This window comes from Nicotiana tomentosiformis, chromosome 4, assembly GCF_000390325.3.
Source record: "Nicotiana tomentosiformis chromosome 4, ASM39032v3, whole genome shotgun sequence".
Taxonomy (NCBI): domain Eukaryota; kingdom Viridiplantae; phylum Streptophyta; class Magnoliopsida; order Solanales; family Solanaceae; genus Nicotiana; species Nicotiana tomentosiformis.
In genome coordinates, this window is record NC_090815.1 from 47,055,737 (window position 1) to 47,127,825 (window position 72,089).

Sequence of the window (72,089 nt, forward strand, 5' to 3'; positions counted from 1 at the left end):
GGACCGGCCCGCCTAGGACCGGCCCACTTAGGACCGGGCCCGCGAAACCCACCTAGGACCGGGCCCGGCCCACATGCCACCCTAGTCTAAAACCCGTTGGCCGCACCTGCAGAAGAATCTTCGCAGGTGCATTCCACAGATGGAACTCTGCTCGCAGATGCGAAGTCGTGTGGGAAATTGATATTCCGCAGAAGCAGACTCTGAAACATCGAAGCGCTCACGTAAGTGCACACAACTAAGAGTAGAAGCGCCTCCATAGATGCGGAAAAATACTCGCAGATGCAGTCTCAGTGTACCAGATCCTATTCTACAAATGTTGACTGACACTCGTAGATGGGAGTCCGCAGAAGCGGTAAATGCCCCGCAGGTGCAAAACCACTGGAACCAATTTTTGCACTTCTTTAACTATTTTTGCTCAATTCCATTTCATTTGATCGCAACTCTCTTCATGACTACTTTCACCTGAAAATCTAGCAAAACACACCATAAATAACCTTATTTTATAATTAAAGGATACAAAAACTAAAGCAAAAAGGACTAGAATAAGTGGTAAAATCACCACTTATCAACTACTTATATGGCGTGTCATGCGAGGTTTACACCGATCACCTGAGCCTTCTGCATTTGTTTAAGCAAAAGGATTTGAATTTGAGGCAGTGGAGATGGCTTGCGTTGCTCAAGGACTATTATATCACTATTTTGTATTATCCAGGAAAGGCTAGTATGGTAGAGGATGCCTTGAATAGAAAGGCAGAGAGCATGGAGAGTTTGGCATTTATTCTAGCAGAGGAGAGGCCTTTGGTTATGGATGTGTAGGCCTTGGCCAGTAGATTTGTGAGATTGGATTTTTCTGAGCCTAGTATAGTTCTTGCTTGTGTTGTTGCGCAGTCGTCCTTGTTTGAGCCTTTGAAGGTTCGCCTGTATGATAATCCACACTTGTTGGTACTTAAGGACATGATGCAACTTGGTGGGGATAAGAAAGTGGTGATTGGGGATGATGGTGTTATGTCACTTAAGGGTCGGATTTGTGTTTCTAATGGCGATGGTTTGAGAGATTTGATTCTTGAGGAGGCTCACAGTTCGCAATATTTTATTCACCCAGGTGCTATGAAGATGTATGGTAATTTGAAGTAGCATTATTGGCAACGAAAAATGAAGAAGGTTATTGTTGGGCATGTTTCATGGTGTTTTAATTGCCAACAGGTCAAGTATGAGCGTTAAAAACTAGGTAGTTTGCTTTAGAGGATTGATATACTGGAGTAGAAGTGGGAGCGCATTACTATGAACTTTGTGGTAGGGTTGTTATGGACCTTAAGGAAGTTTAATGCCATTTGGGTTATTGTTGATTGGTTGACCAAGTCGGCGCATTTCATCCGGTTATGTCTTCTTACACTTTAGAGAAGCTAGCTCAGATCTAAATCAGAGAGGTTGTTCGCTTACATGGCAAGCTCATCTCCATCAGTATAGACTGTGACACTCAGTTTACTTTGCACTTTTGAGGGCTGTTTAGAGTAAGTTGGGCACACGGGTGCAGCTCAACATTACATTTCACTCGTAGATGGATGGACAATCCCAGCGAACCATTCATATCCTTGAGGATATGTTGAGGGCATGCATTATTGATTTTGAGGCCAGTGGGATTAATTTCTACCATTAGCAGAGCTTTCTTACAACAACACCCACAAATCTAGTATCTAGATGGCTTAGTATGAGGCCTTATATGGGAGGCGATGTCATTTTCTGGTTGGTTGGTTTGAGCCAGGTGAGGCTAGGTTGTTGGGCACAAACTTGGTCTGTGATGCTTTGGAAAAAGTAAAGTTGATTCAGGAGAGGCTTCGCACAACTCAGTCCAGGAAGAAGAGTTATGCAAACAAGAAGGTTTGTGATATTTTATTTGTGGAAGGTGATATAGTTCTTCTTATAATTTTTCCAATGAAGGGAATGATGGGGTTTTGAAAGAAGGGAAAATTGAGTCCGAGGTTTATTAGTCCATTTGAGGTGTTGGAGAGAGTTGACGAGGTTGCTTATAGGCTTGCTTTGCCTCCTTGTCTTTCGGGACTTCATCCGGTGTTTTAGTTTCCATGCTTCAGACGTATCATGAAGATAAGTTGAATATTTTGGACTTCAGCACAGTGCAGTTAGATGAGAATCGGGCTTATGAAGAAGAACCGATGGCCATTTTGGATAGACAGGTTCGCAAGCTCACGTCTTAAAAGATCGCATCATTGAAGGTGTTTTAGAGAGGAAAATCGAGTGAGGAAGCTATTTGGGAGTCCGAGTCAGATATGCCGAGTAGATATCCGCCTATTTTCAACAGTTCAGGAACATTTACAAACCTATTTGAGGATGTCGGTTGGTAAAAGAGTTAGAGAATGTAACGACTCGAACGGTCATTTTGAGTATTTGAACTATATTCCCCTATTTGATGCTTCTTGTATGTGTATTTGATGCTTAGTGACTTGAGGGAATGGGTGGTTTGGTTTTCATGGGGTTCGAGAGTGGATTGGAACAATTAGTTTTATTTTGGAAGCCTTTAGTTGAAAGAGTTGATAAAGGTTTAATTGTTGTATAAATGACCTCTAATTGGCAATTTTATGGTCCCAATAGGTTTGTATGGTAATTTTGGACTTAGGCGTATGTTCAGATTTGGAATTGGATGTTCCTAGAAGATTTTGAGCCTATTTACCGAAAGTTGGCAATTTGAAGAATATGAGAGTTCTTAAGTTTGGCCGATAGTTGACTTTGATGATATCAGACTCTGAATGTTATCCTGAAACTCGGAGCAAGTTTTTTTGTTGATTGGAACTTGTGTGTAAAGTTTGGTTATGATCCGAAGTATTTAGGCATGAATTGGATGCTTGGTTGGATGTTTAGAAGTTATCGAACTTAAGAGAAGTTCAACTTGCGGTTTGACCTTTGATTCATAGATGTGATGATATCTTTTGTCCTTGGAAGCTCTGGATAGGTACTGGTAGTGTTTATAGACTTGTTGGTATGATTGGACGGTGTCCCAGATGGCTCGGGTGAGTTTCAAACCACTTGGAACATGTTGAAGTTGGCAGATTTTGTTGATGTATGTTGTTCTTTGCGATCGCAGAACATGTCTTATGATCGTGAAGTATTATTTGGAGCTGGAGGATTTTTTTCTCTTCACGTTCATGATGGGATATTTGCGTTCATGAAGAAGGAGTTGGAAGCTAGGAGTAAGCCTTCGCGTTCGGGAAGGCATGGTTGAATTCACGGAGAAGGCTGGCAGGTAAGGCATAGCGTTCGCGGGTGTTGTGTCGTGTTTGTGTAGGTGTGCAGGCAATGCATCATGATCGCACTACAATTGCAAATAAGGAATTCAAGCAGAAATGTTTTGTACTTCACGAACGCGAGACATGGACCGTGTTCGCAAAGACTACCCCTGGGCTGTACATTTAAATAGGGATTTCAAGATTTTAGCCCATTCTCTTATATTTTTAACCTAGACTTGGATTGGGGAGATTTTGCAAGAGATTTTCATACAAGACTTTGGGGTAAGTGATTCCTACTCATATATGGTATTATTTCAAGAATCTACATGGATTATTAACACCTAAAACATGGAATATTTAGATGAAAATTTGGGATTTTTGCCTATAACTTAAGAGAGTGAAAATTGAGGTTTTAAGCAATGATTTGGACTTGGATTTTGAAACTAATCACATATTTGGACTGGTAGGGTTATGGGTAGTCGGGATCTACCCCTAGACTCGGGTTTTGACCATGTAGACCCAGGTTGAGTTTTGTTGACTTTTTGAGAATTGAGTAAAGATTGAAGCTTTATTGTTTGGAATTGATTCTTACGATGTTGTTTAACATTATCGAGTACTCCCTCTGTTTCAATTTAAATGATACAATTTTCTTATTAGTTTGTTTAAAAAAGAATGTGTAATGACTCAACAGGTCGTTTTGAGCTCTAGCGCGTCGTTCGGTGGTTTAAGGCCTTGAGTAGCTTCACTTCATGTATTATGACTTGTACGTGTGGTCGAAATTTAATTCCAGGAAGTTCGAAGTTGATTCAGAAAAATAATTCTTAATTCGGAAGCTTTAAGTTGGAGAGTTGACCAAGGTTTGATTTTTGAGTAAACCACCTTGGAATCAGAATTTGAGTGTTCCAATAGGTTCATATGATGATTTCGGACTTGGGCGTACGTTCGGGTTGAGTATTGGGTGGTTCGGGAGCATTTCGTCTCTTATTTTGAAAAGTTGGCATTTTAAAAGTTTTAGAAATTCCTAAGTTTGACATACAGTGGACTTTGATGTTATCGATGTCCGTTTGGGATTCCGAGCCTTCGAATAGTTCGTACTTTGATTTATGACTTATGCGTAATGTTTGGCGTCATTCCAGAATATTTAAGTATTAATCGGATGTGTTTGTCAAAGTTTGAAAGTTTGAAAGTTAAAAGAAAGGTTTTGATCGTCGATTCATAGTTTTGATGTTGTTTGACATGATTTGAGGCTTCAACTAAGTTCGTATTATGTTTTAGGATGTGTTGGTATGCTTGGATGGGGTCCCGGGGGCCTCGGGATTGATTCGTAATGAAATCAGAGTGAGAATTGGACTTATGCAATTTCTGGTGGCTGCAAATATGGTGTAACCACACATGCGAGGATTTGACCGCAAGTGCGGAGTCGCAGAAGCGGCCAAGGGGATCGCAGAAGCGGTTTTGGGTGAGCTAGGCAGCGGCCCCCAGGTGCGAGAATTTTTTCCGCATCTGCGGGCTCGCAGATGCGTATTTTGTTCCGCAGAAGCGGAAACGAACTAGACGGGCGGGAGTCACAGAAGCGGAAGGGCTCCGCAGGTGAGAGTGCGCAGACGCGAGGTTTTGACCACATAAGCGGTTCCGCAAGAACGAATTATGAGCCGCAGGTGCACTTTGTCAAAGTTTTATGAACTTCTGCACCTGCGATGGTTTGTCCGCAGGTGCGGTACTTTGGTTCGCAGATTCGAGGAATGCTGGGCAGACCCTATATATTCGAGGTTTGAGTATTTTTATTCATATGTTTGAGCTATGGAGCTCGGATTTGGGGTGACTTTGGAGTGCCATTTTCATCATCTAACATGAGGTAAGTGATCCCCACTTATTACAAGTTAAATACATGGTTTATATATGGAATTAAACATGAACATTTATAGAAATCATGGAATTTTTAAGAGAAAACCTAGAATTTGATATTTTTTGATTTGACCACGAAATTGGACATGGAATTAGTAATAAATTATATATTAGAGTTCGTGGTGTTATGGGTAATGTTTATCTTCGAATAATTTTGGAATCCGGGCACGTGGGCCCAAGGATTGACTTTGTTGACTTTTCGAGCGGAGTTGGGAATTGTTATAAATTGATTAATCACGAGTGTTGGAGTATATTTTTATTTGTTTTCATGATTGTTTGACTAGTTTCGGATCGATGGGCATTGGTTGAGGTGCTAGAGAGGCGTTGGAACTAGTTATGGAACTTCGGAGCGAGGTACGTCTCCTGTCTAACCTTGTGAGGGGGAATTTACCCTGTAGGTGTTATACTTATTACATGCTACATGTTATGGGTGCTACGCACGTATGAGGTGACGAGTATTCGTGGGTATGCTAGAGTTCTTGGTTATTTTAGGGTAGACTTAGATTCACGCCATGCTTTAATTGTACTAATTGAGTTATTCTTGCCTATTTAATTACTTTATTTCGCGTTACGAGTTGAGACTAGACTCGCGTAGAGTAATGGCTCCCTATATTAGATACTTGACGAGCTACTTGATTAGCCATGGAAATTGTGCTTCCCATATGAATTTCTTCCGCATTGTGCGTACCCATCGAAATGGTTCCTTAAACTTCATAACTCTCACGTATATCCGTGAGTAGGGTCAAAGACCCGTAAACGCTTCATATTCTAATAGGATCAGGCTGAACGTCATAGCAACACTCTTATGGGATCGGGCCACTCGCCTCGACAGGATATTGTAACACACTCTTATGGGATCGGGTCGTTCGCCTCGGCAGGATATGTTAACACGCTCTTATGGGATCGGGTCGTTCACCTCGACAGGATATTGTAACACACTCTTATGGGATTAGGTCGTTCTCATCGGCAGTATCGTGTATCATATTATTATAGGATTTAGTCGTTCGCCTCAGTAGTTCTATGAACCACTCTTAGGGGATCGGGCCATTCGCCTCGGCAGAATCGTGCGAAATACTTGATAAGATGTCCGTGTACTCATGAATTTTCCAAACTTGAGAAGTGACCATTGATTTAGTGTTGACCATTACGTACTCCATTTGAGAGGTATCCAGTATTTGAGGACTCTGTGTTCATTGTTCAGCTGTAGACCGTATTATTTGCCTTTACATGTACTTATTGTTACCTACCATGTTTCATGTTTGCCTACTTTATTATATTTGATTTGCTGGACCACTAGTAAGTGTCAATGTCGACCCCTCGTCACTACCTCTTCGGGGTTAGACTAGATACTTACTAGGTACACGTTGATTTACGTACTCATGTTGCACTTTTACACTAAATGTGCAGGATTTGACAAGTTCATTTGGTGGTCACTTGGGCGCAGAGGCGCAACTGCTGAGGGGACTCTATGGTGAGCTGTATTTCATGCCACAATTCGTAGCACAAAGAGTTTCCATCACAATTATTTACTTCATCATGTCTACCTTGTATTCCAAACAGATCATGTATTGTTAGTGTACTTCCTAGTAGATGCTCATGCACTTGTGATACCGAGTTTTGGGGTCTTCTAGAATTTATGTACGGTTCTTACATTGATACACTTTTACTTTATATTTCATTTAAATTGTGCGTACCTACTATTAGCATTGATCTCTCTATCTAATAAGATTCATGATTTCAAAAATAATAAAATGAATAGTTAAGCTGATAGTTCACCGTTGACTTGCTTAACAGCGACATTGGGCGCCATCACGACCTATAGTGGATTTTGGGTCGTGACAGAATGATACATTTCTATATTTAGAAATAATTTACGTTTAAACTTTTCATTTTAATCACTTTACCCTTAATGAGAAGCTTTTATAGCCACACAAATATTATGATCCCACAAAGCTTTTCCCCCTTAAGCATTTAAGATCACATATTTCAAAAGTAATTTGTTTTCCTTAAATTTTGCGCCACGTCAAACTGCATCATTTGAATTGAGATAGAAGGAGTATTATTTAGCTAGATTCTAGCCGGTCGGAGGTAATTCCTAAAGGGAAGGCAATTTTGTAATGAAATTTGTATTATTCGTGTAACCTTCTCATTGTCTAATTAATGAAATATACCTTCTCTTTATTCATGGGTGAGTCTGGGTAGAAGTCATTGTACAGGCTTGCTTGACCGGGTTATCTCGGTTGAGCACTAGCTATGCTCCCCGAGGTTGGTGCGTGACATAATTTGAGGTCAAATTTGAATAATTTTAGTATGGTTGGACTCGTTATCGTATGGATGTTTGGATTTTGTAAGTTTGGTCGGGTTCCGAGACATGAGTCCGAGGTTGACTTTTTGAGTTGACTTTTTATTTTTCTTCAAAGATTGCAACTTTATTATTCGGAATAGTTTCCTATGGGTTGTATTTATGGTATAAAGTTATTTTTGGCTATATTCGAGCCGTTCAGAGTTGGATAATCACGGAAATGGCTTACTAATGGATTGAGTTAGCGTGTTTTGAGGTAAGTGTCTTGCCTAACTTTGTATAGGGGAATTACCCCTTAGTATTGGTGTTGTTTTTATGTAAATTATGGTACATGAAGCCCATGTATGCAAGGTGACGAGTGGGTACACGGGCTAAATGTGGTATTGACCGGTTAAAGTTACGTAGATTCTTTTCTTGCCTTTAATTGAATTGTCATAACATATTATCTTCATCATCATTAACCTATCCTTACATGATACGTACTTGGCATTGTAAATACTTGTCTCATCTCTTACTTGCTAATTTCCTTTACATGCTTAGTTGAAGTTATTGTTTCTCTCATTTCCTTATTAATTATTTAACTGTTGAGTTCCTTTACTTAAAGTTGTTAATTCTTGGAATATCTTATTGTTGAATTATGGTGTTGAAGTTATAAAGGCTGTGATTCACATTGAGGCAAAGTTGTAAATTTGTTGAAATACCATTCTTGTTGAGTTATTCACTTTCGATTGCTATTGTTGAAACTCTTGTACATATTGTGGTTGAGCCATGGGCTATTGTTGACTTCTTTGGCAAGTTGTGGTATTGGGCACTTGAGGTACGATTTGTGATATGTTGTGATATTGATACGCATGTGGTGGTATAAGGATTGGGGTTGAAATGCATATGGTGAGATAAGGTGGGCTTGATACGCGTGTTGCTATTAGGGGAACTACTTGAAGCCACGCGGTGTGATAAGGTGGGCTAAAATGCGGGTAGCTATTTCGGAAAAAAATGATTTTCAAGACTAAATCCAAGGCTCCCATGGTTGTATAAGGAAATATTGTGATTTGACTTGTGAAATGAGACTACGATGCGGTACCTCGGTAGTGATTCTTGTTGATACATTTCATTTACCTCACTTATGTTTTGATTTGCATCATTTCCTTGGCATTCTTATTATGTGTTTCTTTTGTGATGTCTTAATTGCCTTAGTCTCGGTGTAGCTATTCTTGTTATATCTCTTCCTTGTATCATTTTCATTATTTTAATTATCATACTATACTATACCTGCTCAGTTTCTTTATTCATTCCAGTAGGTATCTTGACCCGACCTCGTCACTACTCTACCGAGGTTAGGATTGATATTTACTGGGTACCATTGTAGTGTACTCATACTATGCTTCTGCACATCTTTTTGTGCAGATCCAGGTACTTCATACCACCCTAGGCATCAGTGAGTCGAGTTTGGACCAGAGACTTCAAGGTATACCTGCCGGCATCTGCAGGCATTTGAGTCGCCCTCTATCTGGTTCTATTTCATTCTCTTTTTTTTATATAGATACTGATGTGTAGGGATGTTCAGTACACTTGTGTAGAGCTTGTTACTCGATATCACTGGATTTTGGGAGTTATGTTCAGTTGTGTTGTGGAGTCCTTTTTATGGTTGCTATTGGTTAAATTGAAAGTTTTATTACTATTTCAGTTAAATTCTGCATGTATGCTAGGCTCACCTAGTCTTAGAGACTAGGTTCTATCACGACATCCTACAGAGGGAAACTGCTGTCGTGACAGAGCTATGGGCTATTTGTTGCGGTAATATTGGTATTGTTGATTTTGGCAAGTTGTGGCATATGAGCACTTGATCAACCTATCCACAATCACCCATACTAAACCTGAGCCAACTGCTCTGAAGAATAAGTAGTCACCACTGGAATAAAATGAGCCGACTTGGTCAACCTATCTACAATTACCCATACTACATCGAACTTCCTCTGGGCCCGTGGGAGCCCAACAACAAAATCCATAGTAAGTCGCTCCTATTTCCACTCTAAAATCTCTAGCCTCTGAAGCAATCCACCTGGATATTGATGCTCATACTCCACTATGTCCTTCTTCATTCTCCTCTACCAATAGTGTTGCCTCAAGTCATGATACATCTTTGCGGCACCCGGATGTATGGAGTACCACGAACTGTAAGCCTCCTAAAGAATCAACTAACGCAAACCATCTACATTGGGCACAAATAGCCTGCCCTGCATCCGTAACACAACTCCATCCCTAATAATGACCTCCATGGCATCGTCGTGCCAAATCGTATCCTTGAGGAAAAGCAAATGGAGGTCGTCATACTGACACTCTCCGATGTGATCATATAGAGAAGACCGAGAAATCACACAAGCCAAAACTTGACTCGTCTCAGAAACATCCAATCTAACAAACTGGTTGGCCAAGGCCTGAACATCCAAGGCTAATAGCCTCTCTGCTGCCGGTATATATGCTAAACTTCTCAAGCTCTCTGCCTTACGACTCAAGGCATCAGCCACCACATTGGACTTCCCGGGATGATATAGAATGGTGATATCATAATCCTTAAGCAACTCTAACCACCTCCGCTACTGCAAGTTAAGATCCTTCTATTTGAATAGATGTTGTAGATTCCGGTGGTCGGTATAGACCTCACAAGGGACATCGTACAAATAGTTCCGCCAAATCTTCAAGGCATAAACAATAGCTGCTAACTCAAGGTCGTGGACATGATAGTTCTTCTCGTGCACCTTCAGATGTCTAGATGCGTAGGAAATCACCCTACCGTCATGCATCAACACCGCACCGAGACCAATACGTGACGTATCACAGTACATTGTATAAGACCCCAAACCCGTAGGCAACACCAACACCGGGGTTGTAGTCAAGGCAGTCTTGAGCTTTTGAAAGCTCTTCTCACACTCCTTGGTCCACCTGAACGGAGCACCCTTCTGGGACAATCTGGTCATAGGTGCGGCAATAGATGAGAAACCCTCTACGAATCGACGGTAATACCCTTCCAAACCAAGAAAACTCCGGATCTTAGTAGCTGAAAACGGTCTGGGCCAACTCTGTACTACTTCAATCTTTTTTGGATCTACCTTGATCCCCTCATTTGACACTACATGACCCAAAAATGCCACCGAATCAAGCCAGAATTCACACTTTGAAAATTTTGCATACAACTTCTTTTCTCTCAATGTATGAAGCACGATCCTCAAGCGCTGCTCATGATCCTCCCGTCTCCGAGAGTACACCAGAATGTAGTCAATAAACACAATGAAGAATGAGTCAAGATAGGGCTGGAATACACTGTTCATCAAGTGCATGAATACTGCTGGGGCATTGGTCATCCCAAATGACATCACAAGGAATTCGTAATGACCATACCCAGTCTTGAAGGAAGTCTTCGGGTTATCTGGCTCCCGAATCTTCAACTGAGTGGCATGAAACCACCTCCGTCCTAGCAGGAAGAGCATAATATCTGGCCTGGCCTCTCCCTCTAGGGCGACCTCTACCTGCCCGACCTCTACCCCTGGCTGGCTGTGCAAGTGGAGTGGCAACTGGTGCAGTAACCACGGACTGAGAAGCTTGAGGGCCCTGTGGAATACGTGGGGCCTGAGTAGTCTTTTGAGGTGCACCCCTCCTGAGTTTGGGGCAGTCCCTCACCATATGACGAGTGTCACCACACTCAAAACAAGCTCTCTGAGGACGTAGCTGCTGGAACTAGCTCGAGCCTGATCGACTAGACTGACCATTAAAAGCACCCCGTGCAGGAGGTGCACTAGACAATGGTGGTGCATAATGGGGAACCTGAGGCTTGGGAGTGGCTGAAATACCACTGGAAGTTGGAAGTGCTGAATGAATAGGGTGGCTAAGATAGCCCCTACCATGATGGGCTGCGATTGGGGCACGGGCACCACTATATGTGCCAGAATCTCGAGGCTTCTTGGCCTCCCTCTCCTCTCTCTCCCAAGCTCACATACCCTCTAATCTCCTAGCGATCTCCACTACCTGCTGGTATGGGATGTCCATCTCTAACTCTTGGGCCATGCTGAATCTGATACCAGGGTTGAGCCACTCGATAAATCAACAAACTCGCTCTCTGACAGTAGCAACCAAGGTTGGTGCATGCCCTGCCAAATCACTAAACCGGACTGCATACTCCGATATAGTCATAGAACCTTAGTGCAACTGCTCAAACTCTACATGCCATGCATCTCTAAGACTAGGGAACAAACTCCCTCATAAACATCTCTGAGAACTGATCCCAGGTGAGTGAAGATGCCTCAGATGGGCTACCCAACTCATATGTCTGCCACCACTGATAAGCCGCTCTTTTAAGTTGGAACGTAGTAAAAGCAACCCCACTCGACTCCAAAATACCCATAGTACGTAGGATACGGTAGCACTCCTCAAGAAAACCCTAGGCATCCTCTGAAGCCAAATCGCTGAAAGTAGGAGGGTAGTACTTTTTGTACCTCTCGAGCCTGATCTGCTCCTCCTCGGAAGTTGCTGCCCTAACCTCGGGCTGAACTGGGACAACATGCTGCACTGGTATGACCTCTACGATCTGGTCAATCTAGACCCGCTGCTCTGGGGTGTGGGTGGTAGGAGTCTGTGCTCCTCCCCCAGCCTGAGATGTAGCAGGATCAAGCGGAATCAACCCCGCCTAAGCTAAAGTGCCAAACATGCTCATAAACTAAGCGAGGGTCTCCTGAAGTGCTGGGTAGTAACAGGCGTCTCAAGTGTCTGCTCTCCGACTGGAGCTATTGGTGGCTCCTCTGTAGCAGGTTGGGCAGGTGCTCTAGCTGCACCATGTGCTCGTCCTCGGCCTCTTCCCCGACCCCGGCCTCCCGCAGCTCTAGCAGGGTGTGCGGGTGTCTGATCATCAGATCCAGTTGTGCGTGTCCTCACCATCTGTGAGAGAATAGAAAGACAGATATATAGAATTCAGAAGATAGCAAATTCGCACGATAAGGAATCAAAGGAGTGAAACTTTTCCTAACAGTTTCGTAGTCTCCCTAAGATAAGTACAGACGTTTCTGTACCAATCTGCGAGACTCTACTAAACTTGTTTGTGATTCATAACACCTATGAACCTAGACCTCTGATACCAACTTGTCACGACCCCATTTCCCTCCGTAGGATGTCATGACAGAACCTAGTCTGTATGACTAGGTAAGCCTAACATTATGCAGAGATAACCGAAATAAGAATTAAAGGCTCGAAATCCAACAACTAGCATAAGGAAAATCTCCACAACTTATTATACACGTATTTACTCATAACACGGTAAAATACAAGTCACAATCTCTATGCCAATATCAAAGTCATCCCTATACAACTGTATCTAGCAAAGAAAGAAAATATAAAAATGGATAGAAGGTGACTCCGAGGCCTATGGATGCGGGCATGTGTACCTTGAAGTCTCCAAATGCAAACTCAGCTCACTGGTGTCGGAACCGATTGGAAGTACCTTGATCTGCACAAAAAGATGTGCAAAAGCATAGCATAAGTACACCACAACGGTACCCAGTAAGTTTCAAGCCTAACCTCGGTAGAGTAGTGACGAGGTCAGGTCAAGGCCCTACTGAAAATAATAAGAAACAAGACGAAAGATTTAATAATATAATAATAATGACAAGGAAATGAAACAAGTAGGGTGTAAACCAAGAGTTAGCTACACATAATCAAGGAAAATAATACATCACGGAAGCAAACTAAACAACCCAAAGACAAGTACAACAAATAGGGAAAGATCAACAAAGGTCACTACCGAGGTACCGCCGCGTAGTGCCAAATCACACGAATAACTCACAATCTTTCCTTATATCACAGTGGGAGCCTTTACATTTAGTTTTGAAAATTATTTTTCCGAAACAGCATCCCGCGTTTTAGCCCACCTTATTACACTGCATGACTTCTAGTAGTTCCCCTACTAGCCACACATATCAAGCCCACCTTATCTCACTACATGCATTTCAACCCCAAAACCTTATACCGCCGCATGCGTATCAATATCACAACGTATCACAAATCGTACCTCAAGTTCCCAATATCACAACTTGCCAGAGAAACCAAAGAAATACTATATTTTCATAGTATATAGCCCATGGCTCAACCACAATGTACACAAGAGTCTCAACAATAACAACCGGAATGAACAACTCAACAGAATGGTATTTCACAACTTAACACTTTGCCTCAAGGTGAATCATGGCCTTTATATCTCAATACCAATTTCAACAACAAGATATTCCACGATTTAACAACTTCAAGTAAAGAGTTAAACTATCAAATAGTGAATGCGAAATGAAGGAAAAAAGAACTTCAATTAAACATGTAAGGCAATTAGCATGTAAGAGAATAAGACAAGTAGAGATGTGAAAATAGACCGAAGATGATGATTATAACATGTTAAGGTTACTCAATTACGGCATGAAAGGAATCTACATAGCTAAAATCGATAATTCCCACATTTAGCCCGTGTACACACTCGTCACCTTGCGTATACAACTTTCACATATCACAATTATCACAACCAACACAAATCCTAAGGAGTAATTCCCTCACACAAGGTTAGGCAAGTCACTTACTTTAAATCACGCTAAATCAATCCACTAGTAGGCTTTTTCCTCGATTATCCAACTCCGAACGGCACAAATCTAGCCAAAAAAATCATACTATAAATATAACTATAGGAAACTAATTCAAACAATGAAATTATGATCTATTCAAAGAAATAAAAAGTCAACTCAAAAAGTTAACCGGGTCTGCGTCTCGGAACCCGGCCAAAATTATAAAATCTGAATACCCATTCGATAACGAGTCCAACCATACAAGAATTATTCAAATCTGACCTCAATTAACCTTTCAAATCCTTAATTTTTAGCCTACAAAGTTTTTACTATTTTTCCCCAATTTTCTAACCCAAATCCCTAATTAGATGATAAAAATAATAATAGATTCGTGTAATTTAACCAAAATCGAATTAGGAATTCTTATCTCAAGGTTCTCTATGAGAATCTCCCAAAACTTTGCCTTACACTGATCTCTCTGAGTCCAAAATATGAAATATGAAATAAACCCTCTACTTTGAAACATAAATCTGCTGCCCAGCGATTCTTACTTCGCGAACACGGAATGAGCCTTGCGTTCGCGATGCACAAAAATACACAGCTGCCAAAATCCTCTTCACGAATGCGAGATCCCACTCACGAAAGTGATGACAAAAGCTCCCAAGCCTCGCGATCGCGAAGCCTCTCTCGCGAACACGTAGACCAAATGCATGAGGTCTCTCTAGCCTGCCTTTCCTCTTTGTGAACACGGCTCCCTGTCCGTGATCGCAGTGCACAAAATCCCGACCCTTCGCGAACGCGTGACCTTCTTCGCGAATGCGAAGTGTAAATCTCTAGCAATCCCTGAAGACTCTATGCGAACGCGGGGAACACCTTCGTGAATGCGTAGAAGGAAACCAGAAGCGCCAGATTCACCAATCTTCAATGTTCCGAAATGCGCCGAACATGATCCGAATTACATCCGAGACACCCGGGACCTCAACTAAATATACCAACAAGTCTTAAAACATCATTCGAACACGCTCGAAGCGTCAAATCACTTCAAACAATACTAGAATGACGAATCACGCATCGATTCAAGCCTAAGGAACTTATGAACTTCTGAATTTCAAAACTAATGCCGATTTATACCAAAACAACTCTGATCGACTTCAAATTTCGCACACAAGTTATAATTGATATTACGGACCTATTCCAACTTATGAAATCGAGATCCAACCCTGATATCAATAAAGTCAACTCCAAATTAGACTTTCCAACCTTCCAAACCTTTAACTTTCCAACTTTCGCCAATTCTCGCCGAAACGACCTACGGACCTCCAAATCAACATCCAGACATGCTCCTAAGTCCAAAATCACCATACGGACCTATTGGGACTGTCAAAACTCCATTCCGGAGTTGTCTACATAAAATTCAAACTACGATCAACTCTTTCAACTTTAAGCTCCAACTTAGGGACTATGTGTCCTATTTTACTCTGAACTCACCCGAAACCAAAACCAAACACCCCGACAAGTCACAAAATCACAATGTAGCATAGAGGAGGCAATACATAGGGGATCAGGGCTAAAACATTCAAAACGACCGGTCGGGTCGTTACAATCATATAAGGTGATTAAGCAAGTTGAAAATATAAGTATATATTAAAGTTATTATTGAGTAATTACATTATTTATGTCGTTGCAGAATACACGAAACATTCATCTTTTTTTAATGGACAACTATAAATAAATAAATCATAAAAATATTCATTTCACGTATTAAGTAGTTGTATTGGGTCATGGCTAAAGACTTGAATTTTTTTTCTCTTAAAACTATTACTTGCTTTCCGAATTATTTCACAAAAACATACCCGACAAATATATTTCAAGCATACATTTTTAGAAAAGAAATATTGTAATTGAGATACGAGACATAAAATACTTCAAAGAAATAATAAATTTAAAAATTAAAATATCATACACAAGGAATAAATCTGTAAATAAAATTTGTAAATATATAATAACCGTACATATAATCTCGCCAAGACAACATGAGATTTGAATTTATCCTTATTCCTGAATTGAATGTCATCACTTGACATTCTTCATTATTCGTACAACATATAATAGCGGAAAGAGGAAATGATGAAGGAAATATAGAAATTATAGGATATCATAAATGTGTTACACGATTTTGGAGCACATTGTTGCGATTGGACGACAGTGTTCTCTCTATACTCCAGTTCTAGGACCACATTGGAACGTATTGAATGTCATGTAATTACAATGGCAGCAAAGTATGCAGTCACTGCAGTCACTATCGGATGTGCAAGATCTAAAACAAGTATAAAGTTGCGGGAGTAATCTCCTTCCCATTTCAGAGAGATCATAATCAATATCCCGTGCAGCCATTACTTGCATCTTGGAGAACCACATCAAATTAACTGAAACATATCCCCATTATAGTTATCAAAATTCAATTACAACTTATAAACAATATAAAAAAAAATTATACTTCATAAACAAAGACACATGCGTACATACAAACATTATAAAAATTATAGTAAAGTAGATAAAGAGAGAGGATACTAACTAGTGGCTGCCATGAGAAGAATAGCGTAGATGGAACCAAGCTTAAAAATTGTCATTCTGGAATCGTACTTGATGCTTTATGAAACTTTTGCGTGAGTGTATTCTTTCTTTGCAAATGGTGTAATTTATAGACCTCCTCGGTAATGTATTGGCATGTAGAATGGTTAGTAACAGTTTTATAATAGTTGTCTTGTATTTTTAATATTTTATAAATTTATTTATATTAAGTCTTTCTAGAGATAGATGATGTAATGAAAAAGGCTTAATTCATAGAGTAAGTTTTGGAACACAATGCTCATAAAATACAACCATATGTGATACAAGATCCATTATTTTTGGAAGATGCATGTGAGCATTAGAGAAGATTGATCCATAGTAATATTCTATTTAAAACGGTAACTGGAATATGTTGTTAAACCAACCATAGTATACTTTATTAAAGAGGTCATGTACATAGTTTCCATTTAATGCACACATTTAGATATTATTTCAAATGAGTATTGGCCTTTTTTCATTAGCATTTTTTATTTTATTTTAGATAATGTCTCAATATAATCACTATGATAATTCGGCAATATATATTTTATATACTGCACATTAATGGTTTTGTTTTTTGTTTGAAAATCTAGCTATATTAAAGCGTCAAAATCATAAACATAAATTTTCAAAATTCTAAAATGATTTAAATTAAAAATTGTCATTGTAAAATTTGTTTAGTCTAAAAACTTAAATAAAAGGTAATCAATCATACGACTTCGAAACTATAAATTATGGGGGAAACTTAAAGGAAAGATCTTGTCTGTACATAATAAATAATATATATTTTACTAGCATAATAACATTTTTTATGAAGGGTGTTCCATATGTGTCAAATCTCTCTAGAACAAAATCATTTTATTATGATATTATTTGGCTTTTACAATGAATGACAGTTATACACCTATAATAATATTTGACAATTAAATATATTTTGGTTGTTATAGACAAAAATTATCCAAAAATTAATTATTTTTTCTTTTTTAATGTTCCATATTAAAGATAAAAAATTATTCAAATTTAAGATCTCAAAAGATATGCATATTTCACTAATTAAATATTGAAGAAAGCTAATACATTATCTATAAATTCATAAGTAAACATACAGAGATTTAAACTTCAATGCACACATTCTAAAGTTACTAGAAAACTAAATTCTTTTAAAATTGATGGAAGAACTTTGTAATTGTAGCTTGTTTCTTAGATTCTATTCTCTTTCTAGTGATATAAAGCTTGAATTGGTGAAAATTTGTATCTAAATTTTAAGCAGAAGGCTATCCAATAGCTTTCACTTGAAGGTAATCTAAGGGCTTAACAGTTGAATCTTCTGTCAAAATATTTGTTGCCATTCGTCCAATGAAAATGATATCATGTGCAAATCTTCCGATCTTATGTATTATGCAAAATAAAAAGATTGTGTGCAGATTTTTGAAATTATTATTAGTATTATTAAAGATTCTATATGGCTGTTATAAAGGAGTAATTTTACAAAGAGCGTTCTGTTATAAATATGAATATTGCTATTATAGGTAAATATCTATTATCGAGTGGAAAATATAACTTGAAAATCGATTCCGAAGAACCTAGCTTTTATAGTGAATGATTAGTGATGTTGTTATAGAGAGGTCCAGGGGTGGACCTACATGGTCGGCAAAGAGCTCACCGGCACCCGAAAACTTCGGCAAAAAACTCCATATATATTTGCTAATTTCTTCAAGAAATAATCAGATATTAACAAATGCCCCCGTACCAATATCTATGAGCAGATAAATTTATATTGAATATAATGGTACTCCCTTAACTGTCGAATTTTGGGTCCGCCTCTGAAGAGGTCTGACTATAATATGCATATATTACAAATAGGGTTTGGGAACTATACCAATGTAACTTGATTCTAATTTATAAGAAATAGAAAAAGAAAGAAAAAATACAAAAAGATAAATTTACAAAAGAAATTACCATGATACTTAATCACATACAGTGATGCATTTACTTCTCAAATCCAATACTATGGTACTTTAATCGGGGTAACGTGAATATAATTTCATGTCATGGTTGGATATTATTTTGTAATCATGACTTTAATTATGAAGCTATGTTACGCATTTTAAGAATCTTGTCATTTAAGTTTTGCGGCAAATGATGCTAATAAGCTCAATACATAAAAAGCAGTGTGAATAATATTTAATTTTATGGTAGTAACGTATTCTTGACATCCTCCAATGAAGCAATAAATTATGGATCTGAAGAATCTTTTCGATTGAATATGCTAACAAAAGGTCCTGCTAAACTGAACACAAATAAATAAAATTATAGCAAGTCGGAAGCTAAAAACCTTTAGTATGTGTCAAAATTTTATTTAAGAATTTTCTTTGCCTATCAATTAAAATTGTATTCACTACTATTCATTGTGGATGAATAATTTCGCAATGAAGATTAGGGTCTTGTAAATATATAAACATGATTAATTAATAATTTATTTCGCTAAACCATTATTTTCTTATAAAATTATCCTTAAATTTTACTTGCAACATAAACATTTTGGGTGACCTAATACCCTTGGTACTCTTTAGAAGTGTTTCTAGTTCCGCCTTGAGCAGTCATATCGGATGTAGAGCGTGTGCGCTCAACTGAGGGAATATGAATGAAAAATATAAGTTAAAATTTTTATGATTTTCCCGAAGAAAGTTTTTGGACAATGAAGATCTCTCTCAACCCCTTTTCTTCCTATCTCGATTTCCTCTCTAGCCATCTTCACCCTTATCTCCTCTGCTTTGTTGTCTTTTCCGGACATAGCGAATTTAACAAGATAGTAAAAAAGTTGTTTAACGAACCGATTGGTTGTTTGGAGTATTAGAACTATGTTTTCCTATATAATTTTTTTCGCTGTTTCATTTGTTATTTTGTGACTTGCGGGGAGGATTGGCTTGATTCCGAGAAGGTTCGGGAGAGAATTAGAACAATTAGTTCTATTTTGGAAGCCTTAAAATGTAAGAGTTCACCAAGGGTTGACTTTTGAGTAAACGGCCTAGGGATTCATTTGAGGGTTCCTAAAGGTTCATATGATTCTTTTAGACTTAGGCATATGTTCGGATTTAATTTTGGAGGTTCCTAAAAGATTTTAACCTTATTTGACGAAAGTTAGCAATTTGGAGATTTAGAAGTTCAAAAGTTTGACCAATAGTAGAATTTTGGGTTACTGAGCTTCTATTAGTATTCCGAGTCCTTGAATAAGTCCTAATGGTTGAAATAAACTTATGTGCAAAGTTTGTTTGTGATCCAAAATGTCCAAGTATGATTCGGACGCATTCGGTGAAGCTAAAAAGTTTGAAACTTAAGGAATGGATTTTATATTTGATTCTTGATTTTGATATTTCGAGCCTTGAAACAAGTTTGTGTGAAGTATATGGACTTGTTAAAATGATTGGATAGGGTCGCGAGGAGCTCGAGTAATTTTTGGGGTGATTTCAGACTATTTTGGATGCTATTGTAGCGGTTAATTGTTGGTGTGTTGTAGTGCTTTGTGATCGCAAAGCAAGGGATCGCAATCGCGCAGAAGAATTTTGGCCGGAATGTTTGTGCTTCGTGGTCGCGGGTGCAGGGAAGAAATCGTGGAGGTTTGTCGATACTGCGCATTGCATTCGCGTGGATGGAGGTCGCGTTCGCGAAGTGTTAGCATGGGTGGGCCTGGTCTTTGGCCTTTGCGGTCGCAAGGCGGAGAGTCGTGGTCGCGTAGAGCACTAGACAACTATACTTTGCGATGGAATAGGCTCGAGATGCAATCGCATAATGTACCCCTAGGCAATATTTAATGCTGATATTTCAGCATTTTCGCCTATTATCTCATATTTTGAAACCCTAGTCTTCAAAAGAGGCAATTTTCAAGAGGTATTTCTATAACAACCTGACCAGTCATTTTAAGCAGTTGCACTTTGTTCGATTGTCTTAGGTGACGAATAACTTCATATGGTATATATGACTTGCGTGTATCGTTGGTTTTGGTTTTCGAGTAGTACGGGATTGATTTGGAAGAGTGATTCTCATTTTAGAAGCTTAAAGTTGGAAGAGCTGACCAAGTTTAACTTTTGATTAATTGATCTCGGATCAGTGTTTGATGGCTCAGATATGTTCGTATCGTGATTTATGACTTGGGCGTATTCCCGGAATTAAATTCAGAGGTTCCGAGGTTGATTTGACTTATTTTACCGAAGGTTGACAATTTGAGGTTTAGAAGTTTTCCTAAATTTGACCGTAGGTTGACTTTGTGTCTACCGGGTCCGGAATTTTGTTTTGGGACTTGGAATATGTCACGACCCAAAAATTCAATTAGTCGTGATGGCACCTAACCCAATCGACTAGGTAAGCCAATAATAATAAACACAATCTAATGATAATTATAAGAGTCAAAAAGTGAAATAACTAAATTTTATACAATTTCTCCAAGGACTGGTAGTGCAATTCATGAGCTTCTAAGACTTAGAATTTACAAATGTGGTACAAAATAAATACATCATATGTTCGAAATATACATAAACAGATTTACAAATCTAAAGCTACCATGAACAAGAGGCAGCTATAACTGGAACGCAGGTACATCCTCAATTCGAGTTCCCGTTATACCCAACAACATTAGCTCCAAGATCTGAACGCAAGGTGCAGAAATGTAGTATGAGTACAACCGACCCCATGTACTCAATAAGTAACAAACATAACCTTAGGTTGAAAGTAGTGACGAGCTTGGAATAAGGTCAGTGTCCAACACTAATAACCAATAACAACCCATAATAATTTAATGAAAGTTGTAAAAGTTATAACTCAAAAGATATTATGCTCAACTCGTTCACAGTTACGGAAAAGTAGACATGCTTTGCAGGTATAACAGTAAAGTCCGAATCTTGCCAATAAAAATCAACTGAACATGACTTTATCAAAAGAACTGTATTCCCAATTCACAACACTAGATAAAAAATTCAATTTACCATTTAGCATGAGAAAAGTGCATCTCTATGCCTACATGTCAATATACATGTCAAGTCATCAATTATCATATATTGTTTAGCATGAGGAATATACGTCTCTATGCCTACATGTCAAATGTACATATCAAATCATGAATGTCACAGTACCGTCTAGTATGAGAAAAATGTACCTCTATGCCTAGATGCCAAGTATGCATGTCAAATGAATGATTTTACGGTGATCCCCAGATACTCTCACCCTCAACATACTAAAGTTGTCTATCTCAAATGTCCACTTCCTCACACACACACAATCACTCAGCAATGTACGGGTACCTGGCTCACAAGATCCTCACCAAACCACGTGTGTATATCATTGTGTCTACGCTCACTGCTAGTATGTCAGACTCTGGAGGGGGGATCCTACCCAAACGCTAAATCAAAAGCTAATAAGGCCCGCTACGATGTGCAGCCCGATCCACAATAATAATAAAGACAATAAGGCCTGCTACCGCGTGTATCCCGATCCACATATGAATCTAGAACTCTTTAAAACCTTCTCGAGAGTTATCCATCCCATTCAAATCTCAAATGCACCGCCCAAACGAGCCGAACGACTTGTACTCCATTAGCACATCAACACCCAAAGAAGTAATCCACTCCTTTAAGCAAACGAGTGAATCCCTTTTCTTAGTAAATTACATCCATCATGAACAGAACTCGTAAACCATTCCAAGACTTCCATTTATCCATAAGGTGTAATACATTATGCATCAAGAAATTTCCTTGCTTAAGTCATCCTCAAAACCAACCTCTGCAAGTCATAACTGATCCATAGGTATGCCTCAAACCGAAACCAATACAACATATAACCATTCAATCAAATTGTCGATAACAGACTCCCCCACTTGGCTCAAAGCCATAGAACAAAGCATCAGATAACTCACAAGACCCATACTTTATTATTGCCATAATCTTGCACTGAAATTCAACAAAATCCTTCATAAGCTCATGCAACACAAACGATAAAATACATCAAATCATTTGCTAAGCTTGCATTCATCCTCGTGATAGTCAAATCAACTTTCTCAACAGATCCAAACTCAAATCGCAACACATATAAACTACTGGTAGAAAGAAACTCTCCACTAAACATCATAAGGATCACACATTCGTAGACCACCTCGCAGGAGATAACCCACCTGCTTACCCTCAAATTGGCATTTCACTATAACCACCATGGCCACAACCACCATCCAATCACATAATCTTTCTGAGTCTAAACTCGTGAACAAGACATAAGAATCTACTTCATCCCATCGGTGGAAAACATGAAAGATCCCTCAACACGATCATAACTCGAGACTGTACAATACATCAAGACAAAAATCAAGCATCCAATAGTTCTTTTTCACATCCCAAGCAACCCTTTCTCGTCACATCAAAGACATCTAAACACATCCCGCAATTATCTCATATTCATCATATATCAATCCAACCACTCACCGAGCCATAAATCCCACTCCTAGGGATACTATTGGACATATAAAACCAAAAGCACATGCTCTCAGAACTGAATCCGTCGAGCCCAAACTGCGGTGAAAACTCAGCCTCAAGTCCTTCAGACTGACCCATCACCAAAACATAGAAAACACATCTCACACCTTATCCATGGAATTACACATCGTCGATGCACAGTCGATACCGGGCGCTCACATAACATATGAGTGAATGGAAGGAATTAAAAGAGATACGCTTCAAGCTGAATCAATATCGCATGATAAGGAAAGAAAGATGGGAAGTTTTTCTGAGATGACATGTAGCCACTCGAAGATAGGTATGGACGTCATCATACCGATCCGCAAGACTCTGCTTGAAACTTGCTCATGACTCGTAGAACCTATGAAGGTAGATCTCTGATACCAACTTATCACGACCCAAAAATCCAACTAGTCGTGATGACACCTAATCCAATCCGCTAGGTAAGGAAATAAAAATAAACACAATTTAATGATAATGATAAGAGTCAAAAAGTGAAATAACTAAATTTTATAGAATTTTTCCAAGGACTGGTAGTACAAGTCATGACCTTCTAAGACATAGAATTTACAAAGCTGGTACAAAATAAATAAATTATCTGTTCAAAATATACATAAACAGATTTATAAATCTAAAGCTACTATGAACAAGAGGCAGCTATAAACACAAAGTAGATACATCCTCAATGCCAGATCCTGCCATACCCGGCAACATCAACTCCAAGATCTGCACGCAAGGTGCAAAAGTATAGTATGAGCATAACCACCCACATGTACTCAATAAGTAACAAACCTAACCTTAGGTGTCCAATACTAATAGCCAATAACAACCCATAATAATATAATGAAGGCAGTAAAAGTAATAACTTAAAAGATATTATGCTCAGTTCGTTCACAATTACGGAAAAGTAGACATGCTTTCCAGGTATAATAGTATAGTCTAAATCGTGCCACTAAAAATCAACTCAACATGAGTTTATCAAGAGAACTGTATTCCCATTTCACAACACTAGATATGAATTTCCATTTACCATTTAGCATGAAGAAAGTGCATCTCTATGCCTACATGTCAAGTCATCAATTATCATATACTATCTAGCATGAGGAATATGCGTCTCTATGCCTACATGTAAAATATACATATCAAATCATGAATGTAACAATACCGTTTAGCATGAGGAAAATGCACCCCTATGCCTACATGCCAAGTATGCATGTCAAATGAATGATTTTTCAAATAATCAAGTTGTCTGTCTCAAATGCCCACTTCATCACACACAATCACTCAGCACTGTACGGGTGTCTGGCTCATATGCCCCTCACCAATACACGTGTATATATCATTGTGCCTATGCTCACTGGTGGTATGTCAGACTCCGGAGGGTCAGATCATGCCCAAGCGCTAAATCAAAAGCCAATAAGGCCTACTGCAGCGTGCAGCCCGATCCACAATAATAATAAAGCCAATAAGGCCTGCTAAGGCGTGCAGTCCGATCCACAATAATAATAAAGCCAATAAGGCACGTTGTGGTGTGCAACCTGATCCACAATAATAATGAATAATAATAAAGTCAGTATGGCATGCTGCGGGGTGCATCCCAATCCGCAAAAACACTTAACTCGGCTCTACATCCCACCTCAATCATCAACCTCTCAAGTCTTAAGGGCTAACAATCTCATACCACTCAGCCCAATAACTCTACATATGGAAAAACAATGATAACATACGATATAACGATGAATGATGAACATAGACTGAGATATGATATGCAAATGAAGAACCATGACTAATTATATAATTACAGTTAAATCAGATAAATCAAAACAATAGAAATAGTCTCATTAGACCTCAACCAAATAATCACACAGCCTAAACATGTTCTCTAACATGATTCACATCTCGGATAATCAACCGAGTAGGGACAATATGGATGTAACAAGATATAATAGCGAAACAAGTTCGTTCATAGTCTGCTAGTCAACTTGAATCATGATTACCCCGGTGCACGCCTACACACTCGTCACCTAGCATGTGTGTCACCCCAATACATCTCCTATAATATAGTTCCCAAGGTTAAATACCCTCAAATCCAAGTTTAGATATATTACTTACTTCGAACAAGCCATATCAAATACCGAGCAAGCCAAACAACACTCAAGATATGCCATCCCACACGAATCGAACTCTGAACGGCTCGAAACTAACCAAAATAACCTCAAAAACATCAAATAATGCTCAATGAAACAAACTCAATTGATAAAGGTCGAATCTTTAATCAAAAATCAAAGTCAACCAAATAGTCAAACCCGGGCTCGCACCATGGAAATAGAAAAAATTAACAAATTCTGACAATCCATTCAATTACGAGTCCAACCATACTAATTCCACTCAAATCTGACTATGAATCGATGTTAAAAACTCAATTGATCACTTTAGAAACGTTTAGACAAAAAACCCCAATTTCTCTTTTGAAATCATCACTAAACGCCAAAATCGAAGATGGAATCATGGAATATAATCAAAATCGAGTAAAAAATACTTACCCCAATCCATGTGGTAAAAATGGCCTCCAAAATCGCCCAAATCCGAGCTCCATAACTCAAAATATGATAAAATGACCAAAACCTTCGAAATAGAGTACTTTATAAATACTGCCAAACTCACCGTCATAAAATGACATTACATGGTTGCGACATAGTCCTCGCGAACGCGATGCACAACATACCCAAACCTTCGCGAACATGCAATTACTTCGCGAACGCCATAACATTTCCTCTAGCTCCCAGCTCCTCAATGCGAACGCGACACTGCATCGCGAACGCGGAACACAATCAGCTTTACCTTTCACGAACGCGTGTCACATATCGCTTCGACGAAGAACAAATCCACAGCATACGACCTTCGCGATTGCGAAGAACACCAGAGGCAATAGATAATAGCAGAAAACCAACAATACCAACATGGCCCAAAATGGTCTGAAACCTGTCTGAAACTCACCCGAGCCCCTCAAGAAACTGTCCAAGCATACCAACAAGTTCCAAAATATAACACGGACCTACTCGAGGCTTGAATTTACACATAACAACATCGAAACGACGGATCGCACCTCAAATCAAACTTGAAGAACTTTTGAATTTTTAACTTCCAAAACTCGTGTTGAACCTCATCAAATCAACTTGGAATAAATTTTGCACACAAGTCCCAAATAAAATAACTTAGCTATCCCGATTCCCGGAACCACAATCCGAACCCGATATCATCAAGGCCAACTCCTGATTCAACTTATGAACATTCCAAACCTTCAAATTTCAAACTTTCGCCAAATAGTGCCGAAATCTTCTAGAAACATCCAAATGCAAATTCGGGCACACACCCAAGTCCAAAATCACCATCAGGACCTTACGGGATCATCAAAACTTTGATCTGAGGCCAAAATCATAGAATTAAAACTTGGTCAACATTTCAAACTTAAAGCTTCCTAGTTGTGAATCATTTTTCAAAATCAATCCAATCACCTGAAAACCAAAACTGATAATTCACACAAGTTATAATATATCATATAACGCTACTCAAGACTTCAAACAAATGCACAAAATGAAAATGCTCAAAACAACCGGTCAGGTCGTTATATAATAGGCTCGTTTTGCTATTTGGAACTTGTGTGCAAAATTTGGTATCATTTGGAGTTGGTTTGTTAGGATTCAAACGCTTCGTTGCAATTCTAAAGGATCTTGAGTTTTCTTTTGAATATCATGCGATTTGATGTTCGATTCGTGGTTCTAGATGTTATTTTGGTATTTTGATCGCGCGAGCGAGTTCGTATAATATTTTTAGACATATGTGGATATTTGGTGTGGAGCCCCGATGGCTCAGCTGAGTTTCAGATTTGTTTTATTAAACTTTGTGTGCTGGTTCTGGTGTCATCGCATTTGCGATTAAAGAATGCGACCATTGCATTTATAGAGTATTAGTCGCAATTGCGACTCAGGGCTTCTGGGAAGGAACCTCACATTTGCGAGGAAAAGCATCGCATTTGCGATTGCTGCTGGGTTCGAATTTGCGAACTACTTATCGCATTTGAGATTAAAGCAGGGTTGGGTCAGGCTTCGCATTTGTGACACCTCTGTTTCATTTGCGACATTCGCATTTGCAAACCTCAGGTCGCAAATGTGGCATCTAAGGCTGGCTATAAGTTTTGTATTTCAGGACATAGTCTCATTTTATCAACTTTTGATCCCTAGACTCGGGGGGGGGGGGCAATTTTGTGGAGAAAATTTCATACCAAACTATTGGGTAAGTGATTTTGGTCAATTTGCAACTATATTACATGATTATATATGAGATTTAACATCAGATTTATTAAAATCAAAGAGAAATTTTGGGGATTTTGTCTATATTTTTAGAAAATAAAAATTTGATATTTGAGAGTCGAATTGGACTCGGATTTAAAAATAAAACACATATATGAACTCGTGGGGCTATGGGTAGTCAAGACCTATCCTTCGACTCGGATTTTGACTGGGCTGGCCCGGGCTTGACTTTTGGGAAATTATATAAAGATCATAGCTTTATTTATTGGAATTGGTTTCTCTTGCATTGTTTGATATTATTAAGTCGTCTTTTGCTAGATGTAGGCTAACAACAAAATTTAAGGCAATAAAGTCAACGAGGAGTGAACACATGATAAGAAAAAAAAATTAATCAAATACGGACAAATAAAAGTAAGACAAATGAAAAGGTAATAAAACTGTTCAACCAACAAGCCTTTTTAACATAGAATGTACAAGAAGAATCACAATCGAGGTGTCACGGTTCATATTCATATTTCATAATCTCAATCACAATCTTTCCTTATATAACCGTGTGAGCCTTACATTTGGATATTTTTGAAAACATTTTTTCCGAAATAGCTACACGCGCTTTAGCCCTCTTATCTCGCAGCGTGGCTTCAAGTAATTCCCTTACTAGCAACACGCACATAAATCCCACCTTATGTCGTCGCATACTCATCAACCCCTATCCTTATACCGGCACATGCGCATCAATATCACAACACAATAATAACTCGAACCACATGTGCCCATATGCCACAACGTGCAAACCAACAATATCAATGTTACCATAATACATAGCCCACGGCTCAACCACAATGTGAAGAAAATCTCAATAATAACAAAATGAATGAGAAATAATCAACAAGGAAAGATATCTCAATAATCAACAACCTGAACCTCAATGTGTTAATAGCTTTCATAACTTCAACTTCAATAAATCAATGAAGGTATTCCCACGAAGTGACAACTTCCAATTTAAGTGTATAACATAAGCTTAACAACGAAAGAGATAGTATGATATGGTAACTACATCTAAATACATGAGAATAACTCAACAATAAAAGAGATAGTATGATATGGTAACTACATCTAAATACATGAGAATAACTCAACAATAAAAGAGGTAACATGACAATAAGAGAGGTAACATCTTCAATTAAGGCATACATGAGCAAATTTGATAATAAAATATGGAGCATGTGCTAATAACATCAAATAAGGCATGTAAGAGTAAACTAACAATGGAAGATATAACATGATATGACTATTTCAATTAAATGCATGAAAGGAGCCTACAAGTCTAAACCGGTCAAAATACCACATATGAGCTCGTGTACACACTCGTCACCTCGTGTACTCGTCTCCTACATTATTCAATTAATACAAACAACCCAAAATCCTAAGGGGTAGTTTCCCCCAAACAAAGTTTCACAAGATTCTTACCTCAACTAGGCCAAATCAACTATCAAAAATAGCTTTTTTCCTAAAATTCGCCTCTGAACGACTCAATCTAACCCAAAACGACTCAATATCATCAAACAATGCAAGAAAAACCTATTTCGATAGATAAAGCTATGATCTTTAAACAATTCCCCAAAAGTCAACCCCGGGCTCGCCCGGTGAAAACCCAGATCCAAGGGTAGATTCTAACTACCCATAACCCCATGAGTCTATATATGTGATTTGTTTTCAAATTTGAGTCCAATTCGACTCTCAAATCCCCAATTTTGATTTCTCATATATAATCATGAAGTATAATTGAACATTTATTAAAACCACTTACCCAATGATCTAGGTGAAAATTCCCTCTCTAAATCGCCTCTTACTGAGCCTAGGGTTCTAAAATGAGAGAAATGAGATAAAATCCCAACTTTCCAACATTTTGTTCAGTTGCAGTTATCGCAATTGTGAACCGTCGCAACTGTGAACCCTCGCAATTGCGAAGGAAGCCTCGCAAATGCGGCAACTGACAAGACCAGGAGATGTCACAATTGTGACACAGTTCTCGCAAATGCAAAATCTGCTCTCCTCGCAAATGCGACCAAATTGTTGCAAATGCGACCTAACACAACTAAGCCTAGACTTCGTAAATGCGAGCCAGATATCGCAATCGTGATACCTGAGTCCCCTTGTCATGTTCCCAATTGTGATGTTGTTGCTCGCAATTACGACAACTGCAGCACACCAGCAACCTGTGCTGAGTCCACAGAAACACGTCTGAAGCTCATCTAAGCCCTTGGGGCTCCAAACCAAACACCCATACAAGTCTAAAAATATCATACGAACTCGATCGCACGATCAAAATATAAAAATAACATCTAGAACTACGAATCAGACCTCAAAACGCATGAATTTCAACCTCTAGAATTGCAACCAAGCGTCCGAATTATATCGAACCAACTCCAAATGACACCGAATTTTGCAATCGGAGCCATCAAAATATCGATATGGGAATGTTTTCACAAAAATAAAACTTTGATTAACATTTCTAACTTAGTCTTCTGACCTAGAATCAAAGGGTCTAAATCAACCCAAAACTTTCCTGGAACGAAACTAACCAACCCCGCAAGTCATAAAGTCACAAATACATATGTGTGAAGCATCAAAAGGGGAAACAGGGCTCAAATACACAAAATAACCTATCGGGTCGTTACATTCTCCCCCTCTTAAAATAAATGTTCGTCCTCAAACGTGCATAGAGACATACCTAAAGTGAAACAAAGGTGAGGATAATGATTGCGCATGTCGTGATCGATCTCCTAGGTCGCCTCCTTAATAAGATGATCCCTCCATTGAACCTTCACTGAAGCAATATTCTTTGACCTCAACATTCGGACCTACATGTCTAAGATAGCTCCTTAACATAAGTCAAATCCTTGTCCAATTGGACAGATTTAAAGTCTAATACATGGGACGGATCACCATATTGCTTCCACGGCATGGAAACATGGAACACCGGATGAACTGCTCATAAGTTGGGTGGCAATGTAAGTCTGTAGGCCACCTCACGAACTCTCTCAGGGATCTCAAAAGGACCAATATACCTAGGGCTCTACTTGCCCTTCTTCTGAAACCTCATCACACCCTTTATGGGTGAAACCCGGAGCAAAACCCTCTCTCCTACCATAAATTCTACATTAGGAGCCATCCGATCAGCATAACTCTTCTGCCTAGACTTTGTTATGTGAAACCTATCCTGAATCAACATGAATTTCTCTAAGGCATCCCGAACCAAATCAGTGCCCAACAACCTAGCCTCACTGGGCTCAAACCAACCAACTGGCGAACGATACCGCCTCCAATATAGGGCTTTATAAGGAGCCATCTGAATACTCGATTGGTAGGTATTGTTGTAGGAGAACTCTGTAAGTGGTAGAAACTGGTCCCATGAACCCTCAAAATCCATAACACGTGCACGTAGCATATCTTCCAAGATCTGAATGGTGCGCTCGAACTACCCATTTATCTGGGTTGAAATGTTGTACTCAACTCAACCTGTGTGCCTTATTCACATTGCACGGCTCTCCAGAACTGCGATGTCAAATGTATTCCTCGATCGGAGATAATGGACACCGGCACACCGTGGAGACGAACAATCTTACGGATATAGATTTGAGCCAAGTTCTCTGAAGAATAGGTAGTCACCACCGGAATGAAATGTGCCAACTTGGTCAGCCTATCCACAATAACCAAGACTGCATCAAATATTTTCAAAGTCCATGCGAGCCCAACAACGAAATCCATGGTAATATGCTCCCTCTTCCACTCGAGAATCTCAAGTCTATTAAGTAAATTGCCCGACCTATGATACTCGTACTTCACCTACTGACAGTTCAAGCATCATGCCACATATTCCACTAGATCTTTCTTCATTATTATCCATCAATAGTATTGCCTCAAATCTTGATAAATGTTAGCGGCACCCGAATGAATGGAGTAACGCAAATTGTGGGCTTCATCGAGGATCAACACACACAACCCATCCATATTGGGCACACATATCTAGCCATGCATCCGCAACACCCCGTCATCTATGATAGAAACATCCTTACCATCATCGTGTTGTACCGTGTCCTTAAGGACAAGCAAATGGGGGTCGTCATATTGAAGCGCCTTGATGCCCACAAATAAAGAAGACCGAGAAACCACGCAAGCAAGAACCCGGCTAGGCTCCGAAACATCCAATTTCACAAACGGATTGGCCAAAGCCTGAACATCCATGGCTAGTGGCTCTTTGTTGCTGATAAATATGCCAAACTACCCATACTCTCTGCCCTCCTACTCAATGCACCAGCCACCACATTGGCCTTCCAGGGATGATATAATTTTATGATATCATAGTCTTTTAGCAACTCTAACCAACTTCATTGTCGCAAATTAAGGTCCTTCTGCTTGAACAGATTCTGGAGACTTTGATGGTCGGTATAGAGCTCACATGAAACGCCGTATATATAGTGCCTCCAAATCTTCAATGTGTGAACAATAGTCACCAACACTAAGTCATATACATGGTAATTTTTCTCATGAACCTTCAACTGCAGAGATGCATATGTAATCACCTTACCCCCTACATCAACAACGCGCCAAGCCTATTAGGCGACACATCATAATACACGATGTAAAACCCCAGCAACACCAACACTGGGATAATAGTCAAAGCAGTCTTAAGCCATTGAAAGCTCGCCTCACACTCCTCAAACCATCTAAAAGGATCCAGACCATCTAAAAGGCGCACCCTTCTTGGTCAATAAAGTCAAAGGTGCAACAATGGACGAGAAACCCTCTACAAAATGACGATAATACCCGGCCAAACCAAGGAAACTCTAGATCTCAGTAGCTGAAGACGGTCTGGGCCAACTCTAAACTGCCTTGATCTTTTTTGAGTTTACCTTGATACCCTCACTAGACAACACGTGACCCAAATAATGCTATCAAATCAAGCCAGAACTCACACTTTGAGAATTTTGCATATAACTTCTTCTCTCTCAAGGTCTGAAGCACGATCCTCAAATATTGCTCATGATCCTCCGGCTGCGAGAGTACACCAAGATGTCATCAATGAATACGATGATGAAAGAATCATGATATTGCTGGAATACATTGTTCATCAAGTGCATAAATGTTATTGGGGTGTTAGTCAACCCAAATGACATCACTAGAAACTTGTAGTGACCATATCGAGTCCTGAAAGTAGCCTTTAGGATATCTGAATCCCGAATCTTCAGCTAATGATACCCTGACCTCAAATCAGTCTTTGAAAATACTCTAGCACCCCGAAGATGATCAAACAAGTCATCAATGTGCGATAGTGGGTATCTATTCTTGATTGTATCTTTGTTCAACTGTCTATAATTAAGACACATCCTTATGGTACCATCTTTCTTCTTCACAAACAAAACTGGAGCACACCAAGGCGAGAATTTTGGTCGGATGAAACCCTTATCAAGCAACTCCTGCAACTTTTTCTTTAACTCCTCCAACTCCACTAGTATCATATGATATGGTGGAATAGAAATGGGCTGAGTGCCCGACACCAAGTCAATACCAAAATTGATATCTCTATCGGGCGGCATGCGTGGTAGGTATACTGGAAACACATCTGGGAAGTCTCTCACCACCAGAATTGACTCAACGGTAGGAGTATCAGCACTGACATCCCTCACAAAGGCTGGATACACTTCACACCCCTTCTCAACCATCCGTTGTACCTTAAGAAAGGAGACAACCCTGCTAGGAATATAATCCAATGTAGCCTTCCACTCTAAATGCGGTAACCCTAGCATAGCCAGTGTCACTATCTTGGCGTGATTGTCTATAATAGTGTTATAGGGTGACAACCAATCCTTGCCTAAGATCACATCAAAGTCCACCATACTGAGTAGCAATAGAATCTTCTCTAGTCTCAAAACTACCAATAACAACTTAACACGACCGATAAACACGGTCTACAACAATAGAATCTTCCACAGGCATGGACACATATACAGGAGCACTCAAAGAATCACGAGATATATCCAAATACAGATTAAAGTAAGATGACACATATGAATAAGTGGATCCCAGATCAAATAAGACAGATGCATCCCTATGACGGACCGGAACCATACCTGTGATGAAAGCATCCGATGCAACCGCCTCTGTCCTACCAGGAAAAACATAGAAATGAGCCTGGCCTCCCCCTAAAGGGTGACCTCTACCCGCCTGACCTCCACCCCTAGCTGGTGGTGTAGGTGGAGCATCAAATGTAACAAAAACTATGGCTTGTGAACCCTGTGGACCCTGTGGAATGTGTGGAGCCTGTGTAGCCTGTGGAGGTGCACCCCTCCTGAATCTGGGGCTGTCCCTCACTATATGTTTGGTATCACCAAGCTCTCGGTGGGCGTGGTTGCTGAAACTAACTCTGGCCTGGTCAGTTGGACTGACCCCTGAAGGCACCCCATGTAGGAGGAACACTGAGCAAATTTGGCAACTTGAGACCTCAGAATAGTCTAAACACCGCTAGTAGATGGAAGTGCTAAATGAACTGGGTGGCTCATATATCCTCTGCCATGTCGGGCTGAAACTATAGCGTGGCCACCACTAAATCCTCCAGTACCTCGAGCCCTCTTGTCCTCCCTGTCCTCTCTTTCTCTCGGCCCCGCATACCCTCCAGCCTCCGCGAGATCTACCACATACTAAAATGGAGTATCCATATTTACTCTCGAGCTATGCTAAATCTAAGACCATAACTAATCCCTCGATGAACCTGCAGATTCGCTCTCTAACTATAGAAACCAAGGCAGGTGCATGTCGAGGAAACTCACTGCATCTAATAGCATACTCTAACACTAACATAGTTCCCTGATGCAGTTGCTCAGACTCCATATGACATGCATCCCAAAGGGTCTAGGGAACAAACTCTCTCAAGAACATCTATTAAAACTGAGCCCAAGTGAGTGGGACTGCATCAACTGGCCTACCCTCCTTGTAAGTTTGCCACCACTCGGGGGTTCATGGGACCGGTTTCTACCTCTTGTAGAGTTTTCCTACAATAAAAACTACCAATCGAGTATTCAGATGGCTCCTTATGAGGCCTTATATGGGAGAAGGTGTTGTTCTCCGATTGGTTGGTTTAAACCAGTAGAGGCTAGGTTGTTGGGCACCGATTTGGTTCGGGATGCCTTGGAGAAAGTCAACTTGATTCAGAATCGGCTTCGTACAACACACACAATCTAGCTAGAAGAGTTATGCTGATCAGAGGGCTCATGATGTAGTATTTATGGTGGGAGAGAGGGTTTTTCTCCGGGTTTCACCCATGAAGGGTGTGATGAGGTTTGGGAAGAAGGGCAAGTTGAGACCTAGGTATATCGGTCTTGCTGAGATCCTTGAGAGAGTTGGTGAGGTGGCCTACAGACTTGTATTGCCACCCAGCTTATTAGAAGTTCACCTGGTGTCCCATGTTTCCATGCTCCGGAAGTATTATGGTGATCCATCCCATGTATAAACTTCAGCTTAGTCCAATTGTACAAGAATTTGACTTATTTTGAGGAGCCGGTGGCTATCTTTGACAGACAGGTCCGGAAGTTGAAATCAAAGAACATTGCTTTAGTGAAGGTTTAATAAAGGGGTCATCCAGTCGAGGAGGGACCTGGGAGATCGAGCACGACATGTGGAGTCTTTATCCTCACCTTTTTGTCACTTTAGGTATGTCTCTATGAACGTTCGAGAAAGAACATTTATTTTAAGATGGGGAGAATGCAACGACCCGACTGGTCATTTTGTGTATTTGCTCCCGTTTACCTTTTTGAAGTTTCACATATGCGTATTTGTTGTTTTATGACTTGCGAGGTTGATTAGGTTTATTCTGGGAAGGTTTTGGTTTGATTTGGACCCTTTGGTTTTTGGTTTAGGAGCCTAAGTTGATTATGTTGACCAAAGTTTGAATTTTGTGAAAACGGCCCCGGAATGATATTTTGATGGCTCCGATAGGTTCGTATCGTGCTAGTGTGATGCGAGGCGAGTCTTGCATTAAGATTTATATTACTTTTTTGGTGCAGAAAATGGGGTCGCATCAAGGTCTGCTATCTCCGGCCTCTACTCCGCAACCTCGAATGACCATCAAACTCCGAAATGAGCACGGCGATGCCTCTATTATTATTAAACAAAACCAATAGAGGCTGAGAAAATGAGCCCTTAGAGTGTGTTTCTAATGATTAAAAATGAGAGAAGAATGGCGAGGAAAAGAGTATAAAAGCAGTGGGTCCAAAGGTGCTGAAAATAGCCACAAAGTCTGGTATTTATAGGTGTAAAATTAGGGTTCTTGGTTCCTTTGAGCGGGAATATGAAATTCGAATTTAAAAGAAATCAAATGCATCCGTTTGAATTTTAACGTTGAAGCTTTTTTGGATGGATACGATCTTCATGTGATTCTTCAGTGGTATGCCTCAGGTTGCACCCGAAATGGTGAGATATGCACTGTCACTTAGGGATTTGAAGGTCAAAGCTTGGCTAAAAATGGAGGAAAATGCCAAGAGAGAGTTATCCCATGGCAGATAATGAAAGGGACGATGGAGAGGGGAAAGGGGAGCATCTGATGAGAATAGAGAGAGGGAATTAGGGTTAGAAAATATCATGATGGAAAGGATGTGGACTGTTGGATCAAAAATGACAGATGGCTGCGATAAGGCTTAGGATAAAACAAGATAATAAAAATAAAGAAAATACATGGAATTCTCTAGGAGATTAATCTTGGCCATTCAAAAGAACAGATCAGATTGAGCCACGTGGCAGATGTGGGGTCTGAGTGTGAAGGGATGAGGAAGGTGTGTGCTGGGCGTATGTTGGTCATGGATTTCGGGTCATTGGCGCCTATGTGGCGCTGGCGTGGGGGCTTATGTGAAGATGACCTGGTAGAAAGAGTGGAGTTGGTGGGCTGGCGGGTATGAGCCTCCGATTTGGACTATTTTGGTGGGCTTGTGAGGGCTTATGGGAATTTGGGGGTTAGGGATTGTATTAAGTTTTAGGTGACTAGATATTGGACAACCCACTTCTTTCTTCAAATTTTATTTTGGCTTCTAATGCTTATTACATCTCTTAATTAATTACATTAGCATATATTAATTAAATAATTTATTTATTTATTCGATGCGTCTTATCAAAACATAATATTTTCTAGCATTTAAGTTTTTGAAATAACTATTACATTCACTGTGAAATAAAGAGTTATTAAAATAAATACTACTATTTTATTAAATGAAGAAAAGTGATATACTTTTTGCAAAAGAAGATAAGAATGATATTAAAATAAAATTAATAACAACAACAACAACAACAACAATAATAATAATAATAATAATAATAATAATAATAATAATAATAATAATAATAATAATAATAATAGTAATATCTAATGATAATAATAATAATAGAGATAATAACAATAATACTAATAATGATACTAATTAGGTCTATTTTGGGATAACAATTATAAAATAATTATTCTTAATTTATTAGTAATATTAGAAGCTTAAAGAACAAGTTTGAAAGAAAGGAGTGACAAAATTGGATGTCAACAGTTGCCCCTCTTTGACCGGGGACGGATAAAGAGTTTTCGGGCAAAGAATATTGACTTAGTAGCCAATTTTGTCCTGACTTGTAAATGTGGATTTGAGTGTTGTAAGGATTATGAAAGGAAGTTTGGAAGGCTCATGAAGCGAAAGGAAATTTTGGAGAGTTATGGCCGAACTCCGGTTTCTAAATCGCCTACATACCTTATGTTTCACTAGGAGCATGCCATATGTAGTTCTCTAGACTTATAGTACCCTAGAGTAGGACTCAATTATTGGTGCGGATCCTAAAATGCTGCCCCAGTGTCGAATTATAGAGACACTACATACCATGATTGTAAGAAAGATGTTTGAAATAAGAATTTGATTAGGAATTTTGAGAGTCTTGTCGAGCAGTCCGAAAATAGACCTTTGAATTTTGCTGGTGAGTCTAGTTTCATCCCAATAAACTGCCCCAGTTCACTGCTAAGATAGGGTTCCATGTTACTCTATGCATGCATAAGGGATGTGCTTCCTGCCAAGTCTAGGACAAAGTTGTTATCAAATTAATTAAACATCAAATATAAATAATGCCTTACAACCAATATCATGAAAGTAAGACATCCAATATGAATCAGTAGTATTGATGCAATTCATCAGATGTAGTATTTTCTTCTGATCATAACTGGTAGCTTTGAGTTGTGAATCTTGTAAAGTCTAAGTACAAAGTGTAACGACCCGGCCGGTCGTTTTGAGTATTTTAGCCTCGATCCCCTAATTAATGCTTCCTCTAACTTTTATTGTGATTTTGTAACTTGTTGGGGTGCTTGGGTTTGATTCCGAGAATTGGAATAGGTCCGTCATGTCATTTATGACTTGTGTGTGAAATTTGAAGTCCATCGGAGTTGTTTTGTTATGAATCGGCATTAGTTTCGAAATTTGAAAGTTCATAAGTTCCTTAGGTTTGAATTGATGCACGATTCGTGGTTCTAGTGTTGTTTGATGTGATTTGACGCTTCGAGCGTGTTCGTATGATATTTTAGGACTTGTTGGTATGCTTGGTTGACGTCCCGGGGGCCTCGGGTGTAATTCAAATCATGTTCGGCGCGTTTCAGAACCTTGAAGATTGTTGAATCTGCTACTACTGGTTTCCTTATACGCGATAGCAAGAGTAGTTTGGAACTGGGTAAATTTTGATCTATGTGATCACGAGAAGAGGTCTGCGATCGCGTAGAAGGAATAGGGGGCCTGCAGGTCCATGCATTTTGTTCATCACGGTCGCGTGGTGTGTTCCGCGATCGCGTAGCTTCATGAGTCAGTGTGTCGCGTTCATATGTGGTCTTCCGCGTTCGCGGAGTGTTAATTTGGCAGACTGATATTTTGTGCTTCACGATCGCAAAGCAGCTCCCGCGATCGCAAAGAAGGATAATACATGGGTAGAATTTAAAGTTCAAAAATGAGGGTTCATCTCATTTTTTCATATTTTGGACCTAGAGAGCTCGGTGTGAGGCGAGTTTTCGAGGGTTCTTCAAGGAAATTATTAGGGTAAGTTATTCTAACCCGTAATGGACTATATTTCATAAATCTGTTACTATTTTCATTATCTAATAAGGGATTTGAGTTGAAAATTTGGGGGGGAATGGTAAAAACTTCCTAGACTAACCTTTTGAGTTTTGAGTGGCGATTTGAGGTCGAATTTGAGTAATTCTTGTATGGTTGGACTCGTTATCGAATGGATGTTCGGATTTTATAATTTTGGTCGGGTTCTGAGACGCGGGCCCGGGTTGACTTTTTATTTCTTTGCAAAGATCGTAACTTTATTATTCGAATTAATTTCCTATAGTTTATATTTATGGTATAAAATTATTTTGTCTAGATTCGAGCCGTTCGGAGTTGGAAAATCGAGAGAAAGGCCTACTAGTGGATTGAGTTAGCATGTGTTGAGGTAAGTGTCTTGTCTAACCTTGTGTGGGAGAATTACCCCTTAGGATTGGTGTGTTTTTGTGATAATTGTGATGTGTGGAAGCCGGGTACACAATGTGACGAGTATGTACACGGGCTAAATGTGAAAAATTTATCGGTTTTAGCTACACAGATTCCTTCCATGCCTTATTTGAGTAATATTAACATGTAATCTTCATCATGATTAGTCTAGTTTACATGCTCTATTTGTCTTAGTTCTTATTTGTTAATTTCACTACATGTTTAGTTGAAGTTCTTGTTTTCCTTCATTCCATATTCATTATTTAACCGTTGAATTCTTACTCGATGTTGTAGTTTTCTTAGAATATCTTGTTGTTGAAATTGGTATTGAATTATAAGGGTCGTGATTCACATTGAGGCAAAGTGTTAAATTATGAAATATCATTCTGTTGAGTTATTCATTTCCGGTTGTTATTGTTGAGACTCTTGTGTACATTGTGGTTGAGCCATGGGCACTTTATTTTGAAAACATTGTTATTGTTGGTTTCTTGGCAAGCTGTGATATTGGGCACTTGAGGTGCGATTTGTGATACGTTGTGATATTGATATGTATGTGGTGGTATAAGATTTTGGGGTTGAAATGCATGCGGTGAGATAAGGCGGGCTTGATACGTGTGGCTAGTAGGGGAACTACTAGAAGTCATGCGGTGTGACAAGGTGGGCTAAAACGTGGGATGCAATTTCGGGAAAATGATTTTCAAAATTTTGGGAAAGTGATATAAGGAAAGATTGTGAATAGATTTGTGATTTGAGACTACGAGGCGGTACCTCGGTAGTGACACTTGTTGATACTTTCTATTTCTTCACTTGTGTTTTTGTTGTTTTGTTTTGTGTCATAGTATCCCTTGTTTTCTTTTGTGAAGTATTATTTGCCTTAGTTCAGTGTAGTTGTTCTCGGTATGCTTCTTTACTTGTCTCTTTTCTACTGATGTCATTATTTTCACTATTATACACTTGTTCAGTTTCTTATTTAGTCCAGTAGGGCCTTGACCTGACCTCCTCACTACTCTACCGAGATTAGGCTTGGCACTTACTGGGTATCGTTATGGTGTACTCATGCTACGCTTCTGCACATCTTTTTGTGCAGATCCAGGTACCTCTTATCAGACCAGGCACTAGCGAAAGCTCAGTTTCAGAGACTTCAAGGTATACCTACCAGCAACCGCAGGCCTAGGAGTCCCCCTCCATCTAGTTTATTTTATTTCCTTATCCCTTATTAGCCACTTATGTATAGAGATATTCATAATCATTTCATAGAGCTTGTGACTTGTATTTCACCGGGTTATGGGTAATTATGTATATACTGAGTTGTGGAGATTTTATTATTATTAGTTGTTGAGTTTTGAGACTCTAAATATTATTTCAATTATTTCTTCATGAATGTTAGGTTTACCTAGTCTTAGAGACTAGGTGGCATCACGACATGCTACGGAGGAAAATTGGGGTCGTGACACAAAGTTTGGTATTCATTGCAAGGATACCAAGAAAATAAAAGGGTGTGCATGTGGTACTTAATTACATTTGCGAAAATTAATACATAACAATACGTCCTATTCAAGGCGTACAATACTAAATATTCAACTAAATGCAAATGAGTCAAAATGTCCTATTTAAGGCAGATGAGCCTAAGTGTCCAATTAAAAGCGGATGAGCCTAAATGAAATTCCAATTGAAGGCGGGCAAGCCTAAATATCCTATTGAAGGCGGATGGGCCTAAATATTTAATTAAGGGAAATGTGCCTAAATGTCCTATTAACAGTGGACGAGCCTAAATGTCCTATTAAAGAGGGACAAGCCTAAATATCATATTAAAGGCAAGCGTGCTTAAATGTCCTATTGAAGGAGGACAAGCCTAAATATCATATTAAAGGCAAACATGCTTAAATATCCAATTAAAGGTGGATAAGCTTAAATATCCTATTGAAGGCGGACAAGCCCAAATATCATATTAAAGGAAAACGTGCATAAATATCCAACTAAAGACAGTTAAGCCTAAATATCCTATTGAAGTCGGATGAGCCTAAATATTTAATTAAAAGCAAATGTGCCTCAATGTCCTAATAAAAGTAGACGAGCATAAATGTTCTATTAAAGGCGGACGAGCCTAAATATTTAATTAAAGGCAAATGTGCCTAAATATCCTATTAAAGGCGGACGAGCTTAAATGTCATATTAAAGGCGGATGAGCCTAAATATCCTATTGAAGGCAGACAAGCCTAAATATTATATTAAATGCAAACGTGCTTAAATATCTAATTAAAGGTGGATAAGCCCAAATGTTTAATCAAAGGCAAATGTGCCTAAATTTCCTATTCAAGGAGGACGAGCGTAAATGTCCTATTAAAGGCAAGGCGGATGAGTCTAAATATCATATTAAAGGTGGATCAATCTAAATATCTAATTAAAGGCAAAGGTGCCTAAATGTCCTATTAAAGGCGGACGAGCCTAAATGTCCTAGTAAAGGCGGACAAGCCTAAATATTGTGCCTAATTTAAAATTACAAGATTGGTACAATACGAAGAGCTTGGTGTGATGCCTGATTCATAGAAAATTGGTGAAAGGCGAAAAGCTTGGTATAGTACCTGATTCAAAGCAGTGAATATTCATGATGCAGTGTGAAGAACTTGGCGCGTCGCCTTCGAGTATTCATGGTGCGATGCGCCAAGCTTGATGCAATATCTTTGAAATAGTGATTTGTATGGTGTAAAGAGCTTGATGCAATGCCTTTGTAGTAGAGAATATTCATGGTGAAATCCCGACTTTTGTCAGATCTTCAGGCCGAAGTTTTCTATTATTAAATTTCTGCACTCAAAGAAAAATTGTGAGTTACAAAATTTGATTCATGCTGACTTGGCTTCATCATTTTCTTTGTCTAAGTTTTGCGACTTTGGTTTGACGTTGAGCTTTGGACCATCATGCAGATGGTATTGATCGAGAATGGCTAGAGTTTGCCCCTGATTTACTCAAAGAAAATTTGTTAGTATAATATAAAGTTATTGACTTGCACTGAACATCGCAATTTTGGCTTTGAATCTGCATTTCTTGTTGTCATGGCAGGATGCGAATACAACGAGCATTTGGCATGAGCCATCATCTTATAAATTGTGGAAATTTGCGGATTTCTCGATATTTGCCATGGTTTTAGAAATGGGGGAAAATAAAAATTTAATTATATTGAGACCGAACCCAATAATGGATTGCCTACTTATCTCGTACGAATCAAGTCTGAAGTAGTTCGTACAAAAGTTTAACAAAAGTACTTGAAATAAAGTCAATCATGGAAAGGGCGAGCAAAATAACTGTGATGTAGAATTCTTATCAATCATCTTGTTTTGCTTCATTTTCTCTTCCAAAGGTCTTGGTGCCAACTTTGAAGGATCGCCTTTAACAATGACGGTATTTTTGAATGAAAGGTCATAGTTAATGCATGGTTGCTCTTGCTGCACAATTATCTTATTCTTTTCAATTATATTTTGAATCTTATGCTTAAGTGATGGGCACTCTTCTGTGTCACGGCCTTGAATATTTGAATGGTAAGCACAAGTTTTAGACTAATCAAAATCTGGAGGTAGGTTTGGAGGGATCCACCCTTTCCTTGGCTGTGAAAGTCCTTTGGCTTTCAATCTCTCAATTATGCTTATCAATGATTCTTTCAGAGGAATAAAAGTGCAGAATTTCAGGTTCTCTGATTGACGATAGCTAGCTTGTGCTTGATGAGCTTGATGTTGAATGCCTTGCTAGTAAGTAGATTGGAGTTGTATATGAGCTCATAGCAACGGGCTGTTTTGTTGAGATTGTGGCTAATAAACGGGCATGCAAGCTGAATCTATCTTCCTTTTTTTGCCTTGTAAATTTTCGAGTGTCTCATCTTGGAAAGTGGCTTGTAATTTTGAATTGTCAACAATTATTCTTTCTTGAATGCTTGCTTCTATTAGCTTTACAACTCTAATCAAATCCGAGAAGTCACGTAGTCGAGCACATAGAAACTTTTCATTATATGTGCCTTTTTGCATTTCGATGAAGGTGGAAATCAACTCATTCTCGGGCAATAGAGGGTATATTTTTAAAGCTTCCAGTCTCCATCACATGAAATATTCTGGAAAAGATTCATGAGCCATTCTTTCTACTCCGCGCATATCACAGAGCGTTGGACTTTCTATAATATTAACTTATATTATTTTACAAAATCGCGGGCCATGTCCTCCCATGTGTACCATTTGCTAAAATCGTGTTGAGTGTACCAATCAAGAGCTAGCCCTGATAGACTCTGGATGAACAACTTCATTCAAATGGCTTCATTATGTCTAATTCCCACTAATCTGCTGCAATAGTCTTTCAAATGAGAAATGGGATTTCCATTCCCATTGAAAGTATTGAATTTTGGAATTTTGAATCCTGGTGGAAGCTCAACATTTGGATGCATGCACAAACTTTCGTATCTTAAACTCTGAATATTTTTTGCGTGCATTTCTTTCTCCACGGTCTTTCTTAGATTGTGGAGCTCTCTATCTGAGTCATCCCAACTAGTCGTCTTAATTACCTTTCCAGGTCTTTTGTATGGACATAACGCCAGTCGATTTTGTTTACTTTCTATGACTGATGTTGCAAGTGCGGAATTGCGCATTGGTCATCATGATGACTTGCAAAGCCTCTGGATTGATAGTGTATTTTGAAGGTGTCGGTGGAGGACTTATATAAATAGGGGTTGTATGAGGAGATATAGTCAAAGTGACATTTCGGGTTGAGCTGGAAGGGAAATTTGGATTGGAGAGAAGGTTGAAAGTATTTCCCATATTGACCAAAATGTTCCTCCGTACAACATTTGTCTCCTTATCATCAATCTCAGCTTTCAACAAACCCTTATCAGTACTGAATGCTCCTAATCACTTTGTAATTATAGTTTCGTCATTGATGCAGATTCACAACTAAATCAATGTTCATTGCTAGTCAACCTTTAAAGAAAAAATAAAACTATACAAATAAAAAGTAAAGTGTTGGTTAAGTAGGAGCCCTAAACTAGAAACGATGACCTAAGTTGCAAAATAGATGGACGAGAATGACTTGTTATCTAAAGGGATCTAACGCTCTAGACTTGTTGACACAGAAGCAAATTAATTTGAAGTTTTGTGAAAGGTTGACTCATGTCGAACATCAAAGCTTTAGCTCTAGGATAGGTCCTTTTCTTTGCATGACTGGCATATTTCAAAAATTGCACCAATCTTTAGGAAGTTTCTGATGACTATTCCATGGAATGATGTCTTATGCAAGCATACTCAATGTCTTCAAAGATGATCAATTTACATTAAAAAGGTATGCCCCGGTTTTCTTCTTTGAGGGAAAATAAAATTTCTACTATAATGAGACCGAGTCATATATAGACTGCCTACGTATCCCAACCAAGGGAATCAGGTCAAACATAGTTCTAAATACATAAAGAAGAATTTTACTAAAATATGATCGAACCCGATGTGGATTGCCTATGTATCATGGCATGGGAATCAGTTCAGACGTAGTTTGCTACATACAAATAAAGATTAAAAATTTTAAAATAAAGGGGTCGAACCCGCATCCAGGTTGCCTACGTATCCAACAATAATCAGGCCAAGCGTAGTTCATTACAAAAAGAAAATTACAACAAAGTACTTAATTAAGAGAAGGTGGGTGGGGAATGATAATCTTGCAAATTGTAAGATAGAGTCCTTGTCAATCATGTTTCTTCTTCATACACATTGTTGGCAGCTTATATATGTCTCCTTTAATGGTGATAAAGCCTATTGAGATACCACAATTGCCACTTGGTTGCTTTTGTTGTACCTTCATCTTGCCCTTATCAATCATATTCTATATCCTGTACTTCAATGTGAAACATTCTTCTATAGTGTGGCCTTGAATATTCGAGTGATAAGCTCATTGCTTAGATGGGATAAAATTCGAAGGTAGATGTTTTGGTATATACCCTTTTCTCGATTACAAAATTCCTTGCTAATTTAGAGCAAATGGTCCACATAATTGGCAAGTTTATCCTTCGAATAATGCGCATAGAATTTGATAAGCGTCGCTTGGGGTGAAAAACCCACTCAGACATTTGGACAAGGTTAACTAATGGACTTAATACACCCAGGGCATTAAGCCACCTAGGATCATAATGATGCATGCTCTTAGATAAGGGTTTTGACTTAGCTCTATCCTAGGTTAACTAAGAGTGATTTTTCTAGACTGGTCTGCTCCCAAGTGGACAGCTTGAGAGTGGAAAGCCCGTGATTATCGACTGCACCGCTGATGTCACGACCCAAAATCCCACCACAGGCATCGTGATGGCACCTAGTCTCTAAGACTAAGGTAAGCCGATTACTTATAATAATTAATCCAGTTTAACAATGATAATTTAAAATAAAGATTAATATGAATACTGAAACAAAAGAGAAACAAGCCTACAAGGCAATAATCATAACAACCTCCCAAGACTAGGTAATATAGAGTCACGAATTCTAGCTGAGTATATGGAAAGATCTCAAAGATCGAAATACAATACTATTCAAATAACAAGTCGACGGTACAATGAATGAGAGGACTCCAAGGGACCGCGATGACCAAGCAGCTCTACCTTGAATCTTCACGACCAATAAGCTAACTCTACCCGAGTCTGATATCTCCAATACCTGGATGTGCAAAACAAATATGTAGAAGTGTAGTATGAGTATACCACGATCGGTACCCAATAAGTTCAAGACTAATCTCGGTAGAGTAGTAACCAGGTACAAGTCAAAATACCTAATAGTCAAAATAACCTGTGCAATATAAAAGTATAAAGCTAATAATTATAGCAGGAATCAGTAAATGAAAATAAGAATCAACATATGATTTAACCTTTAAAGTAACAAGAACACCATTAAAGTACCAGCTAGAACATATAAGGGAAACGAATGTCAACCAACAAGCAAGTCGTTCCAACACAGGTCTCACAACGAATTACTCCAAGATACCTCATCTCATAATCACATGTCACAAGTCTCAACCACAAATCATATGCGCACGGCACCTTGTGCCCACATTTCTAATCTCAACCGCACGGATAACTCACATGTCAATATCTCACTCCAGTCGTCATGATCACAGGCTCACAATCCCATTTCGCCCGGCATGGTCACAGACTCACTATCACAATCTGCCCGGCAGAGTCACAGGCTCAAAATCACAATCTGTCTGGCATGGTCACATGCTTAATATCCCAATTCGCCTGACATGGTCACAGGCTTAATATCACAATCCACCTAGCATGGTCACATACTCAATATAACAATTCGCCCTGCATGGTCACATGCTCAATATCACAATGAAATCAGATAATACAAGAACACATGGGCATGATCAATAAATGTCAAGTTTCATACTCCTGAACAAGTATAAGTGGCATGCTACAGTGTATGCTTGTGTGAGTGTACTATTATAGCCCAAGTCAATAAGTAATATCAAAGACATCGAGTGGTTCAATGAAGTAACACAACAAGTCACGTAAGGTGTATGACATACACAAGGAAAAATACACCATCACACGAATATCACCAACAACATACCCCCACGCCATTACACATCATCCCCGACATTGCCACCCTTATCTCTCTGATAACCACCCGTATGACCCCCCCTGACAATATCATTAGCCACCCGTATCAATTCGTATAATAGCATCCCTTATTGCTCCGCCCGAACAATAATACAATAGCCGCCCATATCACTCATAACAATCAACAACAGTGAGATGCCACCCTTATGCCCCACATAACAACAACAACAGTGAGATGCCACCCTTATGGTCCACATAAGAACAACCAATCCACACAACAATTCACATGTGCTAACATCACAACGACAAGCAAATCAACTCATACCATATGTTCCTATGGGCCACAACCTTTCCAAAAGAGCCAACAATATCAATATTTCCACAACAAATAGCCCACAACTCAAACACAATGTGTATTGAATCTCAATAACAACAAAATGAACGGGAAAGTAACTCAACAATGAACAATACTCCCTTTAAACACAACTTCAATTAAAATAGATTAATAACTTTCAATAACATTTTCACAGCCCCAATTTCCCTCCGTAGGATGTCGTGATGGCACCTAGTCTCTAAGACTAGGTAAGCCTAACACTTACTGAATTAAATGACATAATTTAACCAAAATAACTTTTAAACATAAACCATATATTTTTATATAAAGCTAACAATCCCAACATGATATAATATCCCAAAACCGTTAGTACAAGTCATTAGCTCTACTGAGCTCATTAGGAAATTTCTAAGTACAATTGTTCCGAAATAGAAATAAACTGTACAAAATAACATCAGAAGGTGATTTCGAGGCCTGCGAACGCGATGACAGGTATACCTTTGAGTCTCTATAGAAATGCCCGATCAGCTAGCTAATGATCAACAAACTCTGAAGTACCTGGATCTGCTAAAACTGTGCAGAAAGCATAGCATGAGTACACCACGGTGGTACCCAGTAAGTATCAAGACTAACCTCGGTGGAATGGTGACGAGGATTAGTCAAGACACCTACTAGACCTAAAAACTTGTACAAGTGTGAATGTGAACTAACGGGGAATACTATCAATATAAAGCTAAGCATGTTAAAAAAATAACAAATCAATACTCGCAAAAGAAAACTAGAAACAACAATTAGCAACAGGGAACAAACTGGTAATAACGTCGTAGAGTAAGCTGAACAGAGTTTAAGTCCGGTGAAACCAAGTAAGGAAAACAACTAACAACTCAATAAGAACAACTGCTTTCACACAAGATTTATTGAAGAATTTTCCCGAGGTACCACACCTCATAGTCACAAATCACGGGTCCCAATTCACGAACCTCAATTGCTTGGCATTTTATGCACACATTACAATTCACAACCGCATGGACAACTCACGTGCTGCACGGACAACTCACATGCTAAGGGAGTGACAATATCTCATCTACGCACGGACAACTCACGTACCAACAATATCAATAACTCGTAACTGCACAGACAACTCACGTGCCAATAGTACAACTCTCGCACGGAAGGCAAATATATGAGAGCACATGTAAATGATCAATAAACATCAGGATTCATCTTCGTAAACCGATATGAGTGATTAATTACTTGTATGTTTGTGCAAGTGTTCTTTCACAACTCGATTCAACAAGTAAAAGCAGAGACAACAAATGGCACATAGGAAACAACATAACAATATGTAAAATGCATAACTCACACAAAGTAGGCACACCACTACACAAATATCATCAATAACAATGTCCCCAGTCCATCACAAGTCATCACAAATCATCCCCGAAACTGCCCCCTTATCTCGCCACGTGCGCATCAATAAAGTAAATGGCCACCTTGTCTCACTGCACGCACATAGTAATATTCCTGCCTTGTCTCACCATATGCACAAAATCACATATTTATAGCCTGCCTTGTCATGCCGCATGTGCAAAAATCAATAATAACAATAGCGCGGACATCTCATGTGCGAACACCCCGACAATCCTCTTAACAGTATCACGTGTGCCAAAACATAACAATACAATATAACAACTCGCACCACATGTGCCCGTATGCCATAATATTTCCTCAAAACAATTCCAATACCACAACCAAACATAGCCCTCGGCTCAACAAAACTGAGTACAACAACAACAACAATAACAAGAGGATACGGCAAGTAAATCAAAACAAGAATTACAAAACACAAAGAAATGGAAGAACGGGTTCACAAGGAACGACATGACAAGTAATAATGGTTTTAACAAGAATAACTCAACAATGAGGGAGATAGTGTGTAACAATGATATCAACTTTTGTAACTTAACAATAGGAGAGATAACATGTAACAATGATTCCAAATAAGAATGACCCAACAATAATAGAGATAACATGTAACAATGATTCCAAATAAGTACAACTCAACGATAAGAGAGATACATGTAACAATGATTCCAAATAAATACAACTCAAGGATAAGAGAGATACATGTAACAATGACTTCAAATAAGGATAAGTCAACAACGGAGAAGATAACAATAACTTCAATTAAGGATAATCAACTACGGAAGAGGTAACATGGCAATAAATGAGGCAACAACTTCAATTTAGGCATATAAGAGTGTATTTGGCAATAAAGGGTAGAACATGAACCAATCAACCTCAAATAAGACACGTAAGGGTAAATTTAGCAATGGAGGATTTAACATGATAAGACAACTTCATTTTAATGTACATAGGAACCTAAGAGTCTAAGCCAGTCAAATTTCCATATATAAGTCGTGTGCACACTCGTCACCAACGGGGTAGCTCCCCCCACACAACGTTAGGCAAGATACTTACGTTAAAAGCCCTCAATTAACACTCTAAAATAGCTTTTCCTTTACAATTCACCTTCGCTCGGCCTAAATCTAACAAAAATCGACTCAATAACATCAAATAATGCAAGAGAAATCAATTTCAATAATTAAAGTTATGATCTTTACACAATTGCTCAAAAGTCAACCACGGCCCCGCCGGTCAAAACCCGGGTCCAATGGTAGATTCCGACTACCTAAGACCCTACGAGTTCATATATGTGATTAGTTTCAAAATTCGAGTACAAATCGACTTTTAAAGCTGAAATTCTTATTTTTCAAAAAACTTGACAAAGTTTCACAAATTTTCACTTTGATTCACATGATTTTGATGCTAAAATCTAAGATATATTGATGGAATATGATTAGAAATATATTAGAATAACTTACCCAAAGTTTGTAGATGAAAATCCCTCTTCAATATCGTCTCCTACCGAGTCTAGGGTTCCAAAATGTGAAAATGAGACCAAATATCACATCCCTCAGCTTTTTGTCCAGTCGCAGCAAACCTTGCAAATGCGAAGAAACAATCGCAAAAGCGAAGCTCTCCTATTCTTGCTATCATCGTAATTGCGATGAAAAGTCCGCAATTGCGAACATGGATACATCACAATTGCGACCAAGAAGATCGCAAATCCGAACCAGCTACCCAGGCCACCCCATCGCAAATGCGATCAGGATCGCAAATACGAACCTAGCAGACCTTGCATAATGTCGCAAATGCGATCCAAAACTCGTAAATGCGAGACCTGAGGCATCTGATCACACCAGCAATTTTCAAACTCTTCTAAACATTCCAAAATGTGTACGAAACTCACCCGATCCCTCGGGGCTCCAAACCAAACATCAACACAAGTATAAAAACATAACACAAACTCACTTGCACGATCGTATCATCAAAATAACATCCAAAATCATGAATCGGGCTTCCAAAACACATGAAACTCAAGAACTTCTAAAAACACAATTGTGCGTCCAATTCCTATCAAATCAACTCGGAATGACGCCAAACTTTGCGGACAAGTTCCAAATGACAAAACGGACTTATTCCAACTCCCGAAACAGAAATTCAAAAACGATAGATATGAAGTCAACCTAAGGTCAAACTTATAATTATTCTAAGCCTTTAAATTGCCAACTTTCGGCAAAGCAACACAAATCAACCTACGGACCTCCGAATTCGATTCCGGGCACACGCCCAAGTCCAAAATCACAATACGAACCTATCGGAGCCATCAAAACAATGCTACGGGGTCGTTTTCACAAAAGTCAAACCTCGATCAATATTTTTAACTTAAGCTTCTAATGTGTGAGTCATTCATCCAAATTCATTCTGAATCATCCCAAAATCGAATCCGACCAAGAACGCAAGTCATGATACACAATATGAAGTCATTCAAGACCCCAAACCACTGAACGGATCGCTAAAGCTCAAAACGACTGGTCAGGTCGTTATATTCTTCCCCTCCTAAACAAACATTCGTCCTTGAACGTGCCAAGAGTCTTTCCCACGCCATCAAATCATTGTATGAACTAATCATGAACATACACACAGGTGATCGCATGTCACCCCGATCCACACAAGCCCGATAATACCATCTCAACCGCAGATTATTTCTTCTACTCATGCCGAAAAACCTTAGAATCAAATTTCCACAACTACCAAGTGCCCTATTATCACACAAACACGCCATAAAATCCTCAACTAGCTAGAACTCCTCATGCATACACCCACAAGGTATAACCACATGACATAACACATCATCTATATGCCCATAGCAACAACGCTGACCACAATAGCTGCCCATTACCAAGCCCAGTACCGGCAAACAAACTCATATCAACTAGAACCTGGTTCCAAACCTTCACAATACTGAAAATAATGCAAGAAACATGCCAAACTCATAACTACTCATCCGATCAACAAGCCACCTCAAACTTCACCTGGGCACATATATCGCTATACAAACCCATCAAGCACATCTCGAATATGACTGGATAGGAAAAGAGGAACACATGAGAGAATTATCAAACAAGACAAACAGGCACAACTCCCCATCCGATACCGTACTACTGATCCAATTCTCAAGGAAGAAGCAAGATAAACGCAACAACCACAACAAATTTTACCTTAATATGATCTCTCCACGAGACATAGCCCAACACAAACACACCTATCCATCAAGAACACCAGGTCCCTATCCTTAACTCGGAATCACAAGTAAAATAAACATCTCATCAACTAAGACACTCTACCAACCAATCCCGTAGAACCAAAACCACAACATGAAATAAACTTCTCATACCTGTAGAATGCCAAGACCATAGTTGGGCCAAACCATCTGGAGATCACATCAAACCATACCGTATTAACTAACAGAAAGTCCACTTAAGCCTCATGACCCTCAACCGCAATCGAATAAGGACGATAGACACAAGCTATCACAATAGAATTTCCCATTTGATGTGAGCACATGAACATAGTACAAGAATCATAAAACACAACCATATCTGAAGAAAGGAATGATGAATCTTACCAATAATTGGGACAGGATCGAAGTAACACAAATGTATCTCTATAATCAACCAAAATCATACATGTAATGATATCATCTGTTGCATCGGCCTCTGCACAACCAGGAAGAGTGTAATAATAGGCCCGGCCTCCCCTCTAGGGAAACCTCTACCCGCCTGACCTCCACACCTAGCTGGCAGTGTAGGTATAGCAGTAACTGGAGCAGAACTCATAGCCTGAATATCTCGTTGTGACACATCTTTCTGGAGTCTGGGACAATCTCTCACCATGTGGCTGGTATCTCCCCACTCAAAGCAACCTCTCTGCTGACATGGCTGTGGAAGCTGTATGGTCCGGGTACTTTGGGACCAATGATTATCTGAAACACCATGTGAAGCCTGAAATGCAAATTAAATTGGCTGACCTACAAAACCTCTACCATGATGTACCCTGCCTCAAAAATAGGGATTAGTAGATCCTCCCGGTCCACAAGGCCTCTTAGCCTCCCTTCCCTCTCTCTCCTGGCCCCGCATGCCCTTTAATCGGTGAGCGATCTCTACCACCTACTAAAACGGAACATCCATCTCCAACTCCCGAGCCATGCTGAATCGGATACCATAACTGAGCAACTCAATGAACCTGTGGACTCGTTGTCTAACTGTAGAAACCAAAGTAGGTGCATGGCTGGACAAATAACTGAATCTAACAGCATCCTCTGGCATTGTCATAGTGCCCTGGCACAGCTGCTCAAACTCTACGCACCATGCATTTCGAAGGGTCTGGAGAACAAACTCTCTAAAGAAAATCACTGAAAACTAAGTCCGTGAAGTAAAGCTGCATTGGCCGGGCTACCCTCCTCGTAAGCCCGCCACCACTGATACACTGCTCCCGACAACTGGAATGTAGTAAATGCAACCCCTCTAGTATCCACAATATCCATGGTACGGAGAATACGATGACACTTCTCTAGAAAATAGTGTGCATGCTCTAAAGCTAAGCCATTGAAAGTAGGAGGACGATACTTCTTAAATCTATCAAGTCTTAGCTGCTCCTCCTCAGATGCCCCTGGACTGACCTCAGACTGAACCGAAATAATAGGTTGTGCTAGAATGACACCTGGAACCAAACCAATGTGAACTCTCTGCTCTAGAGGACGGGCGACGGGAGTCTGAGCTCCTCCCCTGGTTTGTGAATTGAATGGTGCAACCTGGATCAATCCCGCGTAAGCCAATATACCAAACATACTCAGGAACTGCGCTAAAGTCTCCTGAAGTCCCGGGGTAGCAACAAGTGCCTCCAGTGCCTGTCCCCCAATTGGAGCTAGTGGTGGCTCCTCGGCTGCTGCTCTGGCAGGTGCTCTAGCTGTAGCGCGTGCTCATCCTCGGCCTCTGCCTTTCCCTCTTCACCGGCCCCAGTAATGCCGGCTTTGGGGGCAACGTCATCGGTAACTACAGCTCGGGTTCTCACCATCTTTGAGAGAATAGAATGACAAAGGCTCAAACTCCAAAATCTATAAACTCGCACGATAGGATTAAAAGAAGTGAGGTTTTCCTAATAGTTTTGTAGCCTCTTGAAGATAAGTACAGACATCTCTATACCGATCTGCAAGACTCTACTAAACTCGCTTATGACTCGCAGCACCTATGAACCTAGAGCTCTGATACCAACTTTGTCACGACCCAAATTTCCCTCCGTAGGATGTCGTGATGGCACCTAGTCTTTAAGACTAGGTAAGCCTAACACTTACTTAATTAAATGACAGAATTTAACCAAAACAACTATTAAACATAAACCATATATTTCTATTTAAAGCCAACAATCCCAATATGATACAATATCCCAAAACTGGTAGTACAAGTCATAAGCTCTACTGAGTTCACTAGGAAATTTCTAAGTACAATTGTTCCGGAATAGAGATAAACTATACAAAATAACTCCAGAAGGTGATTGTGAGGCCTGCGAACGCGATGGTAGGTATGCCTTAAGTCTCCACAGCAATGCCCGATTAGCTAGCTAATGATCAACAAACTCCGTAGTACCTGGATCTACTAAAAATGTGCAGAAAGCGTAGCATGAGTACACCACGGCGGTACCCAGTAAGTATCAAGACTAACCTCGGTGGAGTAGTGACGAGGAATAGTCAAGATACCTACTAGGCCTAAAAACTTATACAAGTATGAATGTGAACTAATAGGGAACACTATTAATATAAAGCTAAGCATGGTAAAAAAAAAAACAAAACAACACTTGCAATAGAACACTAGAAATAACATTTAGCAACAGGGAACAAATAGGTAATAACACCGTAGAGTAAGCTGAACACAGTTTAAGTCCGGTGAAACCAAGTAAGGAAAACAAGTAACAATTCAATAAGAACAACCGCTTTCACACAAGATTTATTCAAGAATTTTCCCAAGGTACCACACCTCATAGTCACAAATCACAAGTCCCAATTCACGAACCCTAATCACTTGGCATCTTATGCCCACATTATAATTCACAATTGCACGGACAACTCACATGCTGCACGGACAAATCACGTGCCAATACCATTAATACCTTATCTGCACAGACAACTCACGTTCTAAGGGAGTGACAATATCTCATATCCGCACGGACAATTCACGTACCAGCAATATCAATAAATTGTAACCGCACTGACAACTCACGTACCAATAGTACAACTCTCACATAGATGGAAAGTATATGAGAGTACATGTAAATGATCAATAAACATCAGGATTCATCTTCTTAAACCGATGTGAGTGATTAATTACGTGTATGCTTGTGCAAGTGTTCTTTCACAACTCGAGTCAAGGTAGGCACACCAGGTAGGAAACAACACAACAAAACGTAAAATGCATAACTCACACAAGGTAGGCACACCACTACTCAAATATCATCAATAACAATGCCCCCAGGCCATCACAAGTCATCACAAATCATCCCCGACATAGCCCCCTTGTCTCGCCACGTGCGCAACAATAAAGTAAATGTCTGCCTTGTCTCGCTGGATGCGCATAATAATATTCCCGCCTTGTCTCGCCACATACGCAAACCCACATATATATAGCCCACCTTGTCATACCGCATGTGCAAATATCAATAATAACAATAGCACGGACAACTCATGTATGAACATCCCGACAATCCTCTCAACAGTATCACGTGTGCTAAAACATAACAGCACAATAGAACGACTCGCACCATATGTGCCTGTATGCCATAACATTTCCTCAAAACAATTCCAATACCACAACCACACATAACCCTCGGTTCAACAACACTTAGTACAACAACAACAACAACAATAATAATACGAGGATACGGCAAGTAAATCAACACAAGAATTTCAAAACACAAAGAAACAGAAGAACGGGTTCACAAGGAAAGGCATGACAAGTAATAATGGTTTCAACAAGAATAACTCAACAGTGAGGGAGATAGTGTGTAACAACGATATCAATTTTTGTAACTCAAAAATAGGAGAGAAAACATGTAACAATGATTCCAAATAAGAATGAGCTAACGATAAGAGAGATAACATATAACAATGATTCCAAATAAGTACAACTCAACGATAAGAGAGATACATGTAACAATGATTCTAAATAAATACAACTCAATGATAAGAGAGATACATGTAACAATGACTTCAAATAAGGATAAGTCAACAATGGAGAAGATAACAATAACTTCAATTAAGGATAATCAACTACGAAAAAAATAACATGGCAATAAAAGAGGCACTAACTTCAATTTAGGCATATAAGAGTATATTTGGCAATAAAGGGTAGACCATGAACCAATCAACTTCAAATAAGACATGTAACGGTCAATTTAGCAATGGGGGATTTAACATGATAAGACAACTTCATTTTAATGTACATAAGAATCTAAGAGTCTAAACCGGTCACATATCCACATATAAGTCGTGTAAACACTCTTCACCTCGTGTACACATCTTTCACATAGTTCAAATAGTGCAAACAAACCAATTCCTAAGGGGTAGCTCCCCCACACAACGTTAAACAAGTTACTTACCTCAAAAGCTCTCAATCAAAACTATAAAATAGCTTTTCCTTTACAATTCACCTCCGCTCGGCCCAAATCTAACCAAAAGCGAGTCAATAATATCAAATAATGCAAGAGAAATCAATTCCAATAATTAAAGCTATGATCTTTACACAATTGCTCAAAAGTCAACCTCGGGCCCGCTCGGACAAAACCTGGTTCCAATGGTAGAATACGACTATCCATGACCCCACGAGTTTGTATATGTGATTAGTTTCAAAATTCAAGTCCAAATCGACTCTCAAAACTCAAATTCTTATTTTTCAAACACTTGACAAAGTTTAACAAATTTTTACTTTGATTCACATGATTTTGATGTTAAAATCTATGATATATTGATGGAATATGATTAGAAATATATTAGAATCACTTACCCAAAGTTTGTACATGAAAATCCCTCTTCCAAATTGCCTCCTACCGAGTCTATATTCCAAAATGTAAAAATGAGACCAAAAATCATGTCCCTCATCTTTTTGTCGAGTCACAGGTGTCGCAAATGCGACCTGGGGTTCGCAAATGCGAAGAAATAATAGAAAATGCGAACCAGCTACCTAGGCCACCCCATTGCAAATGCGATCACTGGGATAGAAAATGCGAACCTAGCAGACCTCGCCTAATATCGCTAATGCGATCCAAAACTCGAAAATGCGATACCTGAGGTATCTGATCACACCGGCAATTTCCAAACTCTTCCAAACATTCCAAAATGCATCTGAAACTCATCCGAGTCCTCGGGGCTCCAAGCCAAAAATCAATACAAGTCTAAAAACATAACACGAACTCGTTCACACGATCAAATCATCAAAATAACATCCGAAAACATGAATCAGACCTCTAAAACACATGAAATCAACATGAAACTCAAGAACTTCTAAAAACACAACCATGTCCGATTCCTATCAAATCAACTCGGAATGACGTAAAACTTTGCGGACAAGTTCCAAATGACAAAATAAACTTACTCCAAGTCCGAAAATATAAATCCAAACATGATAGCTATGAAGTCAACCTACGGTCAGACTTATAATAATTCTAAGCTTTTAAATTGCCAACTTTCGGCAAAGCAACACAAATCAACTTACGGACCTCCGAATTTGATTTCGGGCACACGCCCAAGTCCAAAATCACAATACGAACCTATCGAAGCTATCGAACCACCGCTACCGGGTAGTTTTCATAGAAGTCAAATCTCGGTCAATATTTTCAACTTAAGATTCTAAAGTGAGAATCACCGATCTAAATTCATTTTGAATCATCTGAAAATCGAATCCGACCAAGCATGAAAGTAATTATATATACAATATGAATTCATTCAAGACCCTGGACCACTGAAAATGGATTGCTAAAGCTCAAAACGACCAGTCGGGTCATTACAAACTTCAACTTTAATTAATTGCTTCAGGATAAACTCGATGATGAATGTGTTTCCATGAAATGAAAAACTTCAGATTCTAATGTATGAAATAGGCTAACAATGAAAGAGATGGCACGAACTAGCAACTACATCTAAATGTATGAGAATAACCCGACAACAAAAGGACATCATGTCACAACAATTTTAATTAAGAGTAACTCAACAATAAAAGAAGTCACGTAATAATAAAAGAGGTAACAACTCCAAATAAAGTATATAAAAGTAAACTTGAAGTCACATAAAGATGTAACGATCCGTCCGGTCATTTCGGGAGTTATAGCCTTGTTTTTCCCATTTCTACTTCTTTTTTTGTTATTCAGCTATATTATGTCATATCGGGTTAGTTGGTTTGGGACCGGAGTGGTTTCAGAGTGAATTGAGATACTTAGTCTCTTAAGTAGAAACTTAAGTTGGAAAAGTCAACTGAATGCTGACCTATATGTAAACGATCTCGGATTTGAATTCTGATGGTTCCGTTAGCTCCGTTAGGTGATTTTGGACTTAGAAGTGCGTCCGAAATATTATTTGGAGGTCCGTGGTAGAATTAGGCTTGAATTAGCAAAATTCAAAATTTGGCGATTTCGGTTGGCAGTGGAAAATTTGATATCGGGGTTGGAATGGAATTCTGAAAGTTGTAGTAGGTTTGTAGTGTCATTTGTGATGTGTGTGCAAAATTTGAGGTCATTCGGACGTGGTTTGGTTGGTTTCAGCATCGGTTGCCATATTTGGAAAATTAGAAGTTCTTAGGCTTGAATCCGAGGGTAATTTGATGATTTGATGTTGTTTTGAGTGATTCAAAGGTACGACTAAGTTGGTATATTGATATATGACTTGTTGGCATTTTTGGTTGAGGTTCTGAGGGCCTCGGGGTGATTCTGGGTGGTTAACGGATTTGTTGAAGTTGGAAAATGCAGTTAGAGCTGCTGCTACTGCTATTTTCGCACCTGCGAAAAAAAGCATCGCAGGTACGAGGCCTCTAGTGCGCGTGGGGAGTGCACAAGAGCAGGCAACACTGAGCTAGGCAATATGTGCAGGTTCGAGTTGGAGATGCATCTGCGAGCCCGCAGGTGCGAAACCTAGGGCGCAGATACGGAGAAGGGAAATGTTGGGCAGGCTTCGCAGAAACGGAGCAAATGCACAGGTCACCTTCGCAGGTGCGATGGGCTTTCTGCAGATGTGTAGTCTGGGCATGTAAGTGTGTTGTGCAGGTACGGCTCCTTGGACCGCAGGTGCGGTCACGCATGTGCGACAAAATGGCCGCAGGTGCGAGGAGCCTGGGCAGAGGGTACATATTGCACACTTCGCAAATGTTGGTGCATTTTTCACCATTTTTATTCGGTGTTTGGAGCTTTTTGGGAGAGATTTGAAGAGGGAATCAAGGGGTTTTGTTAGGGTAAGTTACTTGAGCCCTAATACTTGTATATATGGTGATTTTTCGTTGTTTAATCATTATAATTAGTGAAAATGAGGGGTTAGGGCTTGGAATTTTTGGAGAGTAATTTAAGGATTTGAAGGACCAAACGATGTCGGATTTTGATTAATTTGGTATGGTTAGACTCGTGAGTGAATGAGCTTTCTAGTTTTGTAAATTTTGTCGGATTTTGAGACGTGGGCCTAGGGGCCGGATTTGAGCTAATTTCGGGTTTTGGTCTAATTTTGTAGCTGTTCTTGTGGAATTCATTCCATTAGCGCGTATTGATGGTATTGTACTAATTGTGAATAGATTTGGAGCATTTGGTGGCCGAGTACAGAGGCAAGAGCATTGCGGGGTAGATATTTGACCGGTTTTAGGTAAGTAACGATTGTAAATCTAGTCATGAGGGTACGAAACCCCGGATTTTGTATCATTCTACCATTTTTAGTGACGCACATGCTAGGTGACGGGCGTGTGGGCGTGTGGGCGTGCACTGTTGGGGATTGTGACTTGGTCCGTCCCGTAGCAACTATAAAGTTGCATATTTTGTTGAAACTATATGATACTTATATGTTTTAGAAAGAGTTTCTATAAATTGGGTTGAATGCCATGTTCGGGCCTTGCGCTAGTGCTGTTTGGACACTTAGGGGCTTTTTCTTACTATCCTCTCATTATTTTCGATTGAAAATCCATACTCAGTCATGTTTATACTTGTTTACCGCGTAACTCAGTTTTATGACTCTATTTTGATGCATATAAATGTTTTGGGCCGAATGCCCTATTTTACTTAAATGCCCGAGTGGCTTGAGAGTTTTATGATTGAGTGTGGCCGAGGGCCTGATTTGTGAAGATGAGTGTGGATCGGGGCTACCCGCCTGCAGCATACTTTATTACTATAGCACATGAGTTGTTCATGTAGCACCTGAGTTGTCTGTGCAGATTATAGCGCTTGGGCTGAAGGAGACCTCCAGATTCTGTACACACCCCCAGTGAGCGCAGGTACCTACTGAGTGCGAGTGCTGAGTACCGAGTGCTGAGTGACTGGGAGGCATGAGTGATTGTGAGGTATGCCCGAGTGGCAAGAGTGATTGTGAGGCATGCCCGAGTGGCACGAGTAATTGTGAGGCATGCCCGAGTGGCACGAGTGACTGTGAGGTTTGCCCGAGGGGCCGTTTATGAGTGATGTTTTGCCCGAGGGTCTGTTTATGATTTCACCATTTTTGTTCACCTTTGCATTTTTCCTCTAATTGAAAACTTTTGAAAAATATCTTTAAATGATTTTTACTGGAACTGTGTTTAAACGAGATGTTTCGATTCAAATCTTGATTTTAAAAGCATGTGGTATTTTACTGAGTTTTCCTGATATGAATGTTGTATGCTTTATTGCTCGTCACTACTGCTCAGTCTGTATTTATTATTGTTACTTATTGATTTGGCGTACTCACATTACTCCCTGCACCTTGTGTGCAGATTCAGGTGTAGCTGGACACGGTAGCGGTTATTGATTGTTCTGGTTGCAGATTTTCTTGGAGATAGAAATGTAGTTGTTTGGCAATCGCATGCCCTGCTCTTCTCCCTATTATCTTCCTCTAGTTGTATTTAGCTATTTTCCAGGTTGAGTTATCCTTGGTATTGTTAGACAGATTGTAGTAGATGCTCATGACTAGTGACACCACGATGTCGGGCTTTTCCTTCCGCATTTTTATTTTGATTTGAACTCCTTTACGAAGGTTTTTGATGTTAAATAATATTGAAATTATATTTGAAATGAAAACATCGGTTTGTTTTGGAAATGAGTCGGCTTGCCTAGTTCCATGATAGGCGCCATCACGACAAGGGTTAGTTTGGGTCGTGAGAGATTGGTATCAGAGCCTAGGTTACATAGGTCTCATGAGTCATGAGCGGGTTTAGTAGAATCTTGCGGATCGGTACGGAGACGTCTGTACTTATCTTAGAGAGGCTGCAGAACCTTTAGGAAACTCCACATTCTTGAATTCTTGTTGTGCGAATCTGTTGATTCTAGTAACTAAACATCTACTGTTTCATTCTCTCACAGATGGTGAGGACTCGTACTATCGGTCAAGAGGGCCAGCCACCAGTACCACCAGCCAAGGCCGTGAGAGGCCAGGGTAGAGGCTGTGTTAGGGGCAGAGGTGCAGCCCGTACAGCAGCTGGGGCAGTACCTGCAGATCCACCGGTTGTCCCAGATCAGGACCAGGTTCCAGTTGTTGATTCACCAGCTCAGGCACCACCTGTGCCTATTGTAATTCCAGGCCTTCAGGAGGCCCTAGCTTAGATTCTGACAGCGTGTACCGGCCTTTCCCAGGCGGTCTCTATTTCGACGGCCGCAGCCACTTCTCAGGCCAGGGGAGGAACTCAGACTCCCGTCGCTCGCACACCCGAGCAGGTTATTCAAGGACTTCAGACACTTGAGGCACCACCAACCCATCCGGTTGTAGTTGCTCAGGATTATGTGGTTCCTACTATGCCTGAGGATGATCAGCATAGGTTGGAGAGGTTTGGGAGACTCCAGCCACCACCTTTCAATGGCACAGAGAGAAAGGATGCTTAGGACTTTTTGGACAGGTGTTAGAGGATACTCCGTACTGCTGGTATTTTGGAGTCTTATGGGGTCTCATTCACTACCTTTTAGTTTTCTGGGGCTGCACTCAGATGGTGCGAGTCTTACGAAAGGCGTAGGCCTGTTGGCGCAGCACCCCTTACTTGACAGCAGTTCTCCGTGGTCTTTTTGGAGAAGTTCGTGCCTCGATCCCGCAGAGAGGAGCTACGTAGACAGTTTGAGCGGCTTCGCCAGGGTGATATGTCTGTGATACAGTATGAGATGCGGTTCTCCGAGTTGGCCCGTCATGTGATCTGGTTGGTTTCCACGGACAGGGAGAGGATCATGAGGTTTATTGATGGTCTCACTTATCAGCTACAGTTGCTCATGACCAGAAAGAGGGTTTCGGGTGATACTTTTGATGAGGTTGTCGACATTGCTCGACAGATTGAGATGGTTCGTGGTCAGGAGAGGGTTGAGAGGGAGGCCAAGAGGCCTCGTGGTCAGGGTGGATTTAGCAGTGCTCCTTTTGGGGGTCAGCTCCAGCACGCTAGAGGTCGTCATTTCAGACAAGCTCAGTCAGCTCGACCATTTCACCGTGGTGCATCATCTGGCCATGGTTCTCACAGTTCTCATCAGGGCCACTCATCACTTAGTGCCCTTCCAGCTCAGAGTTCGTCCCGTGCTCCACCTGTTCAGGGCTCTTCCATGGCAGGTTCTTCTACCAGTTATCCCGGTGCTAGGGGTTCCCTTCAGTTTCCACCGCCAGCACCAGGCAGTTGTTTTGAGTGTGGGGAGCTTGGGTATATGTGGAGGCAGTGTCCTCGTCATCATGGAGGTCTATCTCAGTAGAGGAGTCAGCCTCCGACTACAACACCAGTTACCTCACCACCCGCCCAGTCAGCTCGGGGTGGAGGTCAGTCAGCTAGGGGACGCCCTATAGGGGGAGGCAGATCAGGGGGTGGTCAGGCCCGTTTCTATGCTCTCCCTGCCAGACCAGATGCTATTGCTTTAGATGCTGTGATTATAGGTATTGTCTCAGTTTGTCACAGAGATGCCTCAGTATTATTTGACCCTGGTTCCACGTATTCATATGCTTCCTCGTATTTCGCCCATTTTTTGGATATGCCCCGTGAGTCTCTAGTTTCTTCTGTTTATGTATCTACTCCTGTGGGCAATAATATTATTGTGGACCGCATATATCGGTCATGTGTGGTGACAATTGGGGGTCTGGAGACCCAAGTGGATCTTTTGATGCTCAGTATGGTCGACTTTGATGTGATATTAGGTATGGATTGGTTATCTCCATGTCATGCTATTCTAGATTGTCACGCTAAGATGGTGACGTTGACTATGTCAGGAATTCCGAGGGTTGAGTGGAGCAGTTATGTAGATTATGTACCAAGTAGGGTGATTTCATATTTGAAGGCTCATCACATGGTTGAGAAGGGTTGCCTATCTTATTTGGCTTTTGTGAGGGATGTTAGTGCAGACACTCCTGTCATTGATTCCGTTCCGGTGGTACGTGATTTTTTGGATGTGTTTCTTGCAGACCTGTCGGGCATGCCGCCTGACAGGGATATTAACTTTGGTATTGATTTTGTGTTGGGCACTCAGCCCATTTCTATTCCACCGTATCGTATGGCACCGGTGGAGTTGAAGGAATTGAAAGAACAGCTTCAGGAACTCCTTGATAAGGGGTTTATTTGGCCTAGTGTGTCACCTTGGGGTGCACCGGTTCTATTTGTGCATAAGGATGGTTCCATGAGAATATGTATTGATTACAGGCAGTTGAACAAGGTCACAGTCAAGAACAAGTATCATTTGCCTCGTATTGATGATTTATTCGACCAGCTTCAGGGAGCGAGGGTGTTCTCCAAGATTGATTTGAGGTCCGATTATCATCAGCTGAAGATTCGGGATTCAGATATACTTAAGATAGCTTTCAGGAACCGATATGGCCATTATGAGTTCTTGGTGATGTCTTTTGGGCTGACCAATGCCCCAGCAGCGTTCATGCATTTGATGAACAGTGTATTCCAGCCATATTTGGACTCATTCATCATTGTATTCATTGATGACATCCTGGTGCGCGTGTGGAGTGCGCAGGTGCAAGCAACCCTGGGCTAGGCAAGATGCGCAGGTTCGAGTTGGAGGTTGCATCTGCGAGCCCGCAGGTGCGAAACCTAGGGCGCAGATGCGGAGAAGGGAAATGCTGGGCCGGCTTCGTAGAAGTGGAGCAAACGCACAGGTGTGCCTTTGCAGGTGCGATGGGTTTGCCGCAGATGCGGAGTCTTGGCGCGTAAGTGTGTTGTGCAAGTGTGGCTCCTTAGACCGCAGGTGCGGTCGTGCGGGTGCGAGAAAATGGTTGCAGGTGCGAGGCGCCTGAGCAGAGGGTACATATTGGACACTTTGCGAATTTTGGTACATTCTTCACCATTTCTATTCGTTTTTGGAGCTTTGGGAGAGATTTGAAGAGGGAATCAAGGGGTTTCGTTGAGGTAAGTTACTTGAACCCTAATACTTGTATATATGGTGATTTTCCATTGTTTAATCATTGTAATTAGTGAAATGAGGGGTTAGGGCTTGGAATTTTGGGAGAGTAATTTAACGATTTGAAGGACCAAACGATGTCGGATTTTGATGCATTTGGTATGGTTAGACTCGTGAGTGAATGAGCTTTCTAGTTTTGTAAATTTTGTTGAATTTTGAGACGTGGGCCCGGGGGCCGGGTTTGAGCCAATTTCGGATTTTAGTCTAATTTTGTAGCTTTTCTTGTGGAATCCATTCCATTAGGACATATTGATAGTATTGTACTGATTGTGAATAGATTCGAAGCATTTGGAGGCCGAGTATAGAGGAAAGAGCATTGCAGGGTAGAGATTTGACCGGTTTGAGGTAAGTAACGATTGTAAATCTAGTTATGAGGGTACGAAACCCCGAATTTTGTATCATTCTACAATTTTTAGTGACGCACATGCTAGGTGACGGGCGTGTGGGCGTGCACTGTTGGGGATTGTGACTTGGTCCGTCCCGTAGCAACTGTAAAGTTGCATATTTTGTTGAAACTATATAATACTTATATGTTTTAGAAAGAGTTTCTGTAAATTGGGCTGAATGCCATGTTCGGGCCTTGCGCCAGTGCTGTTTGGACCCTTAGGGGCTTTTTCTTACCATCCTCTCATTGTTTTCGATTGAAAATCCATAGTCAGTCATATTTATACTTGTTTACCGCGTAACTCAGTTTTATGACTCTATTTTGATGCATATAAATATTTTTGGCCGAATGCCTTGTTTTACTGAAATGCCCGAGTGGCTTGAGAGGTTTATGACTGAGTGAGGTTAAGGGCCTGATTTGTGAAGATGAGTGTGGATCGGGGCTGCCCGCCTGCAGCGTACTTTATTACTATAGCATGTGAGTTGTCCGTACAGCACGTGAGTTATCCGTGCAGATTATAGCGCTTGGGCTGAAGGAGCCCCTCCGGAGTCTGTACACACCCCCAGTGAGCGCAGGTACCTACTGAGTGCGAGTGCCGAGTGTTGAGTGACTGAGAGGCATGAGTGATTGTGATGTATGCCCGAGTGGCAAGAGTGATTGTGAGGCATGCCCGAGTGGCACGAGTGACGGTGAGGTTTGCCCGAGGGGCCATTTATGAGTGATGTTTTGCCCGAGGGGCTGTTTATGATTTCACCAGTTTTGCTCACCTTTGCATTTTTCCTCTATTTGAAAACTGTTGAAAAATATCTTTAAATGATTTTTACTGGAACAGGGTTTAAACTAGATGTTTTGATTCAAATCTTGATTTTAAATGCATGTGGTATTTTACTGAGTTTTCCTGATATGAATTTTGTATGCTTTATTGCTCGTCACTACTGCTCAGCCTGTATTTATTGTTGTTACTTACTGAGTTGGCGTACTCACGTTACTCCCTGCACCTTGTGTGCAGATTCAGGTGTAGCTGGACACGGTAGCAGTTATTGATTGTTCTGGTTGCAAATTTTCTTGGAGATAGCAAGGTAGCTGTTTGGTGATCGCAGCCCCTACTCTTCTCCCTCTTATCTTCCTCTAGTTGTATTTAGCTATTTTCTAGGTTGAGTTAGCCTTTGTATTGTTTGGCAGATTATAGTAAATGCTCATGAGTAGTGACACCCCGATGTCGGGCTTTTCCTTCCGCACTTTTATTTTGATTTGAACTCCTTTACGAAGGTTTTTATGTTAAATAACATTGAAATTAACTTTGAAATGAAAACATCGGTTTGTTTTGGAAATGAGTTAGCTTGCCTAGTTCCACGATAGGCGGCATCACGACAGGGGTTAGTTTGGGTCGTGACAAAAGAAGTCACTCGCGTACACGACTTTGACATAACACAAATAGCACAAACAACTCAAATCCTAAGGGGTAGTTCCCCCACACAAAGTTAGGAAAGATACTTACCTTAAAGAAGCCAAATCAATACTTTGAAATGACCTTCTCATGTGAAACAAACCTCCGGACAACTCAAATCTAGCCAAAATAACTCAATATCATAAATAAAATCCATAGGAAACAATTCCAGATAATAAAGCTTCGATCTTTAATGAAAACTAAAAAGTCAACCCAAAAGGTCAAGCCCGGGCTTGCACCTTGGACCTCGACAAAACTCACAAAATCCGAACACCCTGTCCGATACGAGTCCAACCATACCAAAACTATCCAATTTCGACATCAAATCGACCTTCAAATTCCCATTTTAAATTTTTGAAAGATTTTACAAAAATCCTCAAATTCTCCAATTCAAATCAGTAATTTAATGATAAAAACAAAGATATAATCTTGAAATATAATCAAATCCGAGTAAAGAATACTTATCCCAATCCAAAGTGTGAAATTTTCCCCAACATCGCTCTAATCCGAGCTCTCTAACTCAAAAAGTGATAAAAATATCATAAACCTCGAATTAGAGTACTTTATATTCTTCCTAGTGATTAACTAATCGCGATCGTAGCATTACCTTCGCGATGGCGGAGACAAAAAAATAATAGCTGACCAGCGTTCTTCACGAAAGCGTACAAGACGTCGTGAACACGACACATAGCCTCCAGCTCACTATGCGAACGTGGTGTTATTCACACGATCACGAACAACAAAGGCCCGATGCCCCTTCCAGCTTCACTTATATGCGATAGCATACCTCAGATCACGAACGCGATTGCATAAGTCCCTCAAGCTTCGCGAACACAGTCGCCTCTTCGTGACCGTGAAGAACAAAATAGCTAAGTCCAGCATAACACAATGCGAACGCGGAAGAACAGGCACGAACATGATTAAGAAAACACCAGATGACAGAACAACTATCCAAAAATGGGAGGAAATGGCCCGTAGCCCATCCGAAACACACCCGAGGCCCTTTGGACCCCATCGGAACATACCAACAAGTTCCATAACATAACGTAGACCTGCTCGAGGCATCAAATCACATCAAACAATATCAAAACTACGAATCACACCTCAAATAGAACTTTATGAACTTTCAACTTCTACATCTCGCGCTGAATCATATCAAATCATCCCAGAATGACGTCAAATGTTGCATGCAAGACCCAAATGATACAACAAAGATATTCCAACTCCTGAAATTGCAATCCGTACCCGATAACAAAAAAGTCAACTCCCGGTCAAATCTCTCAACCTTTCAAATCTTTAACTTTCTAACTTTCGCCAAAATGCATCACATCAACCTGCAAACCTTCAAATCCAAATTCGGGCATATGCCTAAGTCCAAAATTACCATACGAAGATATTGGAATCATTAAAATACCATTTTGGAGTTGTCTGCACAATAGATAAACTCCGGTCAACTCTTTCCACTTAAGCTTCTAAAACAAGAATCATTCTTCAAAACCAATCCTGAATCATCTGAAAACCGAACCCGGCCACACACGCAAGTTATGGTACACAGTACAAAGTTGCTTGATACCTTAATCTAACGAACAAAATGCTAATTCTCAAAATGATCAGTCGGGTCGTTACAGCTAATCAACTTATCCATAAACATTCCCCTAAAGGGTATTTTGAATAGTGCACGGCCGCAAACCACGTAACCGCTAGGTGTGTGCATTGTGTGAAATTTTCAGAAATGGAGGAAGTGAAATGCAATGACAATTTATATAATGCAATAAGAATAGATAGACAATTCATATAAGAAAGTGTATCACATAAACGCACTTCAAATAAGCATCATAAACAATCACAAACACACAAATCAAGTTTATTATTAACCTAAGTTTGTTATGGTTTAGAACCTAGTATCCCCAGCAGAGTCGTCAAGCTGTTGTACCCCATTTAAATACAGTTCAGATTAGATCATAACCTATTGAAAATACCAAGGTTATTAATTTTAAGAGAGTTTTCGTAGGCGACCCCAAAAAATTGCTTGGTTTTCTTGATGTCCAATGTAATCTAAGGCTCCATAGTAATAACTCCATACTAGTGGGATGCGAGGCGAGTCTTGCATTAAGACTCATATTACTTTTGTGGTGCAAGAACTAGGGTCGCATCAAGGTCTGCTATCTCCAACCTCTACTTTGCAACCTCGAATGACCGTCAAACTCCGAAATGAGCACGACGACGCTTCTATTATAGTTAAACAAAACCAATAGAGGCTGAGAAAACGAGCCCTTAGAGTGTGGTTCTAATGAGTAAAAATGAGAGAAAAATGGCGAGGAAAAAAGTATAAAAGCGATGGCTCCAAAGGTGCTGAAAATAGCCACAAAGCTGGTATTTATAGGTGTAAAATTAGGATTCTTGGTTCCTTTGAGCGGGAATTTGAAATTTGGATTTAAAAGAAGTCAAATGGATCAGTTTGAATTTTAATGTTGAAACTTTTTTGGATGGATTCGATCTTCACATGATTTTTCAGTGATATGCCTCAGGTTACACCCGAAATGGTTAGATTTTCTCTGTCACATAGGGATTTGAAGGTCAAAGCTTGGCTAAAAATGAAGGAAAGTGCCAAGAGAGAGTTCTGCCATGGCAGATAATGAAAGAGATGAAGGAGAGGGGAAGGGGGAGCGTTTGATGAGAATAAAGAGAGGAAATTAGGGTTAGAAAATATCATGATGGAAAGGATGTGGATTGTTGGATCAAAAATTATGTATGGCTGAGATTAGGCTTAGGATAAAACAAGATAATAAAAACAAAGAAAATACATGGAATTCTCTAGAACATTAATCTTGGACATTCAAATGAACGGATCAGACTGAGCCACGAGCCGGATGTAGGGTCAAAGTGTGAAAGGATAAGGAAGGCGTGTGTTGGGCGTATGTTGGTCATGCGTTTTGGGCCGTTGGCGCCTATGTGGTGCTGACGTGGGGGCTTATGTGGATATGACATGGTAGAAAGAGTAGATTTGGTGGGCTAGCAGGTATGGGCCTCCGATTTGAACTATTTTGGTGGGCCTGTGAGGGCTTAAGGGAATTTGGGGGCTAGGGATTACATTGAGTTTTAGGTGACTAGATTTTGGACAACCCACTTCTTTCTTCAAATTTTCTTTGGGCTTCTAATTCTTATTACATCTCTTAATCAATCACATTAGCATATATTAATATTAAATAATTTTATTTATTTGATGCGTCTTATCAAAACATAAGATTTTTTAGCATTTAATTTTGTAAAATAACTATTACATTGATTGTGAAATAAAGAGTAATTAAAATAAATACTACTATTTGATTAAATGAAGGAAAGTGATACACTTTTCGCAAAAGACGATAAGAATGATATTAAAATAAAATTAATAATAATAATAATAATAATAATAATAATAGTAATATCTAATGATAATAATAATAGATAGATATAATAACATTAATACTAATAATGATACTAATTAGGTCTATTTTGTGATAACAACTATAAAATAATTATTCTTAAATTATTAGTAACATTAGAAGCTTAAAGAAATAGTTTGGAAGAAAGGAGGGACAAAATTGGATATCAACATGGGTAAGTAGTTTTAATCAATTCCTAACTATATTCCATGATTATATATGAGATGTAACATCAAATTTATGAGAATCAAAGAGAAATTTTATGGATTTTTGTCTAAGTTCCGAAAAACGAAATTTGGGTTTTGAGAGTCGTTTTAGACTCGGATTTGAAAACAAAATACATATATAGACTCGTGGGATTATGATTAGTCAGAATATACCCTTGGACCCGGATTTTGACCGGGCAAGCCCGGGGTTGACGTTTATTTACTTTCGGGGAATTGTGTAAAGATTATAACTTTATCTATCATAATTAGTTTCTCTTGCATTGTTTGATGTTATAAAATCATTTTTGGTTAGATGTGAGCCGCGCGGAGGCGAACTTTAGGGGAAAAGCTATTTTTTAGGGTTGATTTGAGCTAATTGAGGTAAGTCTCTTGCCTAACTTTGTGTGGGAAAACTACACTTTAAGATTTAGCTTTATTGTGTTGCTTGAATTATGTGGAAGACGTGTACACGAGGTGACGAGTGTGTACATGGGCTTATATGTGGTATTTTGACCAGTTTAGACTTTTAGACTTCGTTCGTGCATTTAATTAAAATCGCCATAACATGTTATATCTTTCATTATTAAATTTACTCTCACATACTCTATTTGACGTTGTTAGTACATGTCCTATCTTTTATTGTTATATTTGCTCTTATATGCTTTAGTTGAAATTATTACCTCTCTTATTGTCTTATTAACTATTTTATTGTTGAATTACTCTTACTTAAAGATGTCATTTCATGGAATTTTCTTCTTGTTGGGTTACTGATGTTGAAGTTGGAAAAACTATTATCACATTGAGGTTGAAGTTGTTGATTGTTGAGATATCTTTCCTTGTTGGGTATTTCTCATTCATTTTGTTATTATTGGGATTCTTGTACACATTGTGATTGAGCCATGGGCTATATGTTGTGGCAACATTGGTATTGTTGATTTTGGCAAGTATTGTGGCATATGGGCACGTGTGGTACGAGTTGATTATTGTGTTATGATGTTGATACGCATGCAGTGGTATAAGGATAGGGGCTGATACGCATGCAGTGGTATAAGGATAGGGGTTGATACGCATGCGGTGAGATAAGGTGGGTTTTTGTCACGACCCAAATCTCAATATGTCGTGATGGTGCCTATCACATTACTAGGCAAACCGACAATCACAAAATAACTATGCATTTTAAATTAAAAGCATGATGTAATAAGTTTAACAGTGAAAATTTCATAAATAACTGATAAGAACAACTGAGACTCAACCACAAAATCCCAAAAATCTTGGTGTCACCGAGTACATGAGCTACTAAGTGTCAACATAATCTAAATCTCAAATACAACTATCTGGAAAATAGAACAGTACTGAATAAACAGAAAGGAAGGAGAGTCAAAGTCTGCGGGCGTCAAAGCAACTACCTCAATAGTCTCCGAGCAGATATTGCACAAAATTTAGCAACCGCTGTGTTCAGATAAACCTGGATCTGCACAGGAAGTACAGAGTTTAGTATGACTATAACTGACCCAATGTACTCAATAAGTAATAGGACTAACTATGGGCTGAAAGCAGTGACAAGCTCAGAAAGATACAGTCTGAATCCAGATAATGACAAGTACAGATATAACAGGAAAATGACAGTAGTAACTTACAGAAATTCCAAAATCAGTCTGTACACAGTGCAAAAATGTAGACATGCTTTCGAGTTCAACAATTTAAGCTCAACACTGATAAAATATGCCAAGTACAACTAGCATGAGGAATGTTACATCTCTATGACTACATGTCAAATGCAATGCATCACAATGATAGCCTTAGGTACTCACACTCTCAGAGTACTCAATCTGTTTGTCTCAACTCCCACTCACCACACACAATCACTCAGCATTGTACAGTACCTGCGCTCACTGCTGGTATGTAAGACTCCAGAGGGACGGATCCCGCCCAAGCACTAATATAAAGCCAATATAGCCTGCTGCGGCGTGCAGCCCGATCCCATAATAATAGATAAAGCCTATAATGCATGTTGCGGTGTGCAGCCCGATCCATAGTATATATATAAAGCCAATATGGGCTGATGCAGCATGCAGCCCGATCCACAATATCACTCACAGCATGGCTCTCAGGCCCCAACTCAATCATCAATCTCTCCAGTCTCACTGGCTCACATATCGTATACTACTCAGCCTAAACAATGATAGCATGATGTAACAGTAAATGATAACAGAGACTGAGATAGGATATGTAAATGAATGAATATGACTGAGTATATAATTACAATTTAAGCAAATAACTCAAACAGTAGATTTGACCTCAATTGGTCCCAACAGAATAGGCATATAGCCTAAACATGATTTCTAACATGGATCACAGCTCAATTACTCTAACACGTAGGAATTTCATGGATAAATACACAGAATAAACCAAGTCATAATTACTGTGGTGCACACCCACGCGCGCGTCACCTAGCATGTGCGTCACCTAAACACCAACCACATAACATGTATTTCAGGGATTCATATCCTCATTACCAAATTTAGAAGTGTTACCTACCTCAAAGGGCACAACTCAATGCTCCAACAAACCCTTGTCCCGTGAAACGGCCTCTAAACTACTCGAATCTAGTCACAAATAACTTAATACAATCAATACAAGCTATAGGAATCGATCCCATACGATAAAGCTAAGTTCTTTAACCAAATTCAAAAAGTCAACCCTGTACTCATGCCTCGAAACC

At 39.7% G+C, this 72,089-nt stretch overlaps 2 protein-coding genes and 1 long non-coding RNA gene across 3 annotated transcripts; 1 reads left to right on the forward strand and 2 right to left on the reverse strand.

Moving 5' to 3' along the window:
• Positions 1-16,004: 16,004 nt before the first annotated feature.
• On the reverse strand, positions 16,005-16,745 carry LOC104121099 (uncharacterized). Its single transcript, XR_691797.4, has 2 exons — positions 16,609-16,745; positions 16,005-16,459 (listed from the first exon to the last, which is right to left on the reverse strand). It is a non-coding gene; the product is annotated as an uncharacterized lncRNA (long non-coding RNA).
• Positions 16,746-33,396: 16,651 nt separating this feature from the next.
• LOC138909612 (uncharacterized) lies at positions 33,397-52,611 on the reverse strand. The gene is made up of 3 exons (XM_070200819.1): positions 52,506-52,611; positions 52,071-52,268; positions 33,397-33,926 (listed from the first exon to the last, which is right to left on the reverse strand). The coding sequence occupies exons 1-3, from the start codon at positions 52,609-52,611 to the stop codon at positions 33,397-33,399; spliced, it is 834 nt and encodes a 277-aa protein (XP_070056920.1).
• A 9,022-nt stretch (positions 52,612-61,633) lies between these two features.
• On the forward strand, positions 61,634-62,203 carry LOC138909613 (uncharacterized). Its single transcript, XM_070200820.1, has 2 exons — positions 61,634-61,970; positions 62,067-62,203. The coding sequence occupies exons 1-2, from the start codon at positions 61,634-61,636 to the stop codon at positions 62,201-62,203; spliced, it is 474 nt and encodes a 157-aa protein (XP_070056921.1).
• The last annotated feature ends 9,886 nt before the right edge of the window (positions 62,204-72,089 follow it).

Coding starts and splice junctions, on each gene's coding strand:
- LOC138909612 (XM_070200819.1), bottom strand. CDS start 52,611: ATGCCAGAGGATGCTGTTAGATTCAGTTATTTGTCCAGCCATGCACCT. Junction 52,269..52,505: donor CATTGAGTTGCTCAGTTATG/GTATCCGATTCA, acceptor ATGGTGTTTCAG/ATAATCATTGGTCCCAAAGT. Junction 33,927..52,070: donor ACTGCCAGCTAGGTGTGGAG/GTCAGGCGGGTA, acceptor AAATTTGCTCAG/TGTTCCTCCTACATGGGGTG.
- LOC138909613 (XM_070200820.1), top strand. CDS start 61,634: ATGCGGTTCTCCGAGTTGGCCCGTCATGTGATCTGGTTGGTTTCCACG. Junction 61,971..62,066: donor TGGTGCATCATCTGGCCATG/GTTCTCACAGTT, acceptor CTTCCATGGCAG/GTTCTTCTACCAGTTATCCC.